General features: G+C 34.1%; 2 protein-coding genes and 3 pseudogenes across 2 annotated transcripts; 4 read left to right on the top strand and 1 right to left on the bottom strand.

Moving 5' to 3' along the window:
* The window catches only part of LOC120129916, a 15,308-nt pseudogene extending 12,606 nt beyond the window's left edge, over window positions 1-2,702 (top strand).
* A 31,477-nt stretch (window positions 2,703-34,179) lies between these two features.
* On the top strand, window positions 34,180-35,088 carry LOC120129985 (annotated as a pseudogene).
* A 2,039-nt stretch (window positions 35,089-37,127) lies between these two features.
* Window positions 37,128-38,887, bottom strand: LOC120129894 (annotated as a pseudogene).
* Window positions 38,888-43,257: 4,370 nt separating this feature from the next.
* On the top strand, window positions 43,258-44,933 carry LOC120129879 (glycolipid transfer protein 3-like). Its single transcript, XM_039147278.1, has 6 exons — window positions 43,258-43,533; window positions 43,627-43,682; window positions 43,880-44,010; window positions 44,298-44,433; window positions 44,542-44,685; window positions 44,771-44,933. The coding sequence occupies exons 1-6, from the start codon at window positions 43,374-43,376 to the stop codon at window positions 44,804-44,806; spliced, it is 663 nt and encodes a 220-aa protein (XP_039003209.1). The 5' UTR covers window positions 43,258-43,373; the 3' UTR covers window positions 44,807-44,933.
* A 15,801-nt stretch (window positions 44,934-60,734) lies between these two features.
* On the top strand, window positions 60,735-62,343 carry LOC120129984 (glycolipid transfer protein 3-like). The gene is made up of 6 exons (XM_039147353.1): window positions 60,735-60,739; window positions 61,020-61,101; window positions 61,299-61,429; window positions 61,716-61,851; window positions 61,943-62,101; window positions 62,187-62,343. The coding sequence occupies exons 1-6, from the start codon at window positions 60,735-60,737 to the stop codon at window positions 62,220-62,222; spliced, it is 549 nt and encodes a 182-aa protein (XP_039003284.1). The 3' UTR covers window positions 62,223-62,343.
* The last annotated feature ends 9,746 nt before the right edge of the window (window positions 62,344-72,089 follow it).

Here is a 72,089-nt window from a genome sequence, read left to right as displayed (position 1 = left end):
ACGGCCTGAGAATTCTTTTCAGTCTGAAAGGTCACATGTAGCATCTGACGGCACAAATATGCAAGTAAGATGACATGGTTCAGATGTTCTTCGTGTAAGTGTTTCTAGTGCTCCAAGTACTTCAAGTCACGATTCTGCACCAGATGATTATGATGCTTTAGGGGATGTGTATATATGGTGTGAGGTTATATGTGATAGTGTTGCGACGGTTGTGGCTGATAAGAACACCAATTATTTGAGCACAAGAGGAGATGTGCTTCTTCCAAGGCCTTTAGAGTCTAATGTAGTTTTAGATGTTTATCATGTAGCTTGTGGGGTCAAGCATGCTGCCCTAGTTACAAGGTAAGGTGAAGTTTTCACATGGGGTGAAGAATCTGGTGGACGACTTGGTCATGGTGTTGGGAAGGAGGTCGTTCAACCTCATCTTGTAGAATCACTAACTATTACTAGTGTTGGTCTTGTTGCATGTGGAGAATTTCATACTTGTGCCATTATAATGACTGGGGAGATTTATACATGGGGAGATGGAACTCACAATGTTGGGCTTCTTGGTCATGATTATGATGTCAGCCATTGGATACCAAAGAGGATTTCAGTTTTTCTACGGGGACTTCAAGTTGCTTTAGTAACGTGTGGTCCGTGGCATAAAGCCTTGATAACGTCAACAGGATAGCTATTTACTTTTGGGGATGGAGCATTTGGTGTATTGGGCCACGGTGACAGAGAAAATGTTCCATATCTAAGAGAAGTCTGTCAGGATTGAGAACAATTGTTGTGGCATGTGGAGTGTGGCATACCGCTGCCATTGTTGAGGTTATTGTCACTCAATCTACTACTAGTGTTTCATCAGTAAAATTATTCACATGGGGTGATGGGGACAAAAATTGTCTTGGACATGAAGACAATGAACCCTGGCTTAAGCCCACATGTGTTCTAGCACTAATTGATTACAATTTTCACAAAGTTGCTTGCGGGCATAGCTTAACAGTTGGTTTGACAACATCAGGGAATATTTTTACAATGGGAAGTACCGTGTATGGTCAACTTCCAGGAATGAAATCTATACATAGGGGAAAGGAGCTAATGGTAGGTTGGGTCATGGAGATGTTGAAGATAGAAAAACCACTACTCTGGTTGAGGGTTTGAAGAATGGAATTGTCAATTATATTGCTTGTGGTTCACATTATAGTGCTGCTATATGTCTTCATAAATGGGTATCTGGTGCCGAGGAAACTCAATGCTCAGCTTGTAAACAGGCTTTTGGGTTCACCAGAAAAAGGCATAATTGCTACAACTGTGGACTTGTGCACTGTCATTCCTGCAGTTCAAGGAAAGCAATAAGTGCAGCTGTAGCTCCTAATCCAGGGAAACCTTATCGTGTCTATGATTCCTGTTTTGCTCAAATGAACAAGGGTTTAGAAGCTGGTAATAATAGGAGGAATTCCGCTCCTCGCCTTTCAGGTCAGAATAAGGACAGGTTGGATAAGGCTGAAATAAGATTATCCAAATCTGATTCTCCTTCAAATATAGACATGATTAAGCAGTTAGATATCAAAGCAGCTAAACAAGGAAAAAAGAGGTTGCTTTGTCTACTCAAGCACATTCTTTATTGCAATTGAAAGAGGTTGCTTTGTCTACTTCTATAGATTTGTGATGGACGGTTCCTAAACCAATTCTCCCCCCCCATTCTTCTACCCCAATTCCAACAGCATCTGGATTTTCATTCTCCAAAAATGTCATGGATAGTTTGAAAAAGACAAATGAACTTTTGAACCAAGAAGTGCTTAAGCTGCGTGGACAGGTAAGAATGTTGTTGATGTTGCTGTTGCTGTTGTTGGTGCTTTCAGTATGTATCTCTATTTGAGGTTATTTTGATATTTGTAAAGGGGATGGGCCTTCTGGCGACTGAGGCGATGAAATTCTGATAATTATGGATATGTTATAGGTTGATACCCTGAGAAAGCGATGCGACCTCCAAGAATCAGAGCTGCAAAATCAACAAAGAAATCTCAGGAAGCTATGGCACTGGCTGCAGAGGAGTCTGCTAAATCTAAAGCTGCTAAGGAAGTTATAAATTCGCTAACAGCAAAGGTTATTTTTTGCATTAGTTTGTTCCCTTTATTGTTTACTTGAACTCTTTTCTTTTGAAATATGTTTTCTTTAACTTGCAAAGCAATCCTAAAACCCACTCATGATATACCATAGAGGTTTAGTTAACACTTACCATTCTGAGCAATTGAAGATGATTGAATGACTCCTTTCATTGTCTTATATGTTAAAAACTACTTTTAGTTAACAAACCCTGGCTTTTTCTTTGCCTTGTCAGTTTTCTCCTTGCAAGTCCCTAAAGGATTTATTTCTATTTACTTCCCAGCTCAAAAAAATGGCTGAGAGGTTGTCACCTGAAGTTTGTGACACTGAGAACATTAAATCAGCATACCTTCCAAATGGCTTGGAGAAAAATGGTGTTAACTATCCAGATGCAAATGAATTGGGACATTTGAGATCTGATTCAATTGGTCACTTATTCCTTGCTTCCCCACTGCACTTGATTCTGCCGCAATCAATGGTCATTCAGATGCCAGACTGCTGAAGGGTACTGCAGATTTGCAGGCATAAAACAATAGTGTGTCAGAGGTTGTTGATGATAGAGAATTTGGATCTTTCAGAGAGAGCGAAAATGGTATGAAGCAGAAATTCTGCATGGGATCTTAAACGTGTGCGGTTCAGGTACATTTTCTATGTTCGTTTATATCTGATAATATATTATGCTTCATGTAAATGCAACAATAACAATATTTCAAAAACCTACTGGATTTTTTTATTTGATACTTGAAATTGCGTAGGCTTTTATGGTATATTTTTCATCATCTTTGGGGAAACCCTTAAAGGAAAAAATCAAAAGCACCCACCAACAGGGGCGGACACAGGACAAAAATTCAGGGGTTGCACAAAAAAAATCTTATAAATTTTTTTAGGGGTTGCATAATATTAAAGGTGATACTTGTATTAATTAAAAAAAATTAGAAAAAATTAACACTAAGTAGACAATTTTGTTGTATAAATTTTTTTTTCTATAAGAATTTAACTGAAATATGGGATTCTACCTAAAAATCACAAAATATATATATAAAATACTAAAATAATATAATTTTATCAATGTTCCTCATAATTTGAGGGGTTGCCCGGGCTACCCCTGGCAACCCCCTGTGTCTGCCCTTGCCCACCAATCTGGGTCCCCATTTTTGCATCCATGTAGCTGGTGGATGCAATAGTTTGCATCATAGTCACATGGATCGCGGTACACTCTGGTACGGGAACATGGAACGGGATCGCAATTCGCTAGGTCCCTAAAATTCGGTACGAGTGGGGTAGACTCATTTCGGATCGCTCCGGTACGATGTACCATATAAATTGGTACGATGTACCAGTTTCTTAGGTTGCTATTTTTCTATATCAAATTTTATAAGTAACTTCAAGACTTCAAATATCTTAGAGTAACTTCAATACTATAGATTTCATTCAGTAACTTCAATACTTCAAAGTTCAAAACAAATTACATAAACTCATAAAGTCATGAATAAACTTGAAACTTTAAAAGACATGATAAAACTAATAAAACAAAGCAGGAAAAGAAATAAAAAAAACAAAAGCTCAACCAACACAAACTCTTAATTACGTGACTTGGATCGTTTGACATAATAATAATAAAAAAAACAAAATTCAATCTAATAAAATATAGTTTTAACATAAAAGTTACTTTTATACTAAAAAACAAACCAGGCTCTTCGTCTTCCCACTTCCATTTTCAATTTATCTCTTATTTTGCCATCTCTCTCTCTCTCTAAATCCCTTCATTTCTCCTTTCTGGTTTCTCTTATCTCCATAATCGAAGATGCGTGAGATCCTTCACATTCAAGGTGGCCAGTGGGGCAACCAAATCGGAGCCCAGTGAGATCCTTCATTTATCCTTTCTGGTTTCTCTTCTCTCCAGAACGATGAATCGATGGCTGTAAATCGTAATTTGAACATCAATTGGGTCGATTGAATGGTCAACTTTGGATCGTAGAAGCTTTCGTACCGAATCTCGATTTTGGAACGACCCAGAATGCGTTCGTACCGCGTTTTGGATCGAAGTGTACAATACGTAGATCGTGGGAACTCTAGCAATTTATGTAACTATGGTTTGCATAACTATTTGATCTTATAAATCTTAGATGTTCAACATATGTTCTTACATGCAGCCAGAGAAGATTCCGTGACCACCAAGCAGAATCTTGGTGGTCAGAAAATCGCGAAAAGGTATATGAGAGGTACAACGTGCTTGGATCAGACAAACCATCGGTTTCTGGGCAAATTGAGCGCATATCAGAGCCGTGTATTTTGTAACAACATCGAAATTGAATTAATATGAGATGTTGATTCAAAGTGTAGGTATATGATCTAAAACTTCCATTTACAATTACCATGTTAGAATTCTTTTTCAATTATTGTCATACCCCAAAAATTTAACTAAAATTAATTAATTTTTTTCCCGGACTAAACTGTAAATTTTTAAAAACCTCTGTGTTAAATTTGAAAGTTTTGGAAATTCAAGGACCAACTTCATAATTTACCTATTTTTTCTGATTAGCTAAAAAAAGATTTAGTTGGTGGCTGACGGGATTTGAACCCCTGCTACCCGGGATGGACACCCATGGCTAGGGCATTGTTTGTGTCTAAATTTATTAAATATATGCTATAATATTTATTACTTTACCATGTGTTACCTAGAATTAGAAAACCCCATCCCTCGTTTTAACTCTATTTCCCCCTCGTCAAATTAACCTAGTTGTCGTCGTCTTCCTCCACATTTCACTTCGATCCTACCATCGTCTGAATGCATCCTCACCACCGTGACCGGCTACCTTCCGTGATCAAAACCCCACCGGTTATCATCGTGAACCGTCGTAGAATGTCGATTGAAGTCTCCTCGAAACCCTATTATCGCATCAATTTTCGACAAAATTCTGGCCACCTCGAACATTAGTTAGCCTCATAGCTTACTTTGTTAGCTTCCTCGTCCCCATGCGCTCAAAACCCGACCGAAGTCGTCTTCCATCGTCGTCATTTTCTCCATCATTGGCGTGGGTAAGCTATTATCGTTATTTCGGTTGTTCATTGTGGTTTTTGATTGATTGTTGAGCTGCTGAGGGTTGTTTAAGCTGTTTGGATGCTCTAGGAGTAATTGGCCGTCCACCCCCGACCCTACCGTCGTCTCACGAGCCCCACTCGTCGTCGCATACGCGTGGGGCTTGTCTCCAATCTGGTTCATTCTGGAAACCAGTCCAGTCAGCCTGAATCGGCCTAACCTGACTCGAACTATTTGACCAGAGTTGACTTCAACCCAAAAAGTCAAATTTTCTAAAAAGTCAAATTTTATGTTATTTGACGTCCTGAGTCCGAATCCGAAGTCCGTTTTTCCAAATTCAAACCCAAAAGCCTCCGAGTTGACTCATAAACCCGAAAAATGCATATTTATTTAAGTGTTTTAATTCAGTTAATTTAATCGAATGGTCAATGACTAATTAATGTTAACGTATGTTAGAGGTACTCGGGGATCTCCTGACTGTTTCTCTACTCGACCTGGTTCCTCTCGATCCGCTCGTCCTCGAGAGTCCGTGAATACCCGTATAGTTTTATAACCCTGTTAGTTATTTTATTTAGAATATTATCCCAAATATGACCTGTTCTAATATCTTAGGTTCTCGTTCAGTCGAAGAGCCTAGTGAAGCCGGTGCTCGATAGATCTTCCGGACTGATTCATTTTGCGATTTGTGTTCCTTGTGTGCAAAAATAAATATTTTAAATATCTGTTTGAAATCTCATGTGCACATGATTGTTTTCTATGATTTGAAATATAATGTTTGATCTGATTTGACTACTGTATAAATTACATGTTTTGAAACCTTATTCCTGATTTATTGAAATGTAAAGCATGATTGCCTGAACTATGATTTCTGGTTACTGTTTTATTGAACTGATTATCTGTTTGAACTTTGATTTACTATTACTATTGGTTACTGTCTCAATAATGTTTTATTCGGGGCACTCTGGATCTGACATGAAGACTCTGGTAGGTTCAGTCGCTGTTGGTAATTCTTTGGATAGGTTCAACACTGACTGGTAATTCTTATGGACCTAAGGCGACCTCTGGGTAGGCTCTGCGGCCCGGAGATTTTACTTGGGTAAGCCTTCGTGGCCCCGAGAATGTCTTGGGTAGGCTCTCAGGCCCCAAGGTACTCCCTTAGGTTGTGCAGTTCTTGGGAACTGTATATGGCGTTCGGTTGGAGGACGATTCAGAGTTTTTAAATTAAAAACTCCTATGATGTTTTAACGATTGTGATTTGTACTGATTTTAGAAAGCATAATTGTATGTTTTTATTTCTGCACTGTTGGGACACACTAAGACTCTAGCTCACTTTTCAAATTGTTTTACCCCTTTCAGATATTCTCAAATAGACACTCCGTATCAGGCATTTGGAGGATTGTCACATTTAGTACGGATCTTTTTGATGTAATATTTCTATTCCGATCTGCTTTTAATATTGGTGACATGTGTCTTATTTTTGAAGTGTTTATCTTTTTATGATGTTTACTGCTTTTGCTATTGATATTTGATTTACTATGCTCCGAAATTATTACATGTTATTTTACCTGGTCGTTTTTAGTTTTTATTCACGAGTTGGATTTTATCGTAAATTATTATACTTTTATAAATACCAATTGTAATATGATTTTAAATTATCGAATAATGTTTTTGAAAAATGTCTTTAAGAATCTTTAGTGTAATATGCTAGACTTAGTCGAAATGCATAGGTTGGGTCTAAGGGGTTAATATTATATTAAGTTTTGCAAATTATTAGTCGATTATTAACAAATAATATTTTTGTAATTGCATAACAATTTTAAGTGTCCATTATTTCTTGTTGACTACAGTTTATTTTTTGCCAACTGAATCAATTTTGGCATTTGTCGCAGCCGACCCGAAATTGGGCTTCAACTTTTAATAAGTGGGTTAGAGTCGTCACCGATCATTTATTTTAAGAATAAATTGGTTGATTGGATACATTGATTTACGTGATCTGCATCTTACTAAAGATATGTCGGAATTGAGAGTCGGTTACAGTCAAGGAAAGATTAGCACCATTGATTTGTCCTTTCGGTACTAATTTAATTTCCAGTTGTCTTATTTAAGAAATTTGAAATTTGAATTGAAAGGTAAAAGTTCGATCGAATTACTTACCTTCGATTGATTTAAAAAAGTACCCCTAAGAGACCAAAAGAGTTAGATTTGTAAGGTAAAATGTTGAATCAAAAGAAAAAAAAGGGTAAATTATGCTACTTTAAGTAAACGAGAAATATATATATACATGTTGAAGGTTTAACAAAAAAAATAGAACAAGACAAAACACACATGCTAAAGACACATAGTAATAAAAAAAACAATGTAAGGAAAAGCCTATTAAATTTAAAGTAAAAAAAAATCAAATTTGCAAGATTAACTAAAAAATGAAAATTAATTAAATTAAAAAACGAAATAATAAAAATAAAAATAAAATACTAAGATTAAAAAAACAGTAAAAAAAAAAACAAGTAAAAAATGCAAATAATAAAAAAAAAAAAATAAAAAAGATAAAAAAAACTAAGACAAACAAAAAGAAAATGAAAAATGAAAAAAAATAATAAAATAATAATAATAATAATAATAAATAAATAAATAAAATAAAAATTAAAGGCAAAAGTGAATTAGGTGAACAAAGGACCATATTGGAAAATAAAACGAAATGAGTGGTGAATTTGATAGACAAATCGAAGCTAAAATCGAGTTAGGGGAGCAAAACGGGTTTTAAAAATAATGAAGGGGCTAACTATGTAATTTTCCCCGACCCAACGTGAAAACATACGGATCCCCTAGGGGATCCAGTCAGGTTATCGGGTCGCTATATATACCAACATTCACTAACACTAACTCATTTTTCCCTTCTTCCCCTACTCGATCAAAAAGCCAAAACCCCAAATTCTCTCAAGTGTTCTTCATTTCTGAAGAACACGGCCTCCTGGGTTCATAGAGAACCCATAATCTGGCCATCACCACAGCGGAAAAAAAGTTTTAGTTTTTGTCGAGATGTTTCTCTACCATGGCGATGGAGAGTGCAAATAGTACACCCCAGACGGTGTAACTAGTCTGGAAAAAGTAAGTGTTTATCTTCCATGAATCAGATAAAACACCAAATTGTAGAGTCGCCACCAATCTTTTAATTCGATGAGATTGGTCACCAAAATGTCATATTATTTTAATAAAAATTCCTAAGAATAATATTAAAATAATACAACTCGGGTCTGCTTACCAGAAAAATGAGTTCGGGAGTTGATTACGTTGGGAAAGAATTAGCATTCGCACAACGCCCAAAATTGGTACCGGTATTTATTAATTAAATGTCTTTGCAGTAATTATAAATTTGTTTTTAATTTAAATTATACAAATAAAAAATATTACTTAATAATGTTTAGTATAAATATTACTAATTGTTAATTATAAAATTATTATAATTACAAGTTATGTAAAATAATAATCTAAAAATATAAATATTAATTAATTATATAAATATACTAATAATAATATATAATTAATGTTTAGGGACTAAATACGAGATTAAAATATAAATTTATTAATATTTAGGGACTAAATACATAATTAATATATATATATATATATATATATAATATTGACTAAAATATAAATATACAAAATTAAAATGCCAAATTGAAATACGAAGAAACCTGATTTCGGTGACCAAAATGAAAGTCTTACAAATCAGGGGAATCACACGTAGAGTTTAACCATCCTCTACTTACCCTAAAGCCCCTCCCCAAAACGACGTAGTTTTGGGGAGGGTATAAATGTAACCCAACCGGCCCTAAGGCCTTCACTATCCTATTTCTCCCTTTTTTCTCTCTCTAGACGAGAGAATTCTCTCGCTTCTCTCTAAACCCCTCACGAATATTCGTCGGTCACTAGCCAATAACTTCACGCCGCTAGCCACCACCCACGGTGGCCTGAAAATACAAAAATCCACCAAAATGTAGATCGGAACCTCCTCTACCCAAATCTAACTTCCCATTTCTCTAAAAACTTTCAAATCGTCCTAGATCTAAAAAATATCGAATGCTTTACCTTCGATTTCACGGTGGCTCTGACGATGTTGAAGCCTCGGCTGTTGGGTAAGCTTCTCACTCTCTTCTCTTTTCCTTTGTTGCTGCTGTGGATTGTTGTGGTAGCTTTATGTTTTTGTTTCTCTTTCTCGTTGTTGTGTGTTGCTTGCTGTTGTTGGTGTGTTTGTTGCAGGAACGCCTTATATAGGCCTCAAAGATCCTCTGTAATGATGAGGAAATCTGGTGAGTCACCGGACCTACGATGGTGACTCACCCTAGCTTGATGTGTTGTGCGATCCTCGTTCACCTTCTGGAATCTTCTGGAGTGCTCTGGTGAGATCTGGAGAGGCGATGATCCTCGTGGCAATCTTCAGTTAGAGCAATAGAGAAAGTGGCCGGAATAGACCCTAGGGTGACAATGATACCCTAGGGTTTCTACTGGTTGCACTGGTGACCGTTGGATCTGCCTTTAGATCTGACGATTGAGATGAGCTGGCGGTACTGGAGTTGAGATGAAACCTTAACTGCACGGGCTTCTCTCATTGGGCCTGCTGGATCTGGGCCTGTATGAGTTTGGGTTTGTAGCCGGTTGGGCTCAGGCTTGGCTTAGGTTAAACTTGTAATTAGGCTCCCAAGTTATCAATTGGGCCTCTAAACTTGTAAATGGGCCTTCAGGCTATATAAATAATAATATTTATAATATAATATTATTATATAAAATAAACGTCACTCGGACAAAAATGACTATCGACAGCTGCCCCTCTTTGCTTTATTTTTTGTGTTAACGAGAATAAAGCAAAGATAAAAAGACAAGTTTTCGTCCAATTGACCTCTTTTTGATAAAAAAAATAAATATGTTCCACTACTCTTCTGTGGAGATTAGAATTAAAGAGTGTAAACATCCTCCCCAAAGGTCTAACGGATGGCCCTAAGGACTTATCATCTTGCTTGAAAGACTGACATATGACCAGAAGGATTTAAACATCATGCTAGAAGGACTGACAGATGACCCGAAGGATTTACAAGTTCGTGATAAATAATTTACTGAGTAAGAGACTTCTTACTTTTCAAAAATTTGATTTTCTAGAACCTTAAATGAGAAACTTTGAAAATCGCTATCTCATTTTCATGTGAAAATCATATGTAAATATTCTACCCAAAGGTTTGACGGATGATCCTAAGGACTTATCATCTGGCTCGAAAGACTGACAGATGACCTGAAAGATTTAAGTATCATGCTCGAAAGACTTACAAATGACCCGAATGATTTACAAATTCGTGGAAAATAATTTACTAGGTAAGAAACTTTGGAAATTGGTTTCTTACTTTTCAATAATTTCATTTTTGGAAAAAATTGAATGAAAAACGTTGAAAATCGCTTTCTCATTTTTTGAAACAACTTGTTGGTTGGGCATGCCCCAAAATTAATGCTTCTTCTGTATGGATTGCGTTCATCTATTCTTCAGATGTTTGCCTCTCCAAACATGACTTCTGTGATTTGGATTCTACCTTATACTCGTAAGGTATTTTGTCCCTGCATCTTTTGTGAAATGTATTTATGCAAATGCAATCAAATATATCAATGAAATGCATGATCTTTATGCAAATAATGTTCTTATGAAAGTATGAATGCATCAATCTTCATCTGAATCCAAAGTTTGATCTTCTTCTTTTTCAAGGCTATCTTCAAAATAGTGTAGCAACTTACGCTATCAAACTTGCATTTTTGAATAATCATTTGGTCCACTTTCATCTTGGTATCATCTTTGTCTCAATTTGTATGAAAATTTCAGAAGAATTGTTCCATTTATGGGACTCTTGTCATATTGAAAATTATAACCTTGTTGCCCCATTTTCTTTGATAACACCAGTTGTCTTGAACTTGCGTAAAAATCCGATAAAGCTTCAGAGATCAATCAAGATATTAGCCATGTCTGTTCTGATTTGACTCTTACAACACATTACAAGAAGGATTTATCTTAATTCCTTTCACGTCTCCACATCTAATCAAATCTCTTTACAAAAAGGATTTTATCCTAATTCCTATCATGTCTCCACATCTAATCAGATCTTGAATAAGGTTATTCAAACCATATCATGTCAAGATGTTTAACAACAATCCATTGTTCAATCTTAGTTGGCTCCACTAGTTTATTGTTGTTAAAAAGTTCCAACGTTCATTCGTGGAAAGAAATCTTCATCATTTCTCATTCTTGATTCTTGGAGCTTGAATACAAACTTTATCCTATGTCAACCACATGACACAACATTGGTTCAACACCATAATTACTAGTTCGTAAAACATTTGACAACACATTTATCCTTTTCTGTGGCTTCTGTGGGGATAATGTAATCACATGATGGACAAAACAGCTATGTATGGTCAACTTGATTGTCATTGTTTCACCATTTTCATTCTTCATACCTTTTTGCTTCATGAGAATGATTTTTCTAGAAGAATAAGGGTCCAGAATACCCTGTTGGATCTTTTTTGTCTGAAATATGCCTTCAGCATGCCCTACATAGATTATTTTTGACAGAAATGGGCCTTCAGCATACCCTACATGGATTATTTTTGACTGAAATGGGCCTTCATCATGCCCCATCATTCTAAGTTGTAAGGTTTACTCTTAATGTCCATTCATGCTTCTCATGAGGTATAATTTTGCAAATGCTCCATCGTGGATACTCATGGCTTGATTCGTGCCAAATCTCTTGATCTTGAATGCTCTCATTCCAATGTTACTCTTCCAAATGAGATGATCATCTTCTTCTTCACTGTTGTGTTTGAGATATGTGCCTCTTCCAAATGAGGTAATCATCTTATTCTTGATTGTTTTCCCCAAAGGGAATAACATAAGTTTGGTTCTTCAAAATTTTAATCTTTCGGGCCACTTACTTTCAAGAATATGAAATGTTTCATTATTCTGGCCTTGCTCATTTTTCCAATGAGGGTAGAATCAACTTAACTCAAGATTTTTTTATTTAAGACCATCTGGTTTGAAAATGTTTTCCTCCTTTCTTATCAAAGAATGAAAGAATTTTGTAAAATATCACCCCTTACAGGTTCACAATAGAATCAAATCATAAGCATGAATTCAAATAATATCAAAAGAATCAACAACTTTTATTATTTCAGAGTTATAGTTATTTGACAAGTATCAAGAATGAGAGGTTAGTTTCAGGTTGGCTTCCATATTTTCTATGGTTACATCTTAGTGAAGATGTCACCCCTCTCTCACTCTTTTGTGAACATTGTCAAATGCCTCACTTTCTTGACTTGGTATCTTTAACCGGATGCGTACAAAATGACACAATCTAGCATAACAGTTACTAGACCTTCTAAAGTACCTCCATTTCAATTCTCTAAAATCTTTGATTCTATTCAAAGCATTGTGAAAATATCGGTCTAACAATGAGATTTATGTGTGCACATGTGTGAAATAGACTATAACAGGTATTATTTCACTTTTTTACAACAACTTCTTCTTTTTCCATTTTGGCTAGCTAAATTCCACTTTATTTGACATTAGCCATCATTGGGATAATTACATATATGACTCTCACTTTTTAAAGAAGAACATGTTATAGTCTACGTGTTAGGTGAAATTTAGAAAATCTCATTACCAAATTTCAATTTCCTAGTAACTGACTTAGACTAGATTTGTCAAAGTTTCATCATCGAATCTCGTTAATAAAAGGGAGCTTTGCAATGTCACGAAAGATGCCCCACGTTGTATGTTTCTAAATATCAATACCAAGCATTTTGTTTAATTCCTTGCATTGGAGAAAACTCTCTCATATTTATGGAAGGGTGTATTTGGGGGATGCATTTCTTCTGAGGTAAGGTCAGGATCCTTTTTTCTGGTATTCAATCTTAATACTTTGCCAAAGATATATAACTCTAATTGTAAAGAGCTTTTAATCTAATGATATTCAAATAAATTCAAGATTACAAAATTGATTCAATGCTCATAACCTTAAAAGCAACCCATTGTATTTCAAAAGGCGGAGAAAGGAACAACAACATATCCAAACAAGATGCTACAAAATGAAATGTATAATAGTGATAGATAACAACTTCCACTGCCCCATTATTCCTTGGATGTTGGGTGTATAATCAGACCAGGATCTCTATCTATATCTGTTCCCATTTCTTGGGTAACTTCTTTGGATGAGCTTTTAGGTACACAAACTTCTGTTTTTTCCTGAGTTATTTCTTGATCAAATCCTACCATCATCTTTCCTGACTGGTAATTGGGCTCAGTTTGAATTTCAAAACCAATCTATTTGGTGGCAATTGTTGTATCCTGATTCTGGATGTTTCTTACAGCTGTATTTGGAGTAGCATTCACTAAATTGCCCCATACTTCTTTTGACTTCAAAAGATCTAATATGGGTGTCTCCAAGGTTGTATCTACCTTGCTTCTTTTTAAACCTATAGGGTAGTCTCGGATTACATTTCATTTTGCTTTTTCATTTCTTCTTTGTGCATCATCTTTTAACTTGAGAGAAGTATCGAGAGTTAAATCTGCCATACATACTTCATCTTTCTTGGCTTTGTCTTGTCCCCCCATTTGTTTTGACACTATCAACTTCATTTTTAGGGTTGATTCCCAAATGTTTGATCAAAATGGATTGACTATTGGCATCCACTTCTATAATTACATGAGTCAAAAGATCTTGAACTTGTCGTTTGAAGTTGCCATAATTTTCAATGGAGTGTTCTCGGATTCCAGCATGATACTCACAAAAGACCCTTTTATTATACCATCTTGGGAAGGAGGTACCAAAGGTTTAGCCAGACATGGAGCAATAAGTTGGGCTTTATGTAATTTGTCATATAACTTGCTGCATGAGATTGAAGAAAAATATGGTAGAGATTCCCTTGATATGATCGTTTCTTTGCTATTGTTTTCTTGAAAATATTTGCTTTGAATGTCTACCTTTTGACCATCGTCTTGAGAGACATGATTTGAAAATCTCTTTTTCAACCGGCTTTGGTTTCCTGATGAGCTTAGGTTTCCCATTTTCAAAACATAATAACCCTTATGCCATTAGGTCTTGGACTTTTAATTTCAGTATTATGCAACTTTCAGTAGAATGACCAGAATCTCCAGAATGATAATTGCATGGATTCTTGATATTTTTCCAACTTGGATGCAAATAAGTACTAGAGGGATAGGTGTCACAAGCCCATTTTCAAATAGTAAGGGTAACAACTCTGAATACAAAATTGGAATTGGAAAGAGATGTGTCATCCTTTTTTTCATTCTTGCCTTTTTTATCCATTATCAATGGGACTTGTTCCATGTTTCTCTTTTTTGTACCAGCTTCAATGTCCATGCTATCTGTCATATTTCCCGATTCGTGAAAATGGGTTGGATTTCTACATTTCACAACAGGTTCTTGGTCATTTATCATCATGTCATTGAAATCCAGACTTTTTCCTGAGACCTTCATCTTTTCGTGCTCCATAGAGTCTTCTGACATTTTCTCCCCATACAACAAAGTAACCATCATACTCATCATTTCAGACATTTGTTTCCTGGACTCAGCTTGGAACATTCTTGTTTCTTCAAGCATTTCTCGTTGGATTTTCATAAGTTGTTCTTATATTCTCTCAACCCTTCCAACTCGAGCTAATATTCTATTCATGGCTTTCAATCTTTTTTAAGACCTGCCCCTGATTTTCAGAACTCCTGGTTTCAAAATCTTTCACTGATTACTCTCATGTTTTCATGATTGATACATGTTATCATGCTATGCAGAACATGATTGTGAATGTAAAATGTATATGTAAATGCATGTATGAAAAGGTGTAATTCAAGAGTAATTATCTTAAAACAGCTTTCATTGAACACAAAAAGGGTAAATTTTAGTACAATTCAGAAGATCATTACATATAAGGGATATCTTTCCCTCCTAATTTCTCTATCTCTTTAAAAAGCCAAGTTAATTTCTATTTATGCTCCAGAATCAGATCATCATCCTGCTTTAGTTCTATTGTAAAACCAGCTAAGTTCACCAGTTTGTGGGCTACCTTGCTTGCTTGAACAACAACTTTCTTCAATTCATTATCTTTTTCTTGAATCTTGCCTACCATTTCCTGAAGTTGCAGACAATATTGTTCATTTTTCCTTTATTAGAGAACCTTTATGTTCAAGAAATTCTTGTAGCAGATCTCCATAATCATCCATCATTTCAGCAATGTGTGGTTCTAAGCTCTAATGGATTTTAATTCAGCATTAATCTCGCATTGATGGATCAGATATGAAGTTTCCATGTTGGCTATATCCTTCTTCAATATGGTTTTCATCTTGATATTTTTCCAAATTTGTAATGGTTGCATTGTATATTTCTTCGGCAATTTGAAAATCATAGGAGAATTTCTTTGCTTGATCCTCCTATATCTTTTTCCAATACTCAGCATCACTTTTTAGTTTAATGATTTCTATCATCCATTCTTCAGGAGTATTTTTGAGTCCAACATCTTTGAAGATTTGACTGACCTTTCAGAAATCATCAAGCTTGGCTTTGACCTCTGTGCTTAATTTCTTGTTTTTGTCTTTCCAAAAACGGGCTTGAGCTTCATAAAAACTTTCTTCATTGTGACTACTCCTATTGATGATCTTACCATAAAATGCTTTCGGTACCAATATAACAGATTTTTATGTTCATACCCCTCCATTATTTTAAAAGCTTCTTCAATATATCCTTCTTTGGCTGCTCCACAGTTTACTTGATCATGAAACCCTTTGTCCATACTGAAAGCCTTTGATTTTGATAATCACTCTTGAATCAACACTCTTGAGTATGTCATGATTATGCAAATGCAAACAAAACAATTAATATATGCATTTCCAGAATATATACAAAAATTGGTTAGTAAAAATCATATCCTAACCTCATGCTTTCTAGTTCCATGCTTTGTTTGGAAAAATAACCTAACCGCACGATTTCTAATTCCCATGCATTTATTCATAAAATAATAATAAATAAAAGACTCAACATGTTTTTCCTTGTGCGCTTAAACTTACAAGACTCATTCAGGTTAGATTTCACCTAGACTCCAGTTCTAGGTTTTACTATATGATGGGTTTTAGCTCTAGAGTAAAAAGGGTTAACGAATTATCCTTTGTTGGTATCCCCTTGGACTGCCAAGCCCTTAATCCTGGTCCATTACAGACTTTCGGATTAAGTTTAATTTGAATGAACACACTTCATTATGTCCATACAGAGGTGAAAACCACATGAGGAACATAAGGTGTGAGCTCAAATAATGGTCCCCTATCACATACGGAGGTGAAAACCACACGAAGAAGTAGTTTCTCATCCACTTAAACTGGATAAGAGCGGTGTTTTAGCTCATGTCATGAATGCAATGCACAATGGGTGAGGAAAAGCATAAAATAAAAATAATATACAACCTATTATTCTATTTTAATGACCCAAAATTAAATTTGTACACATAAAAACAAAAGTTAGTAAAATAATAAAAATAATTAAAACAAAATTTAAAAAAATTATTATTTACTGCAAAGACAAATAATTAATAAATCGGTGGTTGAACTCTCATTTTTTTAAAAAAAAAATCCCCAGCGGAGTCGCCAAGCTGTCGAGACGTTTCTCTGCCCTGGCGACGGAGAGTGCAAATAGTACACCCCAGACGGTGTAACTAGTCTCGAAAAAGTAAGTGTGTATCTTCCATGAATCAAATAAAACACCAAATTGTAAAGTCGCCAACAATCTTTTAATTCGGTGTGATTGGTCACCAAAATGTCATATTATTTTAATAAAAATTCTTAATAATAATATTAAAATAATACAACTCGGGTCTGCTTACCAGAAAAATGAGTTTGAGAGTCGGTTACGTATGAGAAAGAATTAGCATTCCCACAATGCCCAAAATTGGTATATGTATCTATTAATTAAATGTCTTTGCAGTAATTATAAATTTGTTTTTAATTTAAATTATACAAATAAAAAATATTACTTAATAATGTTTAATATAAATATTACTAATTTGAATTATAAAATTATTATAATTAAAAGATATGTAAAATAATAATCTAAAAATATAAATATTAATTAATTATATAATATACTAATTATTAATAATGAAATATATAAAGTAATAAAATTAAATAACCTAATTCGAAATGATATTAAAATTATATACCAATTATGTAATTTACCCTAAATTACTAATACGGGATTAAAATATAAATTTATTAATGTTTAGGGACTAAATACATAATATATATATATATATATATATATATATATATATATATATATATAATAGTGACTAAAATATAAATATACAAAATTAAAATGCCAAATTGAAATACGAAAAAACCTGATTTCGGTGACCAAAATGAAAGGCTTACAAATCAAGGGGACCACACATGTAGTTTAACTGTGCTATAATTACCCTGATGCCCCTCCCCAAAACTACCCAAAACGACGTAGTTTTGGGGAGGGTATAAATGTACCCTAACTGGCCCTAAGGCCTTCACTATCCCATTTCTCTCTTTTTCTTTCTCTCTCTCTCTAGACGAGAGAATTCTCTCGCTTCTCTCTAAACCCTCACCGAAGGTTCGTCGGTCACTAGCCAGCAACCTCATGCCGCCATATTCCGATGCCACCGACCACTACCCACGGTGGCCGAAAAATACAAAAATCCACTAAAATGTAGATCGGAACCTCCTCTACCCGAATCTAACTTCCCTTCTCTAAAAACTTTCAGATCGTCCTAGATCTAAAAAATACCGAAGGCTTTACCTTCGATTTCACGGTGACTCTGACGATGTTGAAACTTCGGCTGTTGGGTAAGCTTCTCACTCTCATCTCTTTTCTTTTGTTGTTGCTGTGGATTTTTGTGGTAGCTTTCTATTTTTGTTTCATTTTCTCATTGTTTTGTGTTGCTTGCTGTTGTTGGTGTGTTTGTTGAAGGAACCCTCTGTAATGATGAGGAAATCCGGTGAGTCACCAGACCTACGATGGTGACTCACCCTAGCTTGATTTGTTGTGCGATCCTCGTTTACCTTCTGGAACCTTCTGGAGTGCTCTGGTGAGATCTGGAGAGACGGTGATCCTCGTGGTAGTCTTCAGTTGGAGCGATAGAGGCGGTGGCCGGAATAGAACCTAGGGTGATAATGATACCCTAGGGTTTCTGCTGGGTGCACTGGTGACCGTTGGATTTGCCTTTGGATCGGACGGTTGAGATGAGCTGGCGGCGTTGGTGTTGAGATGAAACCCTAGCTGCACGGGCTTCTCTCATTGGGCCTGCTGGATCTGGGCCTGGATGAGTTTGTGTTTGTAACCGGATGGGCTCGGGCTTGGATTGGGTTAAACTTGCAATCGGGCTCCCAAGTTATCAATTGGGCCTCCAAACTTGTAAATGGGCCTACGGGCAATATAAATAATAATATTTAAAATATAATATTATTATATATAATAAACGTCACTCTGACGAAAACGACTGTCGACAGTATTTCCGAAAGATTTTTTCACCCTCGTTTCAAAAATCCAATTTGGTTTTGCAAAATAGCCTCGGAGGGCTGGATCTAGAGAAGATCTTTCGAAAAACCCTCCCCGATCCTCGACTTTCCTTCCTCTTTTCGTTTTTTTGAGTAAAAAACAACAAGGAATAAAAAGGAACCACATGCAAGTGAGATAGACAACCATGCAAGGTAAAAACGATACATTTTATTTCAAATTTGCTTTCTCAATTTTACAACTTTTTGCTCCGATTTCCTTGCATTTTTTTATCTATTGTTTTACATTTCGCATGAATTTATAGGCCTAGAAAATTCTCGATTTTTGTTAGGGTTTAGTGTTTTTCTAGGACTAAAATACATGAAATTGTGTTTGTTGAGTTGTGGTAGTTGGTTAAGCCGACAAATCGAGGAAAGTCTCTCTAAGGTTTGATCGGTGGTTCCTCCGGGCAAGCGGACTGTGCGGCGCTGAAGTGAGAAGAGGAAGAAACCCTAGATGAACTTTGTTGCTGACTATTGGATCTCATCTAGATCTAACGGTGGAGATGCTTGGCGGCTAGGGTTGTCTCTTTGGGCGGGTTCGGGTCTGCTACTGTTGGACCATTGTTGGTGGGCTGCTGGGCGTTAATGTTGGTCTTGGTTTGTAAATAAAAAAAAAGGAAAATAAATAGATATGTGTTGTAAATGTATAATGTACAATGTAAATACATATGTAATATACATACACAATATATATGCCCCGTATAGTATATTATAGTATATAGTATAATATGTATATGTATATAATATAATATAAACGTAATCATATATTTATACAACAACAAAAATACTATATAATATAATAGACTAATATATTTAAATATAATAATAACAGATAAACAAAGTCGGATGAAAATATGTGTCTACAGTTGCCCCTCTTTTCCTTTTTCGTGTAACGAAAAATATGACAAAGATAAAAGGAAACAAATTTTTGTTTGGTATGAAGGGGTCCCGAAGTCTAATATCCTCCCTTGTGGAGTTGAAGATTGACTCTGATATTGCAATTAGGAATAACTCCCTGTTAAACTGAGTTGGGAATGACTCCTCCGTCACGAAGTCGAGTCAGTCTTGAAGTGATACACTTCTTCATGAAATTGAAATCATAGCTCAGAATTTGAATTGGAATGTGATTTCTTGTCACCAAATCGTTGTCAACCTTGGTCTTCTTCTCGGTTTAAACATCTCGGTTTGAAAATTTGACTGAAAAATAGTTCCTCGACACTACCATGTGGTTGATATACCCTCGAGCTAGATGGAATCGAACTCGAAAGCTTTCGCTGATAGATAGCTTTTTTTGACGTAAGCTATGTTGTACTAGGCTAAGAAATTACCCCAGATCTTCTTCTTGACTTAAATACCTCGGCCTAACCCTCAACCAAAAGTAGTTCCTCACTGCTACCATGCGGTTGATATGTCATCAAGCTGAATGGAATCGAACTTGACAGTTTTTTGTTAACAGATAACTCTTCTTGCCTTGAGTTATGCTGTAAATTTGATATGCCCTTGAGCTGAATGGAATCGAACTCGAAGGTTTTTGCTGATAGATAGCCCTTTTCGCCTTTAGCTATGCTGTAAATTGATATGCCATTGAGCTAATTAATCAAACTCGAAGGTTTTTGTTGACATATAGCCCCTTCTCGCCTTGAGCTATGCTGTAAATTTGATATTCCCTTGAGTTGAATGGAATCGAACTCGAAGGTTTTTATTGACAGATAATTCTTCTCGTCTTGAGTTATATTGTAATAGGCTGGGAGATAACTCCCTATTGTATCAGATGACTCATTTGCTGTGAAACTAAGTCAATCCACTTGTGCACGATATCCTTCATCGTGAAGTTGAAATCGTAGATGGCTCATTCGTTGTGAAGTTGAGCTTTGAATTGGATGTCCATCGTTGTGAAGTTTAAATCCAAAATTGCATTGCTTTCGAGTTCAATATCTTTCGATGTGAAGTTGAAATTGACTCTGAATGAAACTGGTTTTTCATTGTGTCACAGATGACTACTTCATCGTGAAGTTAGGTTAATCTTTTGGGTACGATATCCTTCGTCATGAAGTTGAAATCGTGGATGGATTTTTCGCTGTGAAGTTGAGCTTTGAATTGGATGTCCTTCGTTATGAAGTTGAAATCAATCTCGAGTTGTAGTGCTTTGCCAAATTGGCTTTGAGTTGGATATCCTTCGTTGTGAAGTTGAAATCCAATCTTGTATAAGTTGAGTTGTTTCGAGTTTGATATCTTTCGCTGTGAAGTTGAAATCTAGCTCAACCTCTAAACTAAAAAGTTGTTCGTTGACAAACAACTTTTCTCGACTTAAACTGAGCTATAAATTTCCTCTAAATGAAGGATGGCCCCCCTTATTAGGTCTAAGTTGATCATAATTCTTTAGATGACTCCCCTTCAAGGGAAACCAAGTGGAAAATTCTGTCAGTTGCATATCATCCGTCGTGGAGTTGAAGTCTGGATTGAAGACGTTAACTGGAAACTAGCCACTTGTCGTTGAGTTAAGTTGAACTGGATCCGCTCTGAATTGGCTCTCGAACCCGTCTGAAGTTGATTCTAAGATTGTCGATCTTTTAATATGTCAAGTTGGTTTAGGTGTAGCTCCCTAATGCTGAGTTAAGCAACCACCATCGATCTTTGAAGGTGCTTTTGATTCGAGTTTCTTTTGTTTTGAAGTTGAAACTTGACGCTAAAGCTGTAAAAATTATGTATGCAAAAAATGATAAATGTGATGCTCTTAAGTATGTCTAAGATGTATGCAACATGAATTAGTTCTTGTTTATCTCCTGGATGGAACCTCATTTTTGTCTGCTGGTCTTGTCTTAGGAATCGACCATGCCCCATTTTATTCTCGGGTTGCTGACAATGTCACAAGTTCTATCTGATCACTCGGACTATTTGCTTTCAAGAATGTGAAATGCTCCATTATTCTGGCATTGTTTATTCTTTCTTCAATAGAGGCAAAATGAGCCTCAACAACTTCAAGGACCTTTCACATTTGAGACTGTCCTGTTTGAAAATGTTTTTCTCCTTTCTTTTATTTTAGGACGGAATAAAAAAAGATATGAGTATAAGAATTTTTTAAAACATTGCCCCTTAAATCAAGCTCGCCATTAAATCAAATCATAAACATGAATTCACAGAAAATCAAAAGAATCAAAAGCTCTTTATACTTTCAGAGTTACAGCTCTTTGACAAATATCCAAATTGATGAGTTGGCTTTAGGTTAGCTTTCTATTTCCTAATGTTTCGGCCACCAAAATATCATTTTTCTTCGATCCTTTTGAACATCACAATATGCCCCTATTTCTTAGCTTGGCATTTTAATCGGATGTAGACAAAATGATGTAACTAACATAATCAATTACTAGACTTTCTATTTCAGTTCTCTGAAATCTTCTATTTGTTCAAGCTTCGTAGACTCCTTTAATAAAGGCAGTACCGAAATATCGATATGAAAATGAAATTCTTGAGTGCTCATGTGAAATTGACTATAACAGGTGTTCCTTAAATCCCTTAGTCCATCTTTACCGAAACTCCTTATTTAGATAAATTTGATTTAATTTGCCATTGTCTGGCTAGCTGAATCTTATCCATAAAGCCGGGGCGTTTAACCAATTGCTCTAGAGGGACAACTCAATATTATAATCACCTTTATCAGGCTAGCTGAATCTTATCCATAAAGTCAGGGAGTTCAACCAATTGCTCTGGAGGGACAGCTCAAGCTTTATTGTATAGATATTATAATCACCTCTATCAGGCTAGCTGAATCTTATCCATAAAGTCGGGGTGTTTAACCAATTTCTCTAGAGGGAAAGCTCAAGCTTTATTGTATACATATAATATTATAATCTAGGTATACGGATCCAATTTCTTAAGTTTGTCAAGAAGAACCTGTTATAGTCTAGGTGTTGTTGAAATTCAAGAAATCTCATCTTTAGAGTTCAATTTCCAAGCAACTGGCCTAAACAAGATTTGCTTATTCGACTATTCTATCTGTGAAGATCATCATCGTCATTGAACACTCTCAATAAAAGTATAGTAATGTCATACGCAAAAGATGCCCCATGTTGTCCGCTCCTATGCATACCTAATACCAAGCCTCTTGTTTATTCCCTTATGAGATAAGAATGTTATATCGGTTCTTTCCAGAGAAGGATATGGTGTTCGAGTGTGTCTTCTGGGGTAAAATCAAGTGTCATTATTTTACCAATTTTAATTATATCACTTTGTCAAGGACCTATAACTCCGATCATTTACAAAGTTTTTTAACTCAGTTGATATTCAAAGAATTTCATGATATAAATTTGATTTAATGCTCAGCATAAATTCATTTAAATAACCTTATAAAAAGAAATATGAGAAAGTTTAAAAGACAAGTTAAAAAAGAAATATGAGAAAGTTCAAAAAATAAGTTAAAACAGGATGCTGCAAAATGGAATAAAGTCTCATTAGGATGCCCCATTATTTCTAGAATGTTGAGTGTCTAGTTGGATTAGGGCTTTCATCTGCAATTGCTCCCCATTTCTCAATTGTTTCACTTGCTAGGGCTCCTTTTGAAGTACCCTCAGACGCACAAATTTTTGCTTCCTCCTGAGCAGCTTCTTGGGAAAATCCCACTTCTTTGTTATTTATTAGTTTTTCTTTTCCTGGTTGGAAATTGGGCCCAAATTTGGATCCAAAACGATTTACCTTGGTGGTGATAGTTTTGGTCGGGTCTTGAACATATATTGCAGCTGTGATTGGTGTAATATTCGTCAGGCATTATAAGCTACCCTAAACTCCTCTTGCCTTCAGGAAATCTGATATAGGTGTTTGAGGTGTCTCCGAGGCTTTATCTACCCCATTCATTCTTAAACCCACGGGCCAGTCTCGGATTACATTCATGGAAGCCCTTTTGCTTGGATTTCATTTCCTATCCTCTTGCGCCTTATATTCTTCATAGGAATTTCCTGTATTAAACTCTGGTGAAGCTACGACTTTAGAATTTTGGACTTTAACCCCTTTCTCTTTTACCTTGCACTCTTGAATTTCTTGCTCTAGATAATCCTCAAGGTTGTGAGAACCTTAACTGAATAATCTGAGGTTCCATTATGGTTCATCCAATGAATCTCTTTATGGGTCCACTTCTCATTCAGGGACCACTGTGGCTGGACATATCCTGATGTAACCAACCTGGTTGTGAATATTTTTAATGTAGTTTTTCAAGCAAAAAATAGGAGGGGACCGAAAACCCTGTACTTTCCTTTTCTGCTCATCTAATCCCCATGACGAGAGACTACTTAATGATAACTTTATAGATAAAACTCGATTGTCTTGACCGGATGATTGTAAAGGGTTAGAACCTCTAATCATGAGAGATTGATACTTCTTAGCTTTCTTGGTCAACATTTGGTCATCTTCTATGACCCTCTTCTTTAAGTAAGGCTTATCTCTCACAAGGGAAACTTTATCCCTCATTAGCTATTCATTCATTGTTGGCCCAGTAGAGACTTCTACAACCACATTTGATTTTTAAAGCTGGCCTGAAATATCTGGCTCCTTAACAGGTCTCTTGCCACTATCATTTCAGTTTCAGCACCAGCATTCATAGTCCCATCTAAAATGGGATCCATTAGTGGCTTCTCTCCAAGAATCACAACATTTACCATGTCCATTAATTTGGTCATTTATTCTCTTGAATCATTTTGAAATATTTTTGCTTGACCAATCATCTCCCGTTGGGTTTTTACGAGTTGCTCTTGAATTTTCTCAATCATACCAACACGTGCTAGTATCTCATTCATCGCTTTGGATCTTTTTACAAACACAGTTCAGGTAACTTCAATTTTCTCTCAAAGCTTCTCTTTTAATTGTCTTTTCTTTGAACAAAATGATGAGGTATGTCCAATGCTCGGTGTGTCCAGTGTTTGTTCATTTTTTATGAGACATCTCTTGTTAGTTAATGTGAATGTAATAAAAAAAAAGAAAAAATAATGCAAAATATGTAAGAATGCATGATGCATGAAGTTTTAAGGCACTGATCTAAAAACGTGTATGTTATTATAAATAATCTTTATTGGGGACAAAAGTGTTATTTCTTATGAGTTAAAAAACATTTTAAAGGTATATTTTGACTAAGTCCTCTAGACCCCGGAAAGCTTCTAACATGTTGACTCGTCTTCTATCTTTGTCTGTCACCGGTTGAATACTCTGTCAAACCGCTCCGTCTTCTCTAGCTAAACCGTGTAAGTGATGAGCTACTTTTTGTAATTGTTCCCAGAAGCATCGAATGATTCCATCTCTGGCTTTCATCCTTTGCTGAACTTGTTCCCTAACGAAATGCCATTGGAGCCCTCTATTGGTAGGAACTATGTGAAGTTCATTTGCCTGTTTCTTGATTTCGTCAACAATGGCATCCAATTTCAGCTATCTCTTTGTCATCTTGTTCTTGACGTCTTTGAAGGGACTTTCCAGGTTAGTAACCTGTTTCTCGTCTTGCCCCTGCAACATTTGCCAACCATTTTTGAAAAGTTAACTTTTTATGTACTTGATTGTGGGCACCATGTCTTCTTAAGAGAATGTGACACATAGTTGCCTTGCAGATTGTCCCTTGCATTTTTCATCTCTTGTATTACAACCACTTTGTCCATTAATGCAGACTATTTACATTTAACAAACACGTTTTTGTATATCAACATATCTTTTATATGATGTAAATGATAAAAATAAAATGAAAGAGAACAAAAATGAAAGGAAATAGTTACTAAGGTAAGGACAATAATCAAAATAATAATGAAAATAGTCCTACCCCATATGATATCTACCCCACATGCTTTAATTCTTACTCATACATGCTTTCTACCCCACATGTTAATTTTAAGCAAATCCTAACAGCATATTTGTCTAGTTCATGCTTTGAACAGAAAGTAAAGCATGAAATAACTCAAGACAGCCTAGGTTTAGAAATGAAGTTTTGGGGTGGACTCTAACTCCTTGTATTCTCCTGGTTTAGGTTCTAAAGAAAAGGTACCCGAGTTCTCATTGTCGGTGCCCCCTTGGGCTTGCCAGACCCTTAATTCTAAGCCCATTGCAAGCTCTTGTGGACTAAGTTAAATTCGAGAGGATACATTCCCTTATGCCCGCACGGTGAATAAATTCACACGAAGACATAAGGTATATGAATTATGAAGGTTGCTTGTTAGGCCCGCACAGAGAATAAATTCTCACGAAGGCGTAGCTTTCACCTCTACTTAAAAAGGGTTCAGAGCTCGGGTATAGAGCCTTGATTTCTTACATGATCTGCATCTTACCAAAGATATGTCAGATTCGGGAGTCGGTTACAGTCAAGGAAGGATTAGCTCTTGAACTGCCCTTTCGGTACTAATTTAATTTCCAGTTGTCTTAATTAAGAAAATTTAAATTGAAAGGTAAAAGTTCGATCCGAATTACTTACCTCTGATTGATTTAAAAAAGTACCCATAAGAGACCAAAAACGTTAGATTTGTAAAGTAAAATGTTGAATCAAAAGAAAAAAAGGGTTAATTATGTTACTTTAAGTAAACAAGAATATATATATATATATACATGTTGAAGGTTTAACAGGAAAAAAATAGAACAAAGACAAAACACACATGCTAAAGATACATAAATAAATTAAATTAAAATAGAACAAAATAACTAAAAAATAAAAATAAAAAAAAAATACTAAGATTAAAAAACAGTAAAAAATGAAAAAAAAAATAAAAATAATAATAATAATAATAATAATAATAAATAGATAAAAGAAAATAATTAAAGGCAAAAGTGATTAGTTGAACAAAGGACCATATTGGAAAATAAAACGAAATGAGTGGTGAATTTGATAGACAAATCAGAGCTAAAATTGAGAAGGGTTTTAAAAATAATGAAGGGGCTAACTATGTAATTTCCTCGACCCAACGTGAAAATACGCCGATCAGGTTATCGGGTCGCTATATATACCAATCTTCACTAACACTAACTCATTTTTCCCTTATTCCATACTCGATAAAAGGCCAAAACCCCAAATTCTCTCAAGTGTTTTTCATTTTTGAAGAACACGGCCACTTGGGTTCATAGAGAACCCAGATTCTGGCCACCGCCGCCACGCCGTCTGTCGTTCATTGGCGGCAGAAAAAAAAGTTTTAGTTTTTCCGAAAGATTTTTTCACCCTCGTTTCAAAAATCTAGTTTGTTTTTGCAAAATAGTCTCAAGGTGGGCTAGATATAGAGAAGATCTTTCGAAAAACCCTCCCCGATCCTCGGTTTTCCTTCATCTTTTCGATTTTTTGAGTCAAAAACTACAAGGAATAAAACAAGAGAACCACATGCAAATGAGATAGACAACCATGCAAGGTAAAAACAATACCTTTTATTTCGAATTTACTTTCACAATTTTACAACTTTTTGCTCCGATTTCCTTGTATTTCTTTTTTTTTTTTTTGATCTCTTGTGTTACATTTCGCATTAATTTATAGGCCTAGAAAATTCCTGATTTTTTTGTTAGGTTTTAGTATTTTACTAGGACTAAAATACATGAAATTGTGTTTGTTGAGTTGTGGTAGTTGGTTGCGTCGAGAAATCGGGGAAGGACTCTCCCAGGTTTGACCGATGGTTTCTCTGGGCAAGCGACTATGTGGCGCTGAAGTGGGAAGAGGATGAAACCGTAGATGAACTCTGTTGTTGACCGTTGGATCTCATTGAGATCCAACAGTGGAGATGCTTGGCTGGGGCAAACATTAGGGTTAGAAAATCCTAATCTGCACTGGGTTGGTTCAGGTTGTTTCTTTGGGCCGGTTCGGGTCTGCTACTGTTGGACCATTGTGGTGGGCTGCTGGGCGTTAATGTTGGTCTTGGTATGTAAATAAAAAAAAGGGAAAATAAATAGATATGTGTTGTAAATGTATAATGTACACATGTAAATACATATGTAATATATGGACACAATGTATATGCCCCTCATAGTATATTATAGTATATAGTATAATATGTATATGTATATAATATAAACGTAAACACATATATTTATACAACACAAAATACTAATATAATATAATAGACTACTATATTTAAATATAATAATAACATATAATCAAAGTCGGACGAAAATATGTGTCTACAACATTACGTGATAGTAAACTATATGAAGATAATTATCCTTATGGGTAAAAGAGCTGATCTAATTATATCACCCATTAAGTCCAAGGGAAAAACGAGATGAAAATTATGGCCATTTTCAAGAAATACCGTGAAGATGTCAAAAGGCTAAATTTTAAAGGTCCTACTGAATTTTTTACCATATCTTCTAATAATGATAAATTTTCTTCGACATTAATCTTGTTATTTTTATTATTGTATCTCACGTGATTGTATTTTATTTCTAATTTTAGTCATTTAAATAAATTATAAACTATATATATATATGAGCAACCATGTTTATAAATTTTAATATTTTCGAACATTTGTATTGTATTATTAAGTTAAAATCTACGAAATTGTAGAGAAAAATGCCCAATTAATGATGTCATCAATCCATCATCCACATTCAGTTAGGTTTGTAATTCTGAAATGGAAGAGAAAATTGCGAACGAATTGTCTGAAAAAAGCCGCATAATATCAAAATAAATCAAGAAACCAAACACGATCCATAGGCCACATTTTTCAGAGTATGACTAATCATATCAAATTTGGTCAACAAATATAATTTATAAGATTTGATTATCTGGTGCTTATAAAACATTCGCCAAAATACTATATTAGGATAAACTCTTATATTTATGAACACTTTTTTTATTTTAAATAATGTTATGGATAATAATTTTGAATTAAACACTAATTTATGATCTATTAACCAACTAATCCAAATCGGATACTATAGAAGTGAGAGCGATCTTTCTAACCCAATTTGCTTCATTCGCAAACGTCAAAATGTAAACCCCTGACATTGTTTAAGGAATCTAATTTATCATTTCACTAAATCAACTGGTTGTTAGTTATGAATAATAATTTTGATAAATATTATTGAAAAAATAATAATATTTCCGAAGTAAATAAATTTCAGAGTTTCAATAATCGATTTATTTTGAGGAAATTTAAGAAGTGTTGGTTTAAGTCAACCAAGTGACCGACAATGCTTAAAAATGTTACTGAAATTTTGGTGGGCAGTTTGTGAAATGATTAGAAAACTTTGTATTGACTTAGCAATTTTTTTGTCTAACCAAACCCTCTTGAAACTTTCCATCTTACACCCAAAGTATAATCTATTAACCACCTTTGACCTTCCTATGTCCCATGACTACCACCTTTTTCGCTTCTTCTCATGCTATACTTTGTTTAATTTCAGACTCAGTGCCCCTTCCTTTGAAATTTTACAAAATAAATTTTCTCATCTTACTTTCTTACAGAAATCAACAAGTTCAAGATATATTTCAAGCAATTCAATGTTTAGTTTTCTTTTTTAAATAAAAGAGATTGTAATTTAAAAGTAAAAAAAGAAAGAAATATTATAAGTGTTTTTGTTCAAATCTTAAATTTAACTTAATATAACTTTAAGAGTTAATTTCATCATATGTCCCTAAAATATAACCTTCATTTTAAATTGGTCCTTAAACCTTTAAAGATTCCAATTTCATCCCCAAACCACGACTCTCTTTCTAAATAGGTCCCCAGACTTTTGAATACTTCAATTTCATCTCCAAATTCATGGAAATATGTAATTAATTTTAACCATAATTTAACATAAATATTTTTTCAAACATATAATATTATAATTTGGCTTAACGATTTTATTACTTTGGATGTAATTAATATATACGTATAGTTTGAGATGAAATTGGAATGTTCAAAATATTTAGGGACCAATTTAGAATGAATGTCATATTTTGGGGGATGATATTGAAATATTTAAAAGTTTGAGGACTAATTTAAAATGATAATCATACTTTAGGTATGAAATTGGAATATTTAAAAGTTTAGGGACCAATTTAAAATGAAGGTCATACTTTGATGACATATGATGCAGTTAAGTCTAACTTTAAATATAATCAATATGAATCAAGTCACCTTAGTGATAAGGGATTTATTGTGATCTCTTGAGGTCTTGAGCTCGAACCTCGTATGTTATGGATATGAACATTTATTGTCAAATGTTAATTTTTTTAAACAAATACTACTTTATATTCAATCATATTTATTAAAAAATATATAATTAAAATTTATCTAATTATTTAATGTTAATATTTAAAAAAAACACTTACTAACAAACCACACACACTTTCTTAATAATATCATTTCAAATCCAATAAATTCCTTTAATTTTACTTTTATTTATTAAATTTGAAAGCAAGAGAAGACTTGTGCGAGGGTGATGACCTCACCAAAGGAAAGAAAATAACGAAGATCTTGACAAATAAACAAATTATTAAAGCCTAAAGGTTATTTAAAATAATAATTAAAGGGGGCAAACCCTCAAGGCTAGTAGGTATACAAGTAATAGGATATAAAGGACAAAGTAAGTTTTTCCTTTATTAAGTCGAAATAATATTTCTTGAAATAATTTCAATCATTTGATAATAAATAATTATTTTTTGATACTCAAACTCAACAGACAAAATAAGTTAAGTTGATAAAATTAAAACAAAAATAATTTGCATCATATATATTGTCAATAAACCTAATGATCTGGTGTTATTAAAGATAAAATAGCTTTGATAAATTTTTTTATAAAAAAGTAATGAAATGATAGAATATGATTTGACTTAAGGAAGGATATCATTATGATGTAATGCCAGCGTAACATATGAGCATTTGCACGTATCTATGGTTTGGTTGAACTCAGCTGCCTCAACTTCCCTCTGACCTTGTCTTCTTTCTTTTCAATCTTTTCGGTGTAAAGAAAGCTTAGGTTGAAGATACATAAAAGATATGGATCATAGATTTTAAAACATTTGAATATTTTCTTTTAAGAAATATGTTTGATTTAATTATGGAACCTGTTTGAATTTCAAACGATGAAGAACTACTAGTAAATTTGCAATTTGCATGAACAAACAAAAAAGAGGTGTTCATACCAAGAAAAAACCAGGGATATCTTAAAAACAATCCACAAAAAGAAGAAAACAGTACCCACCAATTCATCTTCATTTCCATGCCATGAGCATCCATAATATTCATTCCTTCATTGTGTGAAAGATCACAAGCCAAAAAAAAGGAACTTTATGTATCTGTCTTTGTTGGATGATGTTCACGGAAATGTTGCGGAACTTTGTAACCCAATGTCATTGTGGTTCCTCGACGGAGCAGAAGGTGGGATGGGGATTGTTTTAGGCAACGCGCCGTCGAAGCTTCGTGGTGAATTCCGATGAGATGACTTAGGGTTCATGTTGAACATATGAGAATATCTCGATGCTGAACCATGGGCTGCTGCTGCTGCACCGAGCAAGAAGATGAGCAACCATAGAAGGAGAAGCAGAAGCTTTCTGTAGGCCATTGAGTGGGTTTAAGAATGCAGGAAATCCCAGAAAGAGAGGAGTGGTTGTTAAGGTGAATGAGGGAGTCCACTATTCATTGCGTGGGACAAACTACAAAGGATGATGCACCACATGCAATTATATTTTATATAAATGAAAGAGGTTTGGTATGTAGGCTACTGTTAGGGGCTGCCTCGTGTAACAAGAATATGATTTCGACTTGCAAATACACAAACATGATACAAGTAAATGCTGTTGGGGCCTCAGCCTTCACACGGACATGGCCATGACTAATAAGGATCAATTAATGAAATTGTTACCGGGGTTTGAAATCACGGTCCGGAAACATGATTTCGTTCGTGAAATAGCGGTTTCGCCGTCGTCGAGTTACCCGCAATAGCGCCCAATAGCATTCGCGACGGTCGTAATAGCATTCGCGACGGCCACAATCACGGTAAATTGAAAATGAACGAAAAACGACCGTAACCGCGATTTGAAACCCTGATGGTTACTATTAAAATTGTCTTATTTTAATGTTTTTTAAAGACTATATTCAAGTTTGAAGTTATTGAGTTACATGCTAATCAAATCACAGTTGTAGTAAGATGGGTTGTCAAGTTAATGTTCGGTTAGAGTTTCATTTCCCAATGCCAAATTAATATATATATTTGGATTTGAGATCTAATTTAAGTGCTTAAAACTTGATAAGATATGCTTGAGTAATGACAAATATATAAACATATACATATATATGTTTAAATTTTGGATAAAAATAGGGTTTCATAGAATTGATATCCTTGAGGTTAATGTCAAATCATTTTCACTTACCAAAATTTCATATCATCCACAGCCATGGGCCTTTCCCAAGCAAGCTACTTACCAAAATATCCTGTTGGGTCCAAATATATTTATAGAATTTTTGTTATAAGAGGAATAATAAGAGATTTATATACGAATTAATAGTTTATGTTGATTTAATAAACGAGCGAATACGAATAAGGGTTGAACTTTGGAGTTTAAATTGCGAAGATTAAGGAATTTAAGGACTAATAATGGTGTAATTTCATATTTTTTTCTTTAACTTGCAAATAAAATGATAAAAATAGAGTGTTGGTTGTCAAACATTAAACAGACATTAAATGAACATTTTCATCAATTTTAAATGACACATATTCATAAACGTTACACAAACGCTAAAAGAATGAACAATAACATCTTTAAAAATAAATAAATAAAACAATACAAAAAATTTAAATGAACACGAACATAACTTTGTTTGTTTAAGCTCGATTCATTTACACCTGGAGTGAGTAACAAAGCATTTGATTGAGTTAAGCTGAGTCATATTTTTATTCAAATTTAATAATAAATGTTTATAATATTACGATATTATTTGATTTCATTATAATATATATATATATATATATATATATTGTCATCTTTTTTTATATGTGATAAACATATATCATGTATAGTTAAGGGATTTATTGTTATATCTTGAGGTCTACAATTTGAACATTGTGTATGTAGAAGTATAAACGTTCTTTATCAAATGATTGAAAATATTTGAATATATATATTATCTTATAATCACTTCATATTTTAAAAAAAATTAAGAGAAGATTAAATGGAACTTGAGTTTGTGGAAATCTATCCAGGGACTTGATCCAAGTTAGGTTTAGCGAAATTTTATGATTAATTTGGGTAAGTACAATATAATATCTATTTAAAGATAACACTTAACTATCTGATATTGATCGCTTGTACCTTGATATTGCCGGTGCCTAAACTCGGGATCTCAAATAATAATAACAATTCTTTTACCATAGATATCACAGAGATGGTGCATATTTTTATGATTATTAAATATATTTGAGAGTGTAATTTTAAATACATTTTTTCTGAAAATGCGTAACACCAACCTCTATCCATAACTTTAGTAAAACCACCGATAACCATCGACGTCTTTCCATTATGAAATGCAAGTGAAGATATTTCGATTTTATTGTAATTTTATTCTACTTTTACTACATACATTATTTGTCTAAATAAGCCTGCAAAGTGCTTATCACGTGATAAGACGAATAATAAGGAAAGGAGGACACGTAGCTAATGATGCACCTCCAAACACACAGCCCCTCCACTCGATGTTCATTCCTTTGAGATTAGTTTATTATTAGTATTACACGACCACAAGTAACGTACCACGTATTATTGTGTTCATACTAGAGAATTTCGTTAATCATGCCCGCATTCTCGCTTATTTTACCCCCTCTATAAATGCATTTATATGCTTCCCATGTGAACGGCGCTAGACTTCAAATTTTGCATTTGCCAAGAAAAAATAATTTCATGTTAAACACCTCCACTTAGAACATGACTCCGCCCATGTATACATGCATGTACATATACATGCACAACACATAAACATTTAAATGTATAATATTAAATTTATTAAGTGATCTTAGTGGTATAAGAGAGTATTGTTTTCTCTAGAGATTTAATTTTAATTTAAATGATCATGTCTACAAAGTATGTATGCGTTTATTATCAATTGATAAAGAAATTTATGATTATATATTACATTGTAACTATCACAGTTTAATAAAAAAAATATTTATAATATTAATTAAACAAAGTTTAACGTATAATAATAATATAAGCACAACTAGGGTTGTTTTGACTTGTACGTCAATCACGATCTAGATGAGGAGGCAATGAGGAAACGCACATGACTGAAAACTAATGGATATAGAGAGAGTCACACACGATCCATATATTTAGAGTATACTACAAAACAACCTTCACTCCGTCACATCACAATCCATCACTACAAAACAACACCCCCTCCATTTCTTGGTCCGGACGGCTCGCCAACCGCCCACGTTTTCACTTTGCACCATCAAATGCCAAACATAAACACACACATGCCCATTCTTTTTCCCACTAAACTACCTTTGCAATCTTATCACAACCATGTTCGCTGTTAGTGCTGACCAGAAGTTGCAGTGTGCAGCTCCTAGGCCTGTTGACAGAAAGTGGAAGTCCATCGTTGAACGTGCTCCCAATTGTCCAAGTTGTGCCTCTGCCAACACCAAATTTTGTTATTACAACAACTACAGCTTGTCGCAGCCTAGGTACTTTTGTAAAGGTTGCAGAAGGTATTGGACCAAAGGTGGTTCCCTTAGGAATGTTCCTGTTGGTGGTGGCTGTCGTAAGAGTTGACGAGGCAAGTCTAGCAGGCTCGACAAAAATGGTGGTCAGGTTCAGGTTTCGATTAATTATAGTAAGAATTCTAGTAGTTTAAGGTATCACGAGGAGCAGATGATCGGGATCAGTAGTTCCTCCGATGGAGACTCAGCGATCCAACCAGCTCCCTCTATTGATCTGGCTGTTATCTTTTCACAATTCTTGAACCAGAGCACAAGCTTACATCAGCCTGAGATTCTTACTCAAGCATGGCCTAATGAAGGGACCGATCCGAGGGGTGTTTTAGAACAAGATACCAACATCCAAAATGATTCATCGATGGAGTGCCCGGAGTTACCAGTAGTTCATCCGAGTCTGGAATCTTATCTGCTTCAAGAAATGCCTCAAGTTATGCAACATCTAAAAGAGGATGATAGTAGTGTCGAGGGGTTTGTGGAAACTGATGAGATGAATGCGTTTGGGTTGCAGAACTTGTTAGCTGAAGAAATGGTACAAGATGTTTTCTGGTCTAATCCTGCGGCAAACACACCAAGCTTTGAATATCAACCCATGGTTCAACTTCAACAATGGGAGTGCTTCCCAGTTGATGACCGGCTAACGAATTCTGCAAATTTTATGGCTGAAAATTGGAGTGTCTTTGATTTTTCTGGATTTGAACTTTTTTCAAAAAATTGAAGTCAAAGTCAAATTTCCAATTTTATAGATATTCGTATACTATTTTTTTCACTCAAATATTTTAAGTATAAAAGCCTTACATTTTATTGTATTTAAATAAGCTTTTACCAGTTGATTTATATCCAAATAAAGCCTTATCTCCAAGGAAAGTTTGATTTAAGTCATATTTATTCTAAGTACTCCCAATTATTTAATAATGAACACTCAATCACTCTTATAGCTACTGGTGTTTGAACTCGTAACCTCTAAGTACAACAACGATTCATTTAACCACTAAGATAAGTTAATTCGTGCTTATTTTCTTTTACTTGTAAGTGGGAGTGAATTGTATTTATTACTAGTTTTGTGTTCTAATTTATGGTCAATATGGAAGCAATCGTCCCACCGTCGTAAAATAAGAGCACCTGGCTCTAATAGTTGCAGTTAGTTTTAAAACGAGAAGATTATTTTTTTGACATTACGAGAAGAAATATTGTCTTTACAAATTTTAAATTTAATCTTAATTCTACTTGGAAGGGAGGGAAGGAGTACTTAAAGGAAGAAAGAGAGTCCTTTAGTGTGTCTAGTACCCATGATTTAAAGGAATATAAGAGAACAAAGATAAACATCTTAGCAAACCATCCAAATGCACTTGCTCAACAAGAAGAAACACTTGAAATATAAGAAAGTGTTTAAAAAAATAATCATATAGGTTGAATATTACTCCTAAAATTATTGAAGTGTATAAATTAGTAACCCAAGAATAAAAAAGATGAAAATGATATATATAAACATCATTATCGATCGAGAAAGATAAACACTATCAACACTAATATAAATTGCATATAATAATGATAGTTCGTTGATAAACTAACATTACCGCAACTCAAACATAAAATAACGATAACAAACATTGATAACAATTTAAATCATTGATATAGATAATATAAAAAATCATTGATATAGATGGGATGAATTATAATTGTATGGTATGTGGCATAGAAGAATTAACGTATGAAATTAATATAGAGATGCCTTGATGATCATAGGAAAACAGGTCGGAGGGATTAATGCCTGTTCAGTGACGTTGTTGGAGGAATCTCTAATTTGGAAGTAGGCACCATTAATCTATCTGTCTGATGTCGACCTTCACATGATGCTTGTCCAATATATACTGGGAAAAAAAACCCAACCATATGATGCTATTGAGAGGGATCTAAAACTTCATATTAATGATTCTAGGAGAATCAACCTTAAAGCTTCGTCATGTCCATGCGTCATATTTAGTAGTTTCATTTTCATATGGCACATCCTCTAATTTGCTATTGATATTGTTATAAAAGGTGCTTAGTGCAATGACAATTAGAAAAATTGAAGGATGTTGAAAGGTCTGCAAAGCTGAAGTAGAAGCCAAATTATATACTTGCAGTTCTCTATTTCCATCCAACAGTCAAATGATTAAACTTAGCCTTAAGGATGGACCGAGAGGGGTGTTAAGGTGCGATCGCACCTCTTAAAACTTTCAAATTCCCATATCTGTCCTTGAATTTAGTCCCATTGCCACGATTACATCTTTAATGTTGGCATCATAGATGGACCATTGGGGAACAATCCCACATGACCCATCATTACAGCAGCAGGCCTTTGTTTCTATCTTCTTTGCTTGCTCTTACTGTCATATAAAACAAAAGCGAGTGCTTCAATCCATCATTGGCTAATTCTGCAAAATGCAGGTGCTTGGTCGAACAACATAAGAAAATGGGTTCATGTTCCTGTTTTCGCCCAGGAAATATCCTCAACCATAGCTGACAGAAACAGAGGTAGAAAGAATATAACCCTACTTTTGGTATATATTCATTCTAACATTATTAATCAGGCATCGTGTTTCAACTATGCCCGAGGGCTTTCCTGAAAACAAAATCTACTTACAGTAATATTCTTGAACCTAATCTTTCAAATGATTATTGCATGCCAACAGTGATAAGCCTGATATACTAGCCGGAACGCTTCTGTACGTGAATCAAATTATAAATAATAATAATAAAAAATAGCATGTTAAGTCTTCCCATGTCCGCTGTGTTTCAGGAATCCGAAGCATAGACCCAGTTCATTTACAGAAACATTTATGAAAGGAAAATAAGTACCTTCCAATATCATCGATTCCCACTAAGCTGAAATGCCACTTCTTTGAACAAAGGTACATTCACAGATTATGTTCATCAGATAACTGGAAAAAGTTTTTTTTTTTTTTTGTTGCAGATTACGAGCTCTTTTGCGGGTGCCACTTTATGCTGCATCCAACACTGTTAGCAAAAGGGAAATAAGGAATTTTAGTTGGTAATCCATCTAATCAAACCGTTAAGAGAACAAAATGGAAGTGCTTAAGGAAGAATACACCTTGGTTTTTGAACTGATGGTACTGGTTGGCCACTAAGAACACTCTCTATAGCAAGGCTTAGGTCCCTAGAAATGAGTAAACAAATCAGATTGTTCACTAATGCAAAGGGAATGGGGAGTCAAATCATTAATCATATTAATCATAAAATCACATAACTGTACCTTCCAGTAACACGAACACCATTACTTGGCCGGGAATCATCAAATTGGCCGTGATATACCAGCTCAAATGGCCTCCTTCCATCCTTTTTGAAAGAGAGATTAACAAGTTATAATCGCTATTATTTTCATGACCCCAAGACTTAATCCCACAATCTTCCAAGTAGATCACATAATGATAAATCATAAATTTCTAACAACCAAACCTTCATGGCATGGCACACTACCTACTTATCATTCCCAACCTGATTCAAGGATGGTAGCCTAGCCTGCTAAGGTAAGTCAAAAGCAAAACCAAAGATTTGATGTTTGCGGGAACTTAAAATAAGTTACTCAGATTGTGATCACCTTTTTAAATAGGAAAAACTCTGGCGTACAAACTGCCCCAAAATCTTTTGCAACATCTTGAGTCTGAGGTGAAAACATATTTAACTTGACCAATAAGAAGTGTTTAATGTGAAAATCAATTACGAAGCAAGCTAATGTCATTTGCATGCATGAAATGGCCAAAGAGAGAAGATACACCAGAAGAAATGAGCCAGAGGTATAAATCTCAAGAATGTAAGTAAAAGACGCTAAGTTACTAAAGAAATATATGAACAGGTGCGCTAATCAAAGAAGAACAATACAGATAATTGTGGAAACAGAAAACAGATTCTAGTACTTTTTGGAAGTCTGCTTTTGGCCTTATTTCCATAGTCATATTCTTGCAGTCCTAAGGTTTTCATATTCCTATAAACTCAGTTGCATGTTTTAACTTTTTTTGTTAAGGGAAAGGCAAACTCATAATAATGTTTTCCTTGATTTATACTTTCCTTTTTAAAATAAAAAAAAATAAAAAAGAACAAGGATAGTACTGGAATACCTCATCATATAGGTAAGGGAAAGGATAATTATATAGCTTAGCATCTTCTGCCATGAATTGAGGTCCATCCTGTGAACAAAAGTTCATTTGGAAAAAAATCATGCAAGTAGCTTCATAGTATCTCCATTCTCAAACTAGGGGATTAGTGGAACCTGTGGATGAGTGGCTACAGAATTTGAAGATATAGCAACAACAGCAAGCCCTTTCTGCAACAGAATGCAAAAAATTGAATTGTTGTACAGTTAATTATCATTCCAAGTTCCTTAACAGGAAACAAAGAAAGCTGAATAACCCAGAAAGTGGAAGGGCACTTGGCTACCTTCATATAGAAATTGGAAAGCTTCGCAAGATCCTTCTTCAGGTGCTTAACAATGGGCAGTGGTTGCATATAAACATAACCTGAAAAAGAACGTGTTATTACTCTTATGATAAATATACTTAATTAAGAGAAGAAATGCCATAAATAATTAAGAACCCAAAAAAATGCATGTGGACATAATTTTTCAACTCTACTATTCATTAAAACTATAATGCTTTCTGTGATATTTTCAGAATTTATTTCCATTAATTTAGCTAGTATAATTGCTTGTGATTCTTTACAACAGGCCAAGTGAAATCAAGTATAATACTAGTTAAATCTGGATTTTTCATGTTTTGACTGAGGCAATCATCTGCCTTCTATATCTATTCGTACTTACATATATTTGACATTTTCCAAGGGAAAAGTGTGCCCCCCATTTTCAAGTACTAGGTATACATCATCTGACAGCTAGTAGATTCAGAGAACATGAATAGTTATACTTCTATATAAAAGTTGGCAATGCTTAATAGAAGAAGTGACGGTTATACATTAAAACAATTGAACCAAGAAGCATACAAGGCCATGGATTTCGAAGGACTGCCATGGACACTCCACTATGCGATGTTTATTCATAAATGAATTGTCTGTTTACAAGCCCCATGATATTAAAGCTTTAGCATTGGACCAAAATCAACACTTAAGCTTCAACCTTGGAGCATGTCCTACTGACCTAGTTCTCAGATGGGCACCATTAAGCGAACTAAAACAACTCCAGCTATTTCCAAGCAGCAGACAGAGGCATAAATTCACATTGATTAAACAAAAATGATCCAAAAATACTTTTCTTTTTAATCCTTTTGGACTTGTCCAAAATGCTAAAACAGTTAGTCTTTCTGCTACAAAAATGAACAAACATAAACCAAACCGTGGTATCACTGTAAAACTGCCATAGCACCTGAAACTGAAACAGCAGGTGCTCGTAGTAATACCTGTTGGGAGCTTCTACACTCCCAAAATTTAACATTTTTGAAGCATTGGCTGAGTCAGAATAATCCTGAAAACTAAATAAAAATACTGGTTATTGTTCATCTATAGTCCCCATTACTATCAGTTCCCTTTCAAAACCAGTGATATTACAGTCTTAAATTTATACTAATAACCGCTTATATATTCTAATCTAAACAATTTATCTATTCTAATAAGAAATTCTAATCACCCTACTAGTTTCGACTAGCCTACAAAAACTCAGTTTAATTATTCACTTACTGAAACCCCGCAACAATAAAACCATTCCCTTTCAAACAAATTAAAACAAAACATATCGAATACAAGGCATTTCACTATAGATAAAGAACAATGACACCCAAAGTACAAATTCCAAAGTGACGACAATCCTCATTTTGAATCATTTCAGTTCTTATCTAAATCCAATGAGACCCCAATTAATAAATTAACAAAATCCTTATTCCTTTCCCATACTGCCTCACCTTAAAACTTCATATGAAATTCAATAAAGATATACAAATTAAGCAATGTTAAAAGAAAACAAGAAGGGATTTCACATCTCTTCATCCTTGAAAATACCCATTCATTTACAAATTTCACAAAAGAAACCTACTGTAACTATCTGTAGTGTAAGTCCAACCTATACCAAGTAACAACAAAGCATATAAAACAGATAATTAAAGAATAAAACTGATAATTTAATCCAGAACAAAGAATAAGAAAAAGGATTAAAACAGAATAAATATTGCAAGAAAAGAAATGGGTCATTACCAACAAAGCAGGGTATGATTCAAAATCTTCCAAATTCCAAGTCTTCCCAGTCAGAGTCTCTGGCAACAACCCTCTCCAAAGGAAACAAAAATATTTGCAATAAATAAGGGTAAAGAGATAAATGTGTTTAACATTTAAAAATTTTATTTTGGTAAGGATATCGGTAATGAAGAAACCTGGAAATTAGGCGCCCTGGAACCAAGAGAAACGCCTTGAGACTCGGTTCTTGCAGCTCGGATAACCAAAAGCTTCTTTCTTGCGAGTTCATTGTTCCTTATCCGCACTGGGAAAACATCCAACTTCGAGGGCGACAACGTTGTCACGAATGGCGAAGTCCTGATAGCCGCTAACGTGCGCGGGGCTGAAAGTAAACGTTAGCTTGTTGTGGTTACTGTTACTGCTCCACCAGCAGCAGCAACCGCCATTTTCAGCTAAACCGATTAACTGCCACTGAAATAGTATGAATAAAGATAAAACTTTGCCAAAAATTTAGCTACCATTTGAATACAATAGGCTAATATTAAACCCATCAGATTTTACGATTAGCTTCTCATGAAGCCCATCAGATATGGGCTCCAAATCCAAAAGCCCTAATATATATTTTCAATCAATTATATCGTACAGTTATAATTACAAATAATACATTAAAATAATACTAAAGAAAATTTAAATAAATTTTAACAGATATAATAATACTTAAGAAATTTCATCTAAATTAGACTAATCATCCTAACACCACTACTTAACTGGTTATATACTTACAGAAGATTAATAATTATTATTATTTTACATCATCAAGTGGATTGTTTTTTAGTTGTAATTAATGCAACCACTCGTGTCTCGATGTTATCTAACCTATTAGGGCTGCTCTCAAAAGGATCTTATTACATTCACACCTCGAACTTTTGTGATGATTTATCAAGTTGGCAAATTGCAGGTGTAATTTATATCTTTATTTATCACATAATAATATTTTGTCTCTCAAATTTATGTTTTTAAAATTGTTTATATTCTCTGGTTTTAATTTTTTTTATATTTGTTAATGATTATTATTACTTGTACAATTTGGAGAATGGGAAATAAGATTGAATATATGTATGCATTGTATTTTTAAGGAGCTATGCTCAATCTACATTGGAATAAAAAAAATGCTTAAGCATCACTTCACTTGTAATGTAAAAGAAACGAAATTAGTTTTGAAAACACTACTTAGAATTGGCTCACAATAAATAACCCATTAATTGTATCAACTTAAAATAGTTTTTAACTGTGTAAATGAAAATAACTACAAGCTGAATAAAATATTATTGCAAAAGATTCCATTTCCATTAGCAGGTTTTAAAATATAAGGTTTTCAGTGTAATAACCTAGACGCTTCTATTTGCATGATGTAAGACGAAATTAAATAAAAGTTTCAAACATATCCGGTCTCTGTATTATCCCTTACCAATGTTTTTATTTTATTAATATCGAGTAAGTATAAGGCAATGTATGTTCAAAAAATATTTTTAACCATTTGACATTGAACGTTCATATCATAACATTCATGATACTCAAACTCAGAATCTCAAGAAACAACAACAATTCTTTTATTACCGAAATCGCTTGTTTCATGCTTCCAAAAATGACTTGGATTAATACTCTTCTTCTATTGTATCAATAAGATGTAAAAGAGAGTTTTTGTTTAACATAATTCCTCTATCCGAATGATCCACAAAATTAAACTCTCTTATTTATTATTTTCCTCACATTAATTAAATTAAATTAATAATAACTAAATTTTATATCATTTATTATTTAATTTAATTAATAATAATAATATCATAATTAATTTAAATTAATTAAATAAATATAACCTAGAACATTATGATATGTTCAAATAATTTCTTTTTCTACATAATCCTATTGTTCTTAGTTTTTTTAAATAATAAGCTGGTTTTCTATTTGGTATAAGGCAATGTACAATAAAGACAACTTCAACATGAAAATTCAAATGACGTAAAGAAAAATAAAAACAATATATTTTCTTGAAAACAAGCTTCATCTCTAGAAACCTAGCAACTATCAATAATCTTTTTATCTCCATTTAAAATTAAACGCAATATTGACGTAAGCATAAAGGTTGATAATCAATTTGACATATTGTTCCGTGAACGATTCTGAATGCATTGACAAAGTGCCTCAAAAGGAGATCTAATTATGAAAAACCGTCAACATTTCCTTATTAGAAAGTACGTCGTGATGAGTACAACACAAAACATCATAATGACATAGAAACTTAAAACTAATATTCTCACATCTTTCACATTGAGAAAGTTATAGAGCGACCTTTAAACAAAAATTTTATATTGAGGAGGTCTGATCATTGAAACAACTTCTATATCAAGGTCATAGTGCAATCCTGTTGAAGTGTTTTGTTCAATTTGAGAATTTGTAATCTGTTCTGTCAAGTTGATGATAAATGTTCCTTCATATCAACAAATGGTATTTATATAAAACAAGGGCCCACAACAGTTTCATGCGGTCATGGATGAGATCAAAACTCAGGCTAAGCTAACACTTTGAGATCTTAAACAGTAAGATGATAGGTCATAGATAACTTCAAGGTCAAATACAAAGTCACTTTCAATGGCTTGCACACACAACAAATATGGAATAATTAAAATATACAAAGGGGTTTCGGGTTATAGAGAAATGTTTCTCCATGTTTATTCATGCCAGCAATGTTATTTACCCAGAGAAAAAAATGATTTGTGAGCTATATAAGGTTAACTGGAATGATCCATCAACGACCAACAATATCAAGAAATGAAGAGAAAAAGGGAAATGGAAACGAAAACAGAGATAAGGTCCGCCATTGAAGAACTCTCCATGTTAACCAAAGCTCACTCTGCAGCAGTTGCAGACGTTGCTCATATATCAACCAAGCCTTTTCTTCATGTCTGCACTTTGATTCTTCAAGTTCTTGGTCAGTTTTTTTCCTTCTCTACTCTTTATCATTCTCCAAACATGTGGATTTCAATATATCGACATAAATTTCCTTTTCCTACTTTTTTTCCAGACAAGATAGGCCCGACTATGGCTGTCCTTAGACAAGACATTCATCAAAACATCCAGGTTAAAAGTAAAACTAAAAAACTGCATAGTTGAAGAAAGAACTTAATTTCTGCGTAGTTGACAAGAACACCCAATCTTCCACTTCATTTGTCTTTATTTTTGTCATTTAACCAGTTTTTACATGGGCAGTTCTGTCCATGGGAAAACTCCACTATTTATAGATTGACTGAACTGCCTCTCTTCTATTCATTTTTTAGAGATTGGAGATTCTTTTGGAATCGGATCCTACAATGTATTCGAATTTGATTGAGATGTTGAAAAAGGAAGAGAGTGAAGGGAATGCAAGAAAGGGTAGCAGTTGCAGTAAAGCCTTCCTCTGGCTTACCAGGTAAGCAGAATATAGATATATGTCCCACATGAATATTTTCGAATTTATTTCTTTATATATAGAGAGAGGGGACCATGCATCATGCCATTACCACGAATTTATCCATAGCTAGTGAAAATCTGAATAAAACTTTTCTCGAGTAATCTAACTTATTTACTGTTGATTCAGCTTTACTTTACCAAAACATGCATTGGACACGAATTCGAAACACAAGTACTTCAAGAAGAATGAAAAACCAAACCAGCCTTTTGACTTTTGGGTCTAACATAAACTCGTTTCCCTTTCAGATCCATGGATTTTATGGCAGCTTTGTTACAAAGATTGGTGAAGGAACCTGAGCAGAACATGGAACAAGCAGTTCAAGAATCCTATAATGTTACTTTGAAGCCTAGGCATGGATGGATCTCGTCGGCTGCTTTTAAGGTATTTAGGCATTCCTGCCCCAGATAACAGCAACTGACATGTTTTTTTAGGTAATGTTTGAACATTTTCTTTTAATTTAACATGAACTAACAGAATTCAAGTTCACAGGTAGCTCTAAAACTGGTGCCGGATAACAAGACATTCATTAGTCTCATCATGAAAAAAGATCAAAATTACGAAAACCTTAAAGAGGATATGCAGACATTGATCTCATTACTTGTGCCTTTACTAGAACATATCCACTCTATTCTGGTGAGGATTATCAATCGATGTTTGTAGACGCATCATCCGGCTTCTTCTTCATTGTTTTAATGCTTTATTTTCTCAATATATGCAGAGGTTTTATCGATTGGATAGGTTAAAGTCTAGCTGAGGAAAACCTTTTCCCCTTAAGAGAAAGGAAAGAACAGGCATACGAAGTTCGGTTCCTCTTTTGCTGTACATATACATCTGTAAATAGCCTGATAGCCTTGTAAATTGTACGCCAAATCTGCTTTAACATCTACTTTTGTTTTCTTACTTATCCTTGTAAAGTGATGGATTAGTAATGACAAATATAAAATAATGAAATGAAGAATCCAAAAATAAATATTACTTAGACCTCCCCCCCCCCCACACACACAAAAGAAATAAGTAAATTGCAATTTCACGAAAAATAAAAGGTTCAGATACCCAGCTGAAAAGAGCTACTAAGTTGAAGGACTAAAGGTTGGTTTATACCAAAAAAAAGCCTTAACTGTCGACAGTGATCTTGCTTGGTAACTTCTTTTACCTATAATAATTAAAAATCTTGTGTATATAAACATGACAACGAATGTAAATATTACTTGTACACTGGGGGTGTATATAGTAACATTATGATTTTCACCTGTTCATAGGTGTGTTGTCTATACATTTACCAAACCCAGCAAAATTTTGCAGTTTTAGTAGGGATCTTGCTCTATACATTCTCAAGTTAGAAATGTATGGAGATCATGTTCCCCCTCGCCCCTTCCCCCAACTTCTTTACCCTAGAAACACATCGTCATCCAAACCAAGCAGTTAAAGAGGGGCAGGTGGAAAAGGAAAATCTAAGAAGACTCGAATTTGCATGTACATGCAAAGCATCTATGGTATTGTACGGCTAAAAGCTATGTTGAAAGTACCTTTTGAAAACTCCAAACAGCTGCAGATACTATCTATCGGGAACTTATTCTGTGCGGCGTCTAAAAAACGACGTAACATGTTAAACAAGTGACCGGTTAAAATTTAGATCAGTTATGTTATATAATTTAATCGAAAATATTATCATGTACAATAATATATTAGGTAGCGCTTATATAATGTAATAGGTAGCGCTTATATTGATCTATTTTCTAACTAAACATGTATATTTAAACAGGTAACATTAAAAATTTACCTATTACATTATAATTATCGGTTTTGATGTTTTTGGGATTGATACAATTTTAAATGTATCGACACTTTATGCGTGCATCTCGTTGTGCTTTCATTTTGGGAAAAAAGTATCGACACATATTTAAAGAGTGTCGATACATAATGTAAACCTATTTGCTAATTAACCAGTATATTTTTACCGGTTACATTGTAAAGTTACTGGTTACATAATAATTATCGATTTCGATGTTTTTTGAATCAACACTTATGTGTGCACCAGTTTGAGTTCTTCAATCGACAGTTTCAATGACACAAAATCCTAACAAAAAAAATAAATAAAACTAAAATGACCTAATTTTATCCTATGGAGATAATAAGATTATATCATAAGTTTGCGTTGAGAGATGTATGTTTCTAGGTTTTTGTTCTTTGAGAAACTGATAACATGGTGGGTTTCTCAATATTATTCTTTTGTTACTGCAAAGTTTTTATTTTTTCTTACTGGGTTTTGCTTAAAATATCCAACTTTTTGTATTAAAAATAAAAATTCTGAAATAAAAATGACCACACAAGCACACTTTTTACTATCGGTTTTATCATTTCGAGACCGATTTTGTCATATTTTTACCTGTTATATTGTTATGGATCAATACATTTTTATAAAGTATCGACATTTTATTGGCGCTATAACTTCTTTTCTTTTAAATTCCAAAAGTGGCAATACTTATAATAAAATATCGACACTTTCAACATATCTAATAGCTCTTTACTGATTTTATCAGTTCGAGACCGGTTTTGTCATATTTTTACCTGTTATATTGTTATGGATCGATACATTTTTATAAAGTATCGACACTTTATTAGCGCTATAACTTATTCTCTTTTAAATTTCAAAAGTTTCGATACTTATAATAAAATATCGACACTATCAACATATCCGGTAGCTCTTTACCGGTTTTGTCATTTCGAGACCGGTTTTGTCATATTTTTACCTGTTATATTGTTATGGATCGATACATTTTTATAAAGTATCGACACTTTATTAGCGCTATAACTTCTTCTCTTTTAAATTCCAAAAGTGTCAATACTTATAATAAAGTATCAACACTATCAACATATCCGGTAGCGCTTTACCTGTTTTGTTATTTATAGATCGGTTTTATTATTTTTTTACTTGTTATATTGTTATGGATCGATACATTTTTATAAAGTATTGACATTTTCAATATATCCGGTAGCGCTTTACCCGTTTTGTCATTTATAGACCGGTTTTGTCATATTTTTACCTGTTATATTGTTATGGATCGATACATTTTTATAAAGTATCGATACTTTATTGGCGCTATAACTTCTTTTCTTTTAAATTCCAAAAGTGCCGATACTTATAATAAAATATCGACACTTTCAACATATTCGGTAGCTCTTTACCGGTTTTATCATTTCGAGACGGATTTTGTCATATTTTTACATGTTATATTGTTATGGATCGATATATTTTTATAAAGTATCGACACTATCAACATATCCGGTAGCGCTTTACCTGTTTTGTCATTTATAGACCGGTTTTGTTATCTTTTTACTTTTTATATTGTTATGGATCGATACATTTTTATAAAGTATCGACACTTTTAATATATCTGGTAGCGCTTTACCTGTTTTGTCATTTATAGACCGTTTTTGTCATTTTTTACCTGTTATATTGTTGTGGATCGATACATTTTTATAAAGTATCGACACTTTCAATATATCCGGTAGCGCTTTACCTGTTTTGTCATTTATAGACCGATTTTGTCATTTTTTAATCTGTTATATTGTTATGGATTGATACATTTTTATAAAGTATCGACACTTTCAATATATCCGATAGCGCTTGACCTGTTTTGTCATTTATAGATCGGTTTTATCATTTGTTTTACTTGTTATGTTGTTATGGATCAATATATTTTTATAAAGTATCGACACTTTCAATATATCAGGTAGCGCTTTACCTGTTTTGTCATTTATAGACAGGTTTTGTCATTTTTTTACATGTTATATTGTTATGGATCAATATATTTTTATAAAGTATCGACACAAACCGACAAGCTAAGTTTGCCGGTTGACAAATTTTTTTAATATTTCTTCATGATTTCCACCTATTACATTATTATTACTCGATATTTTCGATAACGCTAAACCAAATTTATCAAATATCTTTTAATATATCTGATAAAACCGTATATTAATTGTATATAAGTATACCTTTTCTGAGACAATCTAGCAGTTTTATTCCGGGCTTGGATATGGTCACGTCTCTTGCTGGGGCCCACCAAACCACTGTCGCTAATGCTGCCCTCCACAACATTATAGTGAGCTTCAGAAAATTACCTATTCCATGAATTCAAGGGGACAAGATAACTGTCATCCTTGGGTTTCCTCCGCCGCTCCACTTCGTGGCATCTCACATTTTCCGATATCTGATGGAAGGTCTTATTTATTTTAGCAATTCCCCTTTCGACTGGTTCAATAACCTATGACACTGTATACTTCATGTTATTAACAATATGATACGTTCAGTGACACTATCCAATAAGAAGTCGTGATTGCACATAAATTATGTGGTTCAGTTAAATTGTACCGCTGATAGACAAATTTCAAAATATTTTTTTCTTTTTTGGGTAATGATCAAAGATAAGCTAAACAAGATGCATCGGATAATTCATTAGATACTTTTAATGATAGAAAAATAATAGTTAATATAGTCATAACGATTCTCATGTAATCCAAAGGTTATTATATTATCAACTATAACATGAAAGAACAATCTAATTGGTAGTGAAAAATATAGGATAGCTGATCTGACGGACCAAATAACGATTATCTTCAAGTTCCTGTTCACTTTACCAAATCCATTTTCGCACTAGGCCTCATCCCAAGAATTCTGGATTATCCAGTAATTCTTATTGAAAATTTCATCAGTGTCATATCTGACGATCATCACAGCTTGTCTTCTGCTATTATCTGAACGTAGTGTACGACCTTTATAAATCTCCTGAAAAATTATTTTTATTATTTTAAATCAAATTTTTTTAATATTTTAACATGATTGGATTGGTGGAAATAATATTCAATTAAAATATTAAAATTATTTTAAAAAAAGTCATCCAATCATGTTGCAACATGTGTCATGAAACATGTCACCTTTGACACGTGTCGTCATATGATTGAATGATTAAATATATTAAATTAATTTAAAATTATGACCAATTTAGTAAAATATGTAAGTAATAAGGACTAGATATATAATTAGACTAATTTTATTAACTGTCACGTCAACACTTCCGTTAATTGTTAACGAAAAGTGGCTTGATTGAACTCATTTAAATAGTTGGGTGTTCTGATTGACAAAAAATCAAAAATGGTGCTCATAGTGAAAAGGGGGCTATAGTTGGGTGGTCACAGGTGCAGTTTACCCTTTTTAAAATTATTGTATTTTAATTAAATTACACTTTAACTTTTAACTAAATTATAATTACACTTTAAGTACTTTATGATTTAACGATTTTTTTAATTTAGTTTTACGATGTTCATCGTTTACCGTGCTCGTCAATTATCGTCGAGCGCTATAGAATTTTTCCTCACAATAACCCATTAATTGTATAACATAAAATAGTTTTTAACTGTGTAAATAAAGGAAAATTCTACAGTGCATGTTGCATATCGCAACGTGCCACAAAAGTGACGTGCCGAAATATAACACAAGTATATTTTTCCTTGTTATGTAAATATTAAAAAATATAAGAATTTATTTAAAATTAATCATTTATTAAAATTAATTATAATTTTAACTTATATAACTTAAAAATCCTAATTCTAAACAAATTAAATTACTTAAATTAATTATTATTTTTAATTTAATTATAATTCTATTAAAATTATAATTAAATTTTAATAAATAATTAATTTTAAATAAATTCTTATAATTATAATTCTATTAAAATTATAATTATAATATTTACATTTATTTAGAATTATGATTTTTAAGTTAGAAATAGGATTTATTTACATAATAAGTAATTTAAGTTGCTTAGAATTAGGATTTTTTTACATAATAAGTAATTTAATTTGTTTAGAATTAGGATTTTTAATTTATATAAGTTAGAATTGGCTATCAGAATCAATCATCGTCGGCAATCACCTTAACTCGTCGAAAAACCAACTGCTACAACATCCCTGACCGTTTGCGTCATTCAATTATTTTTCCTTTTTTTTACGCACAGTGACCTTAGAATAATCATCCCTTATCATCGCCCATCCCAGCCAGACCAACCACGACTGTCGGTTCTTGATCGTCCAAAACTGTCGTCGCGTGTAAGTCCATCGCGCTCAACTCTCTCGTCGGGGATGATTCTTTTAATGTCACTGTACGTAAAAAAAGAAAAACAAATAGAAGGCGGCTGACGCAAAAGGCAGAGCTTCTCCTTCAAAACGATCGACTGTTGGGCAACGACAAACTGGACGACAAGTTAAGGTGGTCGCCGACGATGATTGATTCTGACAGCCAGTTCTAACTTATATAACTTAAAATTTTTAATTCTAAACAAATTAAATTACTTGTTATGTAAAAAAAAATCCTAATTCTAAACAACTTAAATTACTTATTATGTAAATAAATCCTAATTATAACTTAAAAATCCTAATTCTAAATAAATATAAATATTAAAATTATAATTTTAATAGAATTATAATTATAAAGATTTATTTAAAATTAATCAATTTATTAAAATTTAATTATAATTTTAATAGAATTATAATTGAATTATAATTTTTATTAAAAATAATAATTAGTTTAAGTAATTTAATTTATTTAGAATTAGGATTTTTAAGTTATATAAGTTAAAATTATAATTAATTTTAATAAATGATTAATTTTAAATAAATCTTTATACTTTTTAATATTTACAGAACAATGACAAATTTGCTTGTGGTACATTTCGATACGTCGCTTTAGTTATATGTTACGGTATACGACATGCGTTGTATACTTATCCTGTAAATGAAAATAACTATAAGCTGAATAAAATATTATTGCAAAAGATTCCATTTCCATTAGCAGGTTTTAAAATAAAAGGTTTTCAGTGTAATAACCTAGAAGCTTCTATTTGCATGATGTAAGACGAAATTAAATAAAGGGTAAATTACTTCAAATACCACTCACCATTAGGTTTGGGCTCATTTATGTCACAAACGTTTCAATTTTGCAATTTTAACACTAACGTTTAAGTTTAACTGTAATTATGTCACTCCGTCGTTAATGGATTAACGACACGATGACATGACATCTTCGTGCCGTGACGTTGCTGACGTGGCTCCCTTACCAAAACTATGTAATTTTGGCATGACTGTGTTTAGTGCTAAAAAAACCCAAAACGACGTAGTTTTGTTTGAAAAATTTTAGTAAAACTATACTTTTGAGGGGATTTAAACTTAAGACCTTTTGAATCAAAGAACAAGGCTTAACCACTACACCAACTTAAAGTTTTAATTTAATTTTACAAGCATAATATACATAACATGAGTAAAGATTCCAAAAGTTTGTAACACCCATAACCCGTATTCGACCCGAATACGAGTCCGAGATGTCACATCTACCATTCAAATCATTTACTTATATAAATGTTGAGTAAAATTCAGATTTAATTTAAACACAATAATTAAACTTACATATATCAATTCAAAAAGTTTGCAAAGACTGTTAAGAGCTTATACAATTTCATTGTTTAAGTACATGCCAACGTTATATAAATATAATACAACAAAAGACATACTGATAGATTTCTTCTGATATGATCTTCGTCGATGTTATATTGTCTCCGCCACCTATCTTGTCTTTGATACTTCTCGGATCCTACGTGTGAAACACTCATACGCTAAGTCATAGACTTAGTGAGACATGAAACAAATAATCGAAACTATAACTACTTAATAAATGCATGGACATTTCATACACCACAAGACTTATATGTACACATATCATTATTATCATTATTAACATTCTTATCATAATTCATATAATCATATACTCTTAAAACTAACAATGCATACAACATCACATAACTCTAGTAATACTTTTTAAATTACAAAGCAAATATCTCATACACAATGCACTTGTTTTTATCTTTCTTTATTAGCCCATGTATACTTCAGAGAACTAAAGATATTTGAGTACATAGAGGTTGTGCACATATGTTGTCACCACAGCTCGTATAAATTTCCACTTAGTGGCATATGATATTTATCCCGAAAGACCTCATGTATGTCTCGAATGACCTATGTATATGAACCCTTGACTCTTGGCATGCTAATTATACCCCTAGCTCTCATATCACATAACATGGGCATTATCATTTGTACTTGTCATATAACTTGTATCACATGTTCATATAACCATGTATATCACTTTCGCATAGCTTATATCAACTTTTCATGTCATTTCACATATTCATGTAAACACATAGTCACATAGCTCATCACATATACTTATCTTATATCATATTTTCATATATCTTGTCACATGACTTATATCTTATGGTCATATAACCATATAACTTATTATCACACATAACTCATGGTCACATGATTTAATACATATACATGTATTCACATGGATCACATATAGGGATACACTTAACATCTAAACATATGCATGTACTCATGTACATCTAAACATCATATCACTGTATGTTTATATTCAGGTACTCATATAACCTAATATCGGAATTAGACTCATCACAAGTCTTAATTCCCTAACATAACTTAAATTTAATATCATTTACTCACATTGGTTTCACTTGAAAATACCAATCTCTTGTTTCTCTCTCGAATCTTACTCTGACGACCTATCCAAACTTTGCTTTCGATCGATATCTACATAAATATACAATCCAATGAATATTGAGATTCGAATTGCTTCACAAGATTCAAATAAATGCAAACTAAATAAAACACCAATTTTAACTTTCTAACTTAAATAGTATCGATACTACAAGCACATTACCGATACTTTTATTCTATTGTACCGATACCCCCTCCGGTATCGATACCAATATTAGATTCGATGTTGCCTGGTATCGATACCCTTAACATGGTATTGATACTACTATACTATGGTACCGATACCTCCCCATTGATATCGATACCCCTGGTATCGATACTATCACTTCAATACCGATACCTCATGAAGATCTATCATTCTTCTTCCTTATGGTATCGACATTGTTCATGCAGTATTAATACCCTACGCATAATTATCCCAAACTTTGCCTTGTAGTATCGGTACTCACTCAACCAGTACCGATACTACTAACACATAATCTATTTTATAAATCCGAAAATTCCAACACTTTACCCCAAACTCTACTTATTTGACTTTCTTCATGCCTTTAAACTCAACCATACATACTTAAACCATCTTTAAGAACTACAACACTTCATTATCTTCACTATCTCACTATAACTCTTGAATTAAAGAATTTCACTAAACTTTCAATGTGTTTTAAACTCATTTATAATTCTTTAAACTTTTGAATCCTTATTATAATAAGTCAAATTTATCAATAGAACTTCAAAAACCTCTTCATACAAACAATTCATTTCTACATCCTTATTATAATTTCCTTTCTAATTCTCTCTTTTTAATGTTTTAAGCTTATATAAACTTTCCTTTAGCTTATATAACACCCAAAGAATCAAAACCAACATAGAAATTCAAGAAATCAACAGTTGTAATTCAACTCACCTTTTAAATGAAACTAACGGGAATAATAAGAAGGAGAGGACAAGAAAAACAATCTTCCAGATAACTCTCTCTCACCCCACATGTTTATCTCTTAATAAAGAGATAAATATCCTTTAAATGAAAAGACCACATTATCATTCATTCTTTCATTCATTGTTATTTAATTCAATACCAGAATATTTCACTTTAAATCCATAAACTTTTTAATTTTTCCTAAATTGATAACCAAATTTCAAAAACTTCCATTTAAGTCACTAGCTCTGTTTTTGGGATGTTACAAAACTCTCCCCTTTTAAGAAAATTCGTCCTCGAAATTTCACTTCACAACAAGATGGAACAATCCTCTATATAATACTCAACTAATCTTAGGTTACTCTTACTACTAACCTTTTATTCATAATTACTATTACTTGTACAAAATATGGTTTAACACTTCTACTTATTCACAACCATCTAGACTCCTTATATTTTAGAATAATTTCTATTACCATATCCAATTTCAAGACAACTTATTTACTTGAAAACCATACCCTACTAATTAATCTCTAACAGTTCATTACATATCGTTTCAAATCAAATCTTTCAATTCTCCTTCTAATTACTACTAGCATATAACTATGTTGATCCTCATACTATTAAAACAAAACTAATTCACTACATTATTGGAAATTTACCTGCAATAATTTCTGAATCCTCGAAATCTTCATCAGTCCCTAAATTATAAACCCAGCAACTGGATGCATATCATATTGAGTGGATGACTTTGACTGATTTCTTCCACGACCTCTACTTCTACTTCTCTGAGATATTGTAACAGATTGCTCTCTCTGTACAATTTCATAAGTTAAGAATGGTTAATCTCGAATAAAATATCCCATATCCCCACATTTAAAACAAGCTCTTAAAACCACTCGTCATACTCCTGTATGATTCTTTCTACAATATGAACATTGTTTGGATTAACTTAGATTTGATCTTTTATCAGAATATGCAGCTGATTCAAATGTATCCTGAGTTTGAGAATCCCAATCTCTACTTTTCTTTGATGGCGATGAACTCGACAAAGTACCAATTCTCTTAAACTTCTGAACTTTCTGCTCTTTAAATATCTCATTCTGAGCTCTCTCTAGAGCTTTATCTCAATTAACTACCTCTTGAAATGATGACAAATTTAATGCTAGCAACAACTCTTTTAGCCTAGGGCGCAAGCCCTCCACAAACCAATCACAAACTGTAACATCCTCCATACTGGCTTAGTGATTAAATTGTAAAGTTTCAGAATTTGGTGATTAAAGTATAATGATGGAAATGTTCAATGACTTATTTGAGTTATTTTGTGTAGGATTAAATTATAAAGAATGAGGATTAGAAGGATAAAATGGTCTTTTTATAGTAAGATAATTATTTAGGGTTAGTATTATATTAACCACGTGGAAGTATAGGAAATCAAAACAAGCTTCCAGAGTCCTATTCTTCTTTCTTCTTCTTCATACGTGAGACCCAAGCTTAAGGTAAGATCTCTTGTTAGTGAATTTCTTGATGAATTTATGGTTGATTTATGACCATTAGACAATAGTTAAGCTTAAAGGAAGCTTAATTTGTTTTAAAACCTCAATATGAGAAGTATATGAAGAATTAAAGAAATGAAGTAGAAAAGTGAAATCTTAGATTAGAGTTCATAATAAGAATTGGAAGTGAGATTTGACTTGTCATCAAGTTAATTAAGGGATAGGAAGTGTTAGAATAGGAATTTGAACATGTTGCAAAATTAGTATAATTTTTCCAATTACATAGGAATGACTATATTTGGAGTTTAAAGAAGTGATTATGGAGTAGAAATGAGTTTAAGTATGTGTATTAAAGTTAGGAATATTAAAGGGAGTAAAATATGAAGGTTTGAGCTGAAATAAGGTGATTTTCGAGCTCAAAATGGGATTTCTAGGCTAGGGGAATCGGTACCCATTCAAGGGGAATTGATTCGCCCTCAAACGAATATGAATTTCCAGAATGATAGAGGGGAATCGATACCCCCACAGGGGGGAACCGATTCCCCCATAAAAAAACTATCAATTCCTTAAATTGTTTAGGCTATTAGAGCATAATTTCAAGACTTAGTCATCTGATAATCATCTTGAAAATTATGCTTATGTAGATATTAAGCCTAATCGAGTTCTGGAACAATCGACAAGTAGGATCGATCGGGGGAAAGACAAAGAAATCTAGGTGAGTGCATATGCATAGCATGAATATAGTATTATAATCAGTTCTAGACTTATGATAAGTCTAGATTCAATATTTTGATACATGATTACATTCCATATTATGAAACATGATATGAGTTTATACCATATGCATTATGTGACATGAATATACAGGAAATGATATGTCTATGTGATAAATGTATAAAAATACTATGTCTACGTGATACAAATTATGTGAATTGTGAAAGCCCATGTTATGTAGATGAGAACTATAGGTATAGTTGGCATGCCAAGGGTAGAGGGTCTACGTGGTCCTTCGGTATATATATATATTCTTTGGAACATGTGTGAAGTCTTGTGTGACACATACTTGATCCCTAGTATATGTATATGATTATTAAGGAATGATATGTGGTCCTTATGGACATTATTATATGGCACTACGGTGCAATTCTACGCTGCACTCTGGTGTAATTCTACGTGGCACTTCGGTACAATTATACGAGCTGTGGTAACAGCATAGTGCACAACCTCACAATACTCACATACCTTAGGTTCTCAGTATGGTATCATGGGATAATGAACTTAATAATGTGAACTTATGAATGTGAAATTGGATAAGTCTATATGTAAGAATATGGTTATGGTTATTGCATTGATTACATTCATATTATCATTGCAACTCATCTCATTTTGGCAATTTCTTTATATTTTATGGTTATTATTTTATTGCCTCACTAAGTCGATGACTTAGCGTGTGAGTGTTGCACACGTAGGATTTGATAAAGTAGACGATCGAGGTTAAGCAGCTGGATAACACTACTCCTGCAACTATCAGATCAGAATCAACTTAATAATATGTCATTTTGTTATGTAAATCAATGTTGGCATGTAATAGAAGGTTAAGTTGTGTATGCTCTGAATATTTTGTGAACCTTGTATAAACCTATATATATATGCAGATTATTGTATTTTCTTAATATAATTCAAATGTTTTATTATTTTGTTAAGAATAATGCTTTAAAAAGGTAATGTGACATCTCAGACTCGTATCCGGGTCGGGTACAGATTGGGGGTGTTACATTTAATGGTATCAGAACTATGGTCTAGTCGATTCTAGGCATAAACCAAAGTCTATAGAGTCTTTAAATAGAATACATGTCAACATATAATGAGAACTTCTGATCTGGTATAGTATGAATATGTTGTTTTGCTAATAGAACGATGTGTTTATTCTTATTAGATGTCCGGACATAATAGCTCCCAAAGTGAAGCGGGATAAGATAGGCTCGCTGAAAGCAGTAATTCACCTGCCCTGGCCAGGCAAGGTGAAGAACAGGCATCTCAAGGAGTGCCTGTGCAAGATCAAGATACGTTCTTCAGAACGTTAGACGCTATTCTGACGCGTCTTCAACCTTCTACTCCACCAACTAAAAGAATGAATGTAGCAAAAGAGTTGAGAGGTTTAGGATCTCCTGAATTTAAGGGAGAAGCCGAGGAAGGTCCGGTTGCGGCGGATCTTTGGCTAAATTATTTGAAAATCATGTTGGATGGTCTCCACTGTTCTGAAGTGGAGAAGTTAGATGGAGCTGTCTCGTTGCTGAGGTGTCAGGCGAGGATATGGTGGACGAACATCACCATGAGGATGTCCAATGACCAGTTGACTTGGTCTTTTTTCTTAGATGAAAAACAAGTACATTGGAGATCAGTTCATTCGGCAGATGAAGCAGAAGTTTTTGAATTTGAAACAGATGAATCGCTCTGTATATGAGTATGAGTGCGAGTTCAACAAGCTGAGTAGGTTCGCAGCCGAGCTTGTGTCTACTGAAAAAGATGCTTGTGAATGGTTTGTGAAGGGCTTACGCCCTAGATTGAAAGAGATACTGATAGTATTGAATTTGTCCTCGTTCCAGGAGGTGATCAATCGTGCAAAAGCTCTAGAGAGAGCTTAAAATGAAAGATTCAGGGATTTAAGAGTTCAAACATCAAAGAGGAAAAGTGTTTCTTCCAGCTCAGCATCATCAAAAAGAGGAAGAGATTCGGGATTTCGAACACAAGCTAGATCAGAATCAGTTGCATCCTCTGCTAGAGGAGCAAGTCAGGTAAAACCTAGACAGACATAATCAGTGGGATCTTATGCTGGGAGATCCACTCAGAGTCAAGTGAGACAGTGTCAGCATTGTGGGAAGAATCATTCTGGGTTATGTCGGATGGCTTCTGGAACTGTTTTTGATGCGAAGATGCTGGACATTTTATCCGGGATTGTCCATTAATGGTTGGTGAGCCTGCAACATCTGAGAGAGTTGACTCTGCCTCGCAGAGAGGACGAGGAAGAGGCAGAGGAAGGAACCAGTCTGAATCCTCTGCGCAACATGAAATTCGCTCAACTGCTCGGGTATACAGTTTGAAGACAAGTGAAGATCGGGATGATCCTGATATTATAGTAGGTACTTTTCATCTGTATGATAAATTAGTATTGGTACTGATTGATCCAGGTTCTAATTATTCTTACATTACAAGTAAGTTAGTAAAAGAATTGAGGATCCCCTTAGATGCTACAAGTAATGAGATTATAGTAACTAATCCTTTAGGCCATAGTGCTTGGGTGAACAAAGTCTGTAAGGGGTGTTCCATAAAGATTCAGGGAATTGAATTCCCTGCTAATCTGATGGAATTACCCTTTGACGAGTTTGAAGTAATTTTGGGAATGGATTGGTTATTCCGTTACTATGGAGATGTTAATTGTAGATTGAAAAAGGTAACCCTGAAGAGTCCAAGAGGAACAAAAATAAGTGTGATCAGTGAAAGGCTTAATCCTTTTGCAAATGTAATATCAGTGATGTCTGCCAAGAAGCTATTGTTGCAAGGATGTCAAGGTTTTCTTGCTAATGTGATAGATGCCAGAACTAAAGAGAAAGGATTAAATGAGATTCCAATAGTTCGGGAATTCTCTGATGTTTTCCCTGCTGAGTTGCCAGGATTACCTCCAGATAGAGATGTAGAATTTCAAATTGATGTAATGCCGGGAACCGCTCCAATTGTAATGACACCTTATCGGATGGCTCCGAAAGAATTGCAAGAGTTATAGAATCAATTGCAAGAGCTGTTAGAGAAGGAATTTATTCGACCAAGTGTGTCGCCTTGGGGAGCTCTGGTGTTATTTGTTAAGAAGAAAGATGGGTCAATGCGTCTCTGCATTGATTATTGACAGCTTAATAAGGTGACAATAAAAAATAAGTATCCCCTCCCGCGCATTGATGATTTGTTTGATCAGTTAAAAGGAGCTTCAGTATTTTCGAAGATTGATCTACGTTCGGGTTATCACCAAGTAAAGATTCAAGAGAAGGACATTCCAAAGACGGCTTTCAGAACGAGATATGGTCATTATGAATTCATCGTAATGTCATTCGGAGTAACGAATGCACCTGCTGCTTTCATGGATCTCATGAACATGATTTTTCAGCCCTATTTGGACCAGTTTGTTGTTGTCTTTATTGATGACATACTGGTTTACTCGAAGTCCATGGAAGAGCATAGCACATATTTACAAACAATTTTGCAAATTCTTAGAGATAAGAAGCTTTATGCCAAACTGTCCAAATGTGAATTCTGGCTAAGGGAAGTAATTTTCTTAGGGCATGTGATCTCTATTAATGGGATTCGGGTGGACCCTCAAAAGATAAAAGCTATAATGGAATGGGAAGTTCCAAAGAATGTATCTGAAGTTCAGAGTTTCCTTGGACTTGCCGGTTATTATCGAAGATTCGTTAAGAATTTTTCGATGATAGTGCTACCCTTAATGAAGTTGATGAGAAAGAACGTACCATTTGTTTGGACTCCTGAATGTCAAGATAGTTTTGAAGCTTTACAGAAAATTTTGACAGAAGCTCCTATTTTGGTTCAACCGGAATCTGGCAAGAATTTTGTAGTATTCAGTGACGCATCTCATAATGGTTTGGGTTGTGTATTAATGCAAGAAGGGAAGGTGGTAGCGTATGCATCGAGACAGTTGAAACCACATGAAAAGAATTACCCCACTCATGATTTAGAAATGGCTGTTGTAGTATTCACTCTCAAGATTTGGCGTCATTATCTTTATGGGGAGCGTTGTTACTTATATACGGATCATAAGAGCCTGAAGTATCTTATGACTCAAAAAGAGTTGAATTTGAGGCAACGTAGATGGGTAGAGTTCTTAAAAGATTATGATGTGATAATTGACTATCATCCCGGAAAGGCTAACGTGGTAGCAGATGCCTTGAGGAGGAAAACGTTTGTAGCCTTACGAGCTATGGATGCAAGATTATCTTTAACTGGAGACGGTGGTCTATGTGCAGAGTTAAAACTTAAACCAGTATGGTTGGATCGAATAGGAGAATTACAAAGCCAAGATGAAATATGTTTGAAAAGAATAGAGCAAGTAAAGAATAAAGAGATTAAGGATTTTGAGATGAAGTTTGATGGGAAATTGTATTATAAAGAAAGAATTGTGATACCAGACGATGAAGAGTTGAAGAAATATAAAGAAAGAATTGTGATACCAGACGATGAAGAGTTGAAGAAAGATTTATTGGCAGAGGCTCATTACAGTCCATTGACGATGCACCCGGGTGGAACCAAGATGTATATGGATTTAAAAGATCGGTATTGGTGGCCAGGGATGAAGCGAAGCATTACTGAATTTGTGTCCAAGTGCTTAACATGTCAGCAAGTCAAAGCCGAACATCAAGTTCCGTCTGGATTATTACAACCACTTTCCATTCCACAATGGAAGTGGGAAATTGTAATGATGGATTTTGTTTCGGAGTTACCCTGACTCCAAACAAAAGAGACTCAATTTGGGTAATTATTGATCGATTGACCAAGTCAGCATATTTCCTTCCCGTCAGAATAGATTTCTCTATGGAAAAATGTGGAACTGTATATTAGAGAAATTATTAGACTACATGGGGTGCCTGTTTCTATAGTTTCTGATCGAGACCCTCGATTCACTTCAAGATTCTGGAAATCCTTGCATGGAGCGTTGGGGACTCGCTTAAACTTTAGTACTGCCTTTCATCCCCAAACAGACGGACAATCAGAAAGAACTATTCAAATATTGGAAGATATGTTGCGAGCATGTGTCATTGAGTTTAAGGGATCGTGGGAGAAATATTTATCACTGGCAGAGTTCGCTTATAACAATAGTTACCAGTCTAGTATCAAGATGGCACCTTATGAGGCGTCCTTAGACAAGATGGCACCTACATTTTTCCAGACAAGATAGGCCCGACTATGGCTGTCCTTAGACAAGACATTCATCAAAACATCCAGGTTAAAAGTAAAACTAAAACACTGCATAGTTGAAGAAAGAACTTAATTTCTTCGTAGTTGACAAGAACACCCAATCTTCCACTTCATTTGTCTTTATTTTTGTCATTTAACCAGTTTTTACATGGGCAGTTTTGTCCATGGGAAAACTCCACTATTTATGGATTGACTGAACTGCCTCTCTTCTATTCATTTTTTAGAGATTGGAGATTCTTTTGGAATCGGATCCTACAAAGTATTCGAATTTGATTGAGATGTTGAAAAAGGAAGAGAGTGAAGGGAAAGCAAGAAAGGGTAGCAGTTGCAGTAAAGCCTTCCTCTGGCTTACCAGGTAAGCAGAATATAGATATATGTCCCACATGAATATTTTCGAATTTATTTCTTTATATGTAGAGAGAGGGGACCATGCATCATACCATTACCACGAATTTATCCATAGCTAGTGAAAATCTGAATAAAACTTTTCTCGAGTAATCTAACTTCTTTACAGTTGATTCAGCTTTACTTTACCAAAACATGCATTGGACACGAATTCGAAACACAAGTTACTTCAAGAAAAATGAAAAACCAAACCAGCCTTGTCTTTTGGGTCTAACATAAACTCGTTTCCCTTTCAGATCCATGGATTTTATGGTAGCTTTATTACAAAGATTGGTGAAGGAACCTGAGCAGAACATGGAACAAGTAGTTCAAGAATCCTATAATGTTACTTTGAAGCCTAGGCATGGATGGATCTCGTCGGCTGCTTTTATGGTATTTAGGCATTCCTGCTCCAGTTAACAGCAACTGACATGTTTTTTTAGGTAATGTTGAACATTTTCTTTTAATTTAACATAACTAACAGAATTCAAGTTCACATGTAGCTCTAAAACTGGTGCCGTATAACAAGACATTCACTAGTCTCCTCTTGAAAAAAGATCAAAATTACGACAACCTTAAAGAGGATATGCAGACATTGATCTCATTACTCGTGCCTTTACTAGAACATATCCACTCTATTCTGGTGAGGATTATCAATCGATGTTTGTAGACGCATCATCCGGCTTCTTCTTCATCGTTTTAATGCTTTATTTTCTCAATATATGCAGAGGTTTTATCGATTGGATAGGTTAAAGTCTAGGTGAGGAAAACCTTTTCCCCTTAAGAGAGGCAAGAACAGGCATACGAAGTTCGGTTCCTCTTTTGCTGGACATATACATCAGTACATAGCCTGATAGCCTTGTAAATTGTACGCCAAATCTGCTTTAAAAGCTACTTTTTTTTTCTAACGTATCCTTGTAAATTGACGGAATAGTAATGACAAATATAAAATAATGAAATAAAGAATCCAAAAATAAATATTACTTAGAACCCCCCCAAAAAAAACAGGGAAATAAGTAAATTGCAATTTCATGAAAAATAAAAGGTTCAGGTACCAAGCTGAAAAGAGCTACTAAATTGAAGGACTAAATGTTGGTTTATACCAAAACAAAAGCCGTAACTATCGGCAGTGATCTTGCTTGGTAACTTCTTTTACTTCTAATAATTAATAATCTTATGTGTATATAAACATGACAACGAATGTAAATATTACTTGTATACTGGGGGTGTATATAGTAACATTATGATTTTCACCTGTTCATAGGTGTGTTGTATATACATTTACAAAACCCAGCAAAATTTTGCAGTTTTAGTAGGGATCTTGCTCTATACATTCTCAAATTAAAAAAGTATGGAGATCATGTTCCCCCTCACCCCTACTTCTTTACCCTAGAAACAGATCGTCATCCAAACCAAGCAGTTAAAGAGGGGCAGGTGGAAAAGGAAAATCTAAGACTAAAATTTGCTGTACATGCAAAGCATCTATGGTATTGTACGGCTAAAAGCTATGTTGATAACTCCAATTGCAATGAACAGCTGCAGATACTATCTAGCAGTTTTATTCCGGGCTTGGATATGGTCACGTCTCTTGCTGGTGGCCACCAAACCACTGTCGCTAATGCTGCCTCCTACAACATTATCGCGAGCTTCAGAAAATTACCTATTCCATGAATTCAAGGGGACAAGATAACTGTCATCCTTGGGGTTCCTCCGCCGCTCCACTTCGTGGCATTTCACATTTTCCGATATCTGATGGAAGGTCTTATTTATTTTAGCAATTCCCCTTTCGACTAGCTAAAAGGGTTTATTTTTGAAATCTTATGCAATCACTTCTTTCCGATTAATTTATTTTTTGAATCTCAAACTAAGATTCCAGATACGTTTATTGCAATTGGTTTATTTTTCTTTTACCTGCAACGACAGTTTTTATCTCCTTCCGCTTTGTTACAGACTCCAAGTGAGTCATTATTTTTTCTCACATTTATTTTTATTTTTCAATTATATTTTCAAAATTTGTCTTGATATATAAAGATTCAAGCTCAATCTTGATTTAATCTTATGCATTAGTTGTTTGAGCTTTAATTTCGGATCGTCTTAGTTATTGATATTGTTTGTTTTAGCATTTTTTAGGATAGAGCTAACAATTCATATTGTTGTAAGTTGCAACGTGTTTATTTATTCATTTATTTTTTTGTTATCTTTTTTTTTTTCAAATAAATTTTGATTTAACTTCTTTCTTTTACTTGATTTTTCTTTTACTCAGCTTATCCCAACGTAATCACTGTTGGCCAACCAATCTCTGTTGATTGAAGAGGGAGAGGCGCTCTGAATCCTGTTCGTAATAAAAAAAATACTGGTAACTTTTGATTTAAATATGCAAGTCATTTATTAAAAATTTAGTCTAAAGTTTTTTAATTTATCTAATTTATGATTCAGCTTTATGTTTAGCTTTCGTAGTCGTTTCTGTGGAAAAGACTGCCAGAAAAATCTTATTCAATGACAAAAATTTGCTTTGCTTGTCTCCAAAAATGTTACTTGACTGTACGTGTCCAACCCCTCCACCTCAGATCTACGATATTCACAAGGCGTTCGAATGACAATTTTGTACAGACCGAACATGATTATCCTTGGGTTGGTGTAAAGGGTATTTGTACTCCTAAAACTGAGGTACTCTATCATATATGAATGCATATTAAATTTTATAATCAGATATAATTATTTAATCACTGTATCCTATATATATTTTTAAAATCAACACATATGCTATGGTTAATGGATGGAAAAATGATAAATTTTGTGTGTTGTTGTAATTGTAGTCTAGCTAAGGATAAACTCATATGCCCCAATTAGAGGAAAGGAGCGGGAGAAGATTATGGAAATAGTTTATGTTCATCCTGTAGCATTCATTTATGCATTTTTTTATCGTATTTGAACAAATTACCTTTAAAGTTGCAAGTTATATTAATGAATTTTAAGTTGTTATTATTGTTGTTTACTTTTTTTGCATTCATTTGTTGTGTTCGAATAAGTTTATTTTTTGTGTTTGTGTTGTTATTTTATGTTCATTTATTATGTTCGTTTATGTTCGTTCGTTTGTGTTCGTTTATGTTTGTTCGTTTGTGTTCGTTTACGTTCATTTATCGTTTAAATGAACGAACATGAACAAACTATATTCCTTAATGAACAAACATGAACAAAAAAAAATTCGTTTATGTTCATGTTCGGTTATTTGTTCGATTAAAGTTCAATGAACGAACATGAATATACCTCAGTTCGTGTGTGGTCGGTTCATTTACATGCCAGCTCATGAACCTTAAAATATGTCTTGGGACTAATCAAAACTTGTAAACATAATGATTGGATGAAGTTGTTGTAGGTGATGTAAGGTTGTAGGAATTATAGAAATGAGCTGTCAAGAGATTATGTAATTATTTTCTGTTTTTCAATCCCTTATTTCAAGGGATTACATCTCCTAGGATTAGTATCTTTCCTAACTTAGAGTTTCCTAGTTTAGAGGCATAATTTGTATATAAATATGTAATATGTTTCTACTAAAAGTATGCAAGAATAAAATAACAGACTTGTCTGTTTTCTACAGGCTGTTGAAGTCTGTTTTCTTTCTACAGTCTGTTTTCTACACGGTATCATTTTAGAGCGATCAATTCGATTTCCGCTTCTCTTTAAATCAATTCCTGTTCAACTCTATTTTTTTCATGACTAATCGGGATCACTCAGCATTCGAAATCACTTCCCAGACCAGGCCCTCTCAATCTATTTTCAGATTTAAGATTTTCAGTGCAACAGAGGCAAAATCGCCTCTGGTCTGAACATTGTAATAAACCAGGCCATATGATAGATCAATGTTGGAAGTTGCACGGAAAACCAGCCGATTGGCAGCCCACACGGTCCAGGTTTCAAAAGGAGGCTCATATTGCCTCTCAAGATGATTCCTCAAGCAGTTTTAGCAAGAAACAGATAGAGCTGCAGCAGATTTTGAGCAGTATGACAGCCAAGCCTACCAATGTGACTTATACTGCTACTGATGAAAATAATCCATATGCTTCATTGGTACAATGGATAATAGACTCGGGTGCATCAGATTTTATGACAAGAAATATTGATCTATTGGAGGAATATAGTGAAAGCAGCTTACCAGATTCTATCAAAATAGCAGATGGCTCTCCACTACAGTCAAAGGGAGTGGTTCTGTTAAATTAAACAAAAATCTACTATTTCATAATGTCCTCTATGTTCCTAGACTTGCATGCAATTTGTTGTCAGTCAGCAAATTAATTAAAGATTCCGGTTGTAATGTTGTGTTTGGTACTGGTGGTTGTATTTTTCAGGCATAGGGCTCGAAGAGGGTGATTGGCAGTGCTAGGCTGGGCAAAGGATTATACACCCTTGGAGGTAAAGCATCTCATAATCATGCCTTATCCAATGCTCTTAGGAAACCAATTTTATCTTCTGATCTTAATACCAATAAAATTATGTTATGGCACTCTAGATTAGGTCATCCTAATTTTTTCTATCTTTCCAAAATGTTACCGAACTTGTTTATAAATAAAGATTCATCTTTGTTTTCCTGTGAAACTTGCCAAATAGGCAAACACACCAGAAAACCATATATTGCAGCCAAATTTGAACCAACAACACCTTTTTCCATCATCCATAGTGGCATTTGGGGCCCTTCTTTTGTCAAAAGTATTTCTGGGTATAAGTGATTTGTGTCTTTTATAGATGATTATTCTAGGACAACATGGGTATTCTTAATGAGAGAGAAGTCTGAGGTTGAGTCTCTCTTTAAAAGTTTTTATCAAAAAGTTGAAACCCAATTTGACACAAAAATCAAAATTCTAAGGAGTGACAATGGGAGTGAGTATATGAATAAAACCCTTGGGTATTTCTTTAAGGAAAAAGGCATTGTTCACCTTACTTCTTATGTCAACACACCTCAACAAAATGGGGTAGCAGAAAGGAAAAATAGACATCTTCTAGAGGTTACTAGGTCTCTTATGTTTGCTGCTAATGCTCCCAAGAATCTTTGGGGGGAAGCTCTTCTTACAGCCACTTACCTCATCAATAGAATGCCAAGTAAAACTTTAGATTTCAAAATTCCTACTAAGGTTCTGTTTCAGCTTTTTCCCCATTTTAAACATTTAAACTCAAGTATTTCTCCTCGGGTGTTTGGGTGTACAACCTTTGTTCATATCCACAACAGAGGGAAATTAGATCCTAGGTCCATAAAGTGTGTTCTTGGGCTATTCTTCAAGTCAGAAGGGTTACAAGTGTTACTCACCTTCCACAAAAAGCCCTATGTCTCCTTTGATTTTACATTTTTTGAAAACCAACCTTATTTTTCAGGAACAAAAATTCAGGGGGAGAGTTACAAGGAATTTCAGCCTGTTCAAACCAATATTTCTTTACAACCTATCCTTTCTTTACCTATTATTGTCTCTCCAAAGCCGCCTAGCACTGTCCCAGTTCCTAGTGAGGGTGATGGGAATAACCTAAATAACTCTGATGAATTACCATCCTCTTTATCTCAGCACTCTAGTTCGTGCAAAACACCTTCCACCACTACAAAAAATGCACCCGAAACGATATCTCCCCAGCCGAAACAACTCAATGTTTACTCAAGAAGAAGGAAAGATGCTGAAGAAATCAGTCAGCCTAGCATTTGCCAAGAACCAGATTCGGATCCTGTTGCAGCTGAAACAGAAGGTAATGATTGTTACCAAGAGGCTACTACTGTTGATCTTGATGACTTTCCTATTGCTATTAGGAAGGGGGTAAGAAAATGCGTTGTTCATCCCATAAATAAGTATGTTGCATATGGGAAATTACAGTCTAATTTCAGGGCCTTCACTGCCAACATTAACAGTGTGAAAATCCCAAAAAATGTGACAAAAGCATTTCAATCTCCTGAGTGGAAAAAGGCTGTAGAAGAGGAGATAAAAGCGTTGCAAGAATAAGACATGGAGTTTGACAGATTTGCCAGAAGGGGAGAGAGTTGTTGGATGCAAGTGGATATTCACAGTCAAATATCATTCGAATGGGAGAGTGGAAAGATACAAAACAAGGCTGGTTGCTAAAGGTTTTTCTCAGTCCTATGGCATCGACTACCAGGAGACTTTTGCACCGGTTGCAAAATTGAATACCATCATAATATTGTTATCAGTAGCTGTTAACATGGACTGAAAATTGCATCAACTTGACATAAAAAATGCTTTTCTGAATGAGAACCTTGAAGAAGATGTATACATGGAGGTCCCCCCGGATTAGAAGGAAAGGTCACTAAGAAAACTATGCAAGCTCAATAAATCCTTATATGGCTTAAAACAATCTCCCAGAGATTGGTTTGATCGATTTGCTAAGAATATGACACATAATGATTTCAAACAAAGCCAAGCGGATCACGCATTATTCAGAAAAATTACACCAAGTGGTAAGATAACCCTCCTAATTGTCTATGTAGATGATATGATTATAACTAGCAGTGATATAGAAGAAATAGAAAAACTAAAGATGAATCTTGCAAAGGATTTTGAAGCCAAGGATTTAGGGAGTATGAGGTATTTCCTGGGTATGGAAGTTGCAAGAACCGAGGAAGGGTTGGTAATAAACCAGCGCAAGTATGTTTTGGATCTTCTTGCAGAAACGAGGATGCTCGACTGCAAACTAGTTGAAACTCCAATGGAGTCGGGCTTGAAATTTTGCAAGGAAAGGACTGGAAATCCAATAAACAAGGAAACCTACCAAACGTTAGCTGGGAAGTTGATCTACCTTTCACTAACCAGGCCTGATATTGCATACTCAGTGAGCATTGTCAGCCAACATATGAGTGATCCTCGAGAAGAACATTTGGAAGTTGTTAACAGAATTCTAAGATTCTTGAAGTTTACCCCAGGAGCTGGACTTATAATTAGAAAAAATCAAGATAGAACAGTTAAGGTTTATACGGATGCAAGCTGGGGAGGAATGTGTGAAGGTCAGTTAGTGGCTACTGTACCTACGTTTGGGGTAATTTGGTGTCTTGGATAAGTAAGAAACAAGTTGTTGTCTCTCGGAGTAGTGCTGAGTCAGAGTTTAGAGCAATGGCTCTCAGAATATGTGAAGGAATGTGGATTAAAAGACTGCTCACAGAACTGGACTTAGATGACAAAAAGAATTTTGAGATTTTTAGTGACAGCCAATCAGCTACGAGTATAGAAAAAAACCCAGTGCACCATGATAGAACGAAACACATTGAGATAGACAAACATTTTATTTACAAGAAGGTTAACAATGGAGTTGCAAAACTACAGTACATTTCGACGAAGAAACAGCTGGCAGATATCTACACCAAAGCCCTTCCATGAGTGACTTTTGACGAGTTGTCATTCAAACTGGGTATATACAACATATATACACACCAGTTTGAGGGGGAGTGTAGGTGATGTAAGGTTTTAGGAATTATAGAAATGTGCTGTCAAGAGATTCTGTAATTATTTTCGGTTTTTCAATCTCTTATTTCAAGGGATTACATCTCCTAGGATTAGTATCTTTCTTAACTTAGAGTTTCCTAGTTTAGAGGCATAATTTGTATATAAATATGTAATATGTTTCTACTGAAAGTACGCAAGAATAAAATAACAGACTTGTCTATTTTCTACAGTTGTTGATATAATTTTTTTTCTCCATGCCAGTTTCAGTGGTATCCTACTGAAAGGAAAGGTTATTCATTCTCCAATGCTTTCTTATTATTGCTGATTACTTGCATACAATGGGCCTGAATCTTTGGGTGACATTTGACTAAGGTCATTCTGAGTGAAAGAGATTTATGAGAGAGACTACGTTTAAATTGTTTAGGCATATATTGAAATAGAAATTTAGAAATACGGTTTGTTTAAAATTCTATAATGTTTAGCTTATTTGGTATTCTGTTTTAAGTATTTGTTTAGCTTATTTGGTATTCTGTTTTAAGTATTTTTCTGTGTGTAAACTTATATGGACCAAAACCAGCATGGAACTAATATGAAAGCAAGAAATTAAGCCTCGAGCACAGATGTATCAGGCATATTTAAGATTGAAGACAGGATAAGAATATAGGAGGAATATACAAGCATCATTAAAATGGAAATTAGATGATTGTTTATTGTAAAAACATACCGATAGGTTATGTACTACGACATTTTTAACATCTTGTAAAAACTGTCGCTGCAGATAAAAAATAAATAAACCAATTGCATAAGATCAACGTTTCTGAAATTTAGTTTGAGCTTCAGAAAATAAATGAAAGGGATAGAAGTAATTCACCTGGAAGCAAGGAAGGATACGAGCAGAAGAACCTGCGGCTGCTAAAAGGAAGAAACACATTTTATAAAATGAAAAGGCTCAAATGTATTCAGTTTAAATGGGCCCAGACCCAAATTTTTAACTTTTTAGTGCTGGCCCGACTCTTAGTAATCTTTGATCTTTAGAAAATAATCTTATTAGTGCTGGAAGCCGAGATAAATTATCAAATTCTGAGGGGCCAAAGCAAAAATATTTTTTTGTTAAGAAGGCTTAAATTGAATTATTTATTTTTTATAAGATTTGAAGGCCTCATTAAAAACCTCCTTCTTGATTAATGGAGCTTTTATGGAAGCTCCTTAATCAGCGGAAGGAGGAAAAGAGTGCCTTAGAAACTTCATTAAAGAAAATAAGAATTACACCCCAATAAAAGATACGACAAATGTCCCTTACAAATAGCAACAACCCCTTCCAAACAATACCTAGAAACCCAATCGAACCACGCTTATAACATAAAATTCAGCCTATATCAGCCTTAGCTAACGCATCAGCATCCATATTTGCTATCCTTGCAACCCATCTAACAACCCCCAAAAATTCTAAGTTTAACAACTATATCTCTAACAATAGAAGCATACACAACTGGACAAGAATCAACATTGTTAATCCAGTCTACTACTACCATGCTATCACTCTCAACAATCAGTCGATCTTTAACCATCCCTTGGATAGATGCAAAGTAAGAAAAACCCCTTTGAACAGCTTTAAGTTCCATCAATGTTGGAGGTCCCGAACCCGCAGAGTCCTGAAAAGATCCTAGTATAGCACCTGAATGATCCCTTAAAATACCTCCAAGACCACTTCTCTTCCAATCACCACTAGTGGCAGCATCCACATTCAGTTTTATGAAGCCCATAGGAGGAGGTAACCAAGGGATAATAGAAGACTTCAGAAAATTGTAGGATGAATAAGAATCCCCTATTGAAGAGTCAGAAATTAAGGCATCCTTAGGAATAGAAATATCCTTGTGCTTAGCTAGGAACCAAGTAGCAAGCCTAACTTTTGCTAAGAAGAATAGTTCTGTCTGATCAAGCTTCCCCCCTTCAAAAACAATGAATTATTAATTTTTAAGATTAGCTAAAAGGGTTTAATTGCATTATTATATTTGGGAGGGACTAAAGGTATAATTTTAGTATTTAGCCAAGGGGCCAAGGCACAGCCTGGTAACTTCACAACAACTTTGTGGCATAAGCTAAGAAATAAATCAATGTTTTTTTTAATCCTTTGCCATGAACTTTAAAATCTGTCTTGAGACTAATCAAAACTTGTAAATATAATCATTGGATGAATATTGTTGATATAATTCTTTTTCTCCAAGCCAGTTCCAGTGGTATCCTACTGAAAGGAAAAGATATTCACCCTCCTATGCTTTCTGTATTATTGCTGATTACTTGCATACCAAGGACCTGAATCTTTGGGTGATATTTGACTAAGGTCCTTCTGAGTGAAAGAGATTTATGAGAGAGACTACGTCTAAATTGTTTAGGCATATATCGAAATAGAAATTTAGAAATACGGTTTGTTTAAAAAAGATTCTATAATGTTTAGCTTATTTGGTTTCTTGTTTTAAGTATTTGTTTAGCTTATTTGGTTTTCTGTTTTAAGTATTTGTTTAGCTTATTTGGTATTCTGTTTTAAGTATTTTTTGTGTGTAAACTTACATAGAGCAAAACCAACATGGAACTGATAAGAAAGCAAGAAATTTAGCCACAAGCACAGATGTATCAGGCATATTTAAGATTGAAAACATGATAAGAATATATGAGGAATATACAAAAGCATCATCAAAATGGAAATTAGATGATTGCTTAATGTAAAAACGTATGGATAGGTTATGTAACAGGACATTTTTAACATCATGCATTTTCAGTTCAGCCTGTAAATAGATTAAAAAACCCAGAATTACAGATTAACTTCTATAAGAAATGTCCTTACCAAAGAAGATACATTATAGTCATTGAGAACATTGTTTACATGAGTTGATTTGATTGACCACATAAAAAACATTACAAGGAAAAATAAAAGAAAAATTATCTGTTGACAAGATTCAATATATATATATATATATGTGTGTGTACGTGCACGGGTGTATGCATGTTTATGTACACTCAAATGAAGCACATGATGCCTACCAGCTCATTCTGTCAAAAACTAAATTGTTCCTCATTGAAATATCAGAAGAGAGCAACTTGAGAAATTCTAAACTTTACTCCACATCCAATCATTTTGGGGGGAAAGGTGTAAGGAATTTTTTTTACCAGACATTATGTCAACTCAACGCTCATTTTGTTGCTAGC

This window comes from Hibiscus syriacus, unplaced genomic scaffold (assembly GCF_006381635.1).
Source record: "Hibiscus syriacus cultivar Baekdansim isolate YM2019G1 unplaced genomic scaffold, ASM638163v2 tig00110505_pilon, whole genome shotgun sequence".
Lineage (NCBI taxonomy): Eukaryota > Viridiplantae > Streptophyta > Magnoliopsida > Malvales > Malvaceae > Hibiscus > Hibiscus syriacus.
This window is presented reverse-complemented; position numbering and strand designations above follow the sequence as displayed.

Bases quoted from the DNA above. Each gene is read 5' to 3' on its own strand.
- LOC120129879 (XM_039147278.1), top strand. From the start codon at position 43,374: ATGAAGAGAAAAAGGGAAATGGAAACGAAAACAGAGATAAGGTCCGCC. The intron at 43,683-43,879 runs GTTAAAAGTAAA...TTCATTTTTTAG, and splicing joins ACATTCATCAAAACATCCAG to AGATTGGAGATTCTTTTGGA. The intron at 44,686-44,770 runs GTGAGGATTATC...CAATATATGCAG, and splicing joins AACATATCCACTCTATTCTG to AGGTTTTATCGATTGGATAG.
- LOC120129984 (XM_039147353.1), top strand. The intron at 61,430-61,715 runs GTAAGCAGAATA...TTTCCCTTTCAG, and splicing joins GCCTTCCTCTGGCTTACCAG to ATCCATGGATTTTATGGTAG. The intron at 61,852-61,942 runs GTATTTAGGCAT...CATAACTAACAG, and splicing joins TCTCGTCGGCTGCTTTTATG to AATTCAAGTTCACATGTAGC.